The 72,089-nt window shown below is 39.8% G+C and overlaps 4 protein-coding genes across 4 annotated transcripts; 2 read left to right on the top strand and 2 right to left on the bottom strand.

The window, feature by feature from the left end:
* Window positions 1–3,408: 3,408 nt before the first annotated feature.
* Window positions 3,409–6,671, bottom strand: LOC110923993 (replication protein A 70 kDa DNA-binding subunit B-like). Its single transcript, XM_022168041.1, has 9 exons — window positions 6,489–6,671; window positions 5,456–5,829; window positions 5,006–5,133; window positions 4,789–4,873; window positions 4,561–4,699; window positions 4,246–4,457; window positions 3,855–4,170; window positions 3,671–3,694; window positions 3,409–3,576 (listed from the first exon to the last, which is right to left on the bottom strand). The coding sequence occupies exons 1-9, from the start codon at window positions 6,669–6,671 to the stop codon at window positions 3,409–3,411; spliced, it is 1,629 nt and encodes a 542-aa protein (XP_022023733.1).
* An 18,031-nt stretch (window positions 6,672–24,702) lies between these two features.
* On the top strand, window positions 24,703–27,718 carry LOC110925846 (probable serine/threonine-protein kinase PBL3). Its single transcript, XM_035986562.1, has 6 exons — window positions 24,703–24,985; window positions 25,182–25,519; window positions 25,719–25,854; window positions 25,940–26,076; window positions 26,877–27,000; window positions 27,103–27,718. Exons 1-6 carry the CDS (start codon window positions 24,922–24,924, stop codon window positions 27,543–27,545), a joined length of 1,242 nt encoding a protein of 413 aa, XP_035842455.1. The 5' UTR covers window positions 24,703–24,921; the 3' UTR covers window positions 27,546–27,718.
* Window positions 27,719–27,944: 226 nt separating this feature from the next.
* LOC110925847 (probable zinc transporter 10) lies at window positions 27,945–29,507 on the bottom strand. The gene is made up of 3 exons (XM_022169675.2): window positions 28,859–29,507; window positions 28,570–28,719; window positions 27,945–28,479 (listed from the first exon to the last, which is right to left on the bottom strand). The coding sequence occupies exons 1-3, from the start codon at window positions 29,447–29,449 to the stop codon at window positions 28,174–28,176; spliced, it is 1,047 nt and encodes a 348-aa protein (XP_022025367.1). The 5' UTR covers window positions 29,450–29,507; the 3' UTR covers window positions 27,945–28,173.
* Window positions 29,508–38,812: 9,305 nt separating this feature from the next.
* On the top strand, window positions 38,813–39,166 carry LOC110923999. Its single transcript, XM_022168045.1, has one exon. The coding sequence runs from the start codon at window positions 38,813–38,815 to the stop codon at window positions 39,164–39,166; it is 354 nt and encodes a 117-aa protein (XP_022023737.1).
* The last annotated feature ends 32,923 nt before the right edge of the window (window positions 39,167–72,089 follow it).

Here is a 72,089-nt window from a genome sequence, read left to right as displayed (position 1 = left end):
CAAACATTCTAGTTTCATTCGTTTACACACTCTCATTTTCTTACGCATTCGAGTACCCAATTAAATGGGTACGACATATATTCTCGTAATGAGAATCAAGCATACTACTTTCGACCCGATAACATCGTTTTCTTAGTGCTCGTACCTTTTTCCTTCACGCCTACGTTACAACATTCATTCATTCATTTAGTCTATCTACTTCATTCTACCATTTTCCAAGTTACACATACATTTATCTCTTAAGCATTTCATCAAACACTTGGTAGGCGTCATAATTAAGGTATAAGGTACAAGTCTTTAAAGTATATCTTTACTAGTTCATCATCACCCAACATTCACATCTATTCTAATTTGCATAATTATTTCCTCCTACACCAATTTATCTAGCATTCAAGTGTTACAAACGAGATCATATATCAAGATAACATACAATCATAATCATTATGATCTTCCTAATCATAACACAATTTCACAAAGTGGGTTTTCACTACAACCCTTCATATAACCTAAATCAAACATGATTCTTGTTCTAGAAAGCAATTTCTAACTCAGATTTCCCACAATTGATACAAGAAATCGTGATTGGGTTTAACCCCTCATTCTATAAATCATATTTTCAGAAAATTAAGCTAACCACTTAAGAAATTGGGGTTAGCTATTCGAATTTAATGACTCATGCACTCGATTAGCTTGAGAATTTGGATTCAATTGCTTGATTTGCTTGAGCTAGGGTTTCCCCCTCCCCTGCCTTGTTCGATCGATCCCCCAGACACACTTACAGTGTGTTTGGGGTTATGATTGTTTTATTTATTTAACTTAACATCTTTACACTTTCACCCCCTTTACTTAGTTGTTAATTACAATTCTAATCTTAAAACCACATTTAACTACCATCTTGCCATAAACCCTTAATTATGTAAAGTTTATTATTTATCCTCACTTATTTTATTGTGTTATCGTTTTTGGGGCGTTACATGAGGGCCATCAGATGTTATAACCACTTTCAAGGGGAAAGTCTAATGCAAACAGCTGCTTATGATGAATCCACTGATGTGAACCAGTTTTGGCTCTTATTATCTGTTCCTCTAATAGGGTTCAATCCCAACAAAAGAGGCGTGTACAAAAGAGGCCGTGTTGAAAGTAAATGGGTCGAAAATAATCATTATTATTATTATTATTATTATTATTATTATTATTATTATTATTATTATTATTATTATTAACAAAATACATTTTAGACGCAAATTGTCAAGTTTAATATGTCAGCAGTTTTAACATTCCACTGCTTCATTCCAAGCAGGGCTTTGGTCTTTAGCGGCACTTGACTTAGGGCAGTAGATTAAATAGCAGCACTTTGTCTTCAGCAGTTGTTGTACACAAGCAGTACTTGATGGACAGCAGTTATAGTATACAAACAGTGGATGGGGGCCATCAGATGTTATAACCACTTTCAAGGGGAAAGTCTAATGCAAACAGCTGCTTATGATGAATCCACAGATGTGAACCAGTTTTGGCTCTTATTATCTGTTCCTCTGATAGGTTTCAATCCCAACAAAAGAGGCGTGTACAAAAGAGGCCGTGTTGAAAGTAAATGGGTCAAAAATAATCATTATTATTATTATTATTATTATTAACAAAATACATTTTAGACACAAATTGTCAAGTTTAATATGTCAGCAGTTTTAACATTCCACTGCTTTATTCCAAGCAGGGCTTTGGTCTTTAGCAGCACTTGACTTAGGGCAGTAGATTAAATAGCAGCACTTTGTCTTCAGCAGTTGTAGTACACAAGCAGTACTTAATGGACAACAGTTGTAGTATACAAACAGTGGATGAGGGCCATCAGATGTTATAACCACTTTCAAGGGGAAAGTCTAATGCAAACAGCTGCTTATGATGAATCCACTGATGTGAACTAGTTTTGGCTCTTATTATCTGTTCCTCTGATATGGTTCAATCCCAACAAAAGAGGCGTCTACAAAAGAGGCCGTGTTGAAAGTAAATGGGTCAATTATAATCATCATTATTATTATTATTAACAAAATACATTTTAGACGCAAATTGTCAAGTTTAATATGTCAGCAGTTTTAACATTCCACTGCTTCATTCCAAGCAGGGCTTTGGTCTTTAACAGCACTTGACTTAGGGCAGTAGATTAAATAGCAGCACTTTGTATTCAGCAGTTGTTGTACACAAGCAGTACTTAATGGACAACAGTTGTAGTATACAAACAGTGGAAGAGGGCCATCAGATGTTATAACCACTTTCAAGGGGAAAGTCTAATGCAAACAGCTGCTTATGATGAATCCACTGATGTGAACCAGTTTTGGCTCTTATTATCTGTTCCTCTGACAGGGTTCAATCCCAACAAAAGAGGCGTGTACAAAAGAGGCCTCTTTCACATAACTTCTTTCACATAATTTGTAGATATTAATAGGGGTGTTCAAAACCGGATATCCGAAAATTCGGATATCCGAATTTCGGATATCCGAAATTTTCGGATACTAGATTTCACTATCCGAATCCGAATCCGTATCCGAAATTTTGGATATCCGAAATTCGGATATCCGAAATTTCGGATACGGATTCGGATAGTGAATCGGATATCCGAAAATTCAACTTTTTATTTAATTTTTATCTTTTTAATATTTTTTTTCATATTCGGAAACGGATATTCTGGATATTTTCGGATATCCGAATATAAATTTTCGGATATTTCGGATATTTTTCGGATACTTCGGATATTTTTCGGATATTTCGGATATATTTCGGATATTTTCGGATATTTCGGATATTTTCGGATACTTCGGATATTCAGATATCCGAAAAAAAATGAAAATTAAAATTTTCGGATATTTCGGATATCCGAAATATCCGAAAATTTTGAAAATCACTATCCGAATCCGAATCCGAAAAATTCGGATATCCGAATTTCGGATATCCGAAATTTCGGATATCCGATTTTTCGGATATTTCGGATTCGGATATCGGATATTTCGGATCGGATTTTCGGATACGGATACTTTTGAACACCCCTAGATATTAACAATTTCAATGCGATTATAAAGTAAACATACATTCAAACTCTATATTAAAAAAGTAGAATTTAGACTATGTCAAACTAATTTAGACATCTCATATACTATATTCACAAATCAAAACACACATTATAAGCAAAGATTATATTTTCCAGCATAAAACCTAGTTTATAATACAAAAAAGTAAACCACATAATGGTTTACCACATGTTCCAAGTTCATAAATTACCAACATCTAAAACATAGAAAACAACTGTTTGAGTAGTTTAACACTTACCAACGACAACCAAACTTCAAACAACCACATACTTAAGTACATCCCAAAAACATAGTTTTGATTAAACATCAAAATATAACGACGTGAAAGGAGCTAAGTGTTAAGCCTAGATGGCTTCCTCCGGTTCCTTTTGTTGTTAGAAGAGAGTTCCCCAACATTTTGACCTTCCACATCCTGCAACGAACGTTTACTATTAGGACTGGTGGCCGAATCCTTCTCGACTTCGACAACGGAAGAGTCGGCCATAACAGATACAACATCCTTCAATTAAATCACAAAACAACTACTAAGGTATTAAATAATGTAATATAATCTACACTCAGGCAAAAAACAAAACTCTAGAATTCTTATTCACCTTTGAAATATCAGTACCGACCATCTGTGAGGATTCAGATAATTGAACAGCTTAAATTTCTGAACCTTCTTGACTAAACACCTAATATCAAAATATTACCAAAAGGGAATTTAATTAAGATATTTAAACTACAAAAATTGGAAAGAAAAAAATAAATCAATATAAGATATACAAAAACTCTTACCTCATCAGCAACCTCAAGAGCATTTCCATTACCAACAACCAATTCAGCGATTATGTCCAGATCATCACATACTTTTTGGATCGTGTAGATGTGGTAGTCATGGTTAAGGTTGTAATCAGAAACTTCAATTTTAAACGCCAACTTCTTTTCGACCAACCGTGATATTTCATGGGGAAAAGTTTCAGTATCATCGACCTTCACTTGGCGTTCCCTTATATCATTCGCAGTTGAACCAATAAGCTTCATTACATCTTTATCAAACATCACAAAAGAAACGCTGCCAATTTCATCTTGCACTCTCAAATGTACTTTGAACCTGTAATAAATGTCAAGTAAATTATAGCTAAAACCATAGCAGTTCTGGACATAAAAAGATCAGACGTTAACTTACTTTATGGTTATCGATGTGCATTCTTTATCGCATTTCGGACAAACCAATGAAGTAGGTGACAGATTCATGACCTCATCAGAAATGGTTTTAGCATATTGTAAGTACTCAATTTTGGTCAACACCTTCTTGTTACAGTCTCGACATGCCGGATAAAACCAGCCATAGTTTTGTTGAACAATTTTGATCGTTGCAACTACCACACATGACATTACCTACGATATCACAGATAAAGCTTTATTAACATGCTCAATTGATAAAACATAGAAAACATTAACAAAATTAAATGCCTATGAATGTATATAGAATTATTCATACGCTATCAATCTCAATAATTTCATCAACATGTCTCTTAGGAGTCTCAATTAGAAATTCTTGACGGACTGGAAATACACTCTGAGATGAACGAATGGTTTGAGAAGAAGAAGCACCAGCTTCAAATTGTTTCACTAAAAGACTATAAAAATAAAACCACAATTAGCGTTAATACTCACACTTATGTTAATAAAAATATGAAATATATGAAATATAAATCAGCGATAGTACCTCCTGCGAAGTTCATTAATCTCATCAATTTCTTGGTTGAGAAATAGACGACTTCCAAACTTATCACTCTGAACAGTATATTGACCTGCAAGAAACAATATACATATCCAACAATTCATTACAAATCACTAAAGAAATAAAAAAAATGTTCTTAAAAAATGTAACAAAATGGAGATTGGAAAAACTAAACGAAATAAATCAGTCAAATATAAATTACCCTGCCACTTCCTAATCCTCGCATGTTGAATGACTGCCATCACAGTCTCATTCGGAGAGTTTTGAGACAAAAAATCATTAAATTCTTGTGCATACGCATTCCACAAAGTACAACGGACTACTTCTCCCCTAAAAGAAACAGATAAAAGAACAGCATTAAAAATTCATACAATCATTTACATTAAATAATGAAAATGATTTACTATGAATATACCATTAAATGCAATAAAGAATCTTATATATAAAATAATCTAATCATTGGTATTGTATTAAATAAGAACAACCATTTAATGAACTTTTATATAAAATAATCTAATCATTGGTATTGTATTAAATACAATCATAACACACAAACAAATTTATATAAATGGCAAATTAGAATTTACTGGACATCTTAAAGATCCAAGTTCATCTTTTTCTTTAGTTAGGAAAGATTTCCATATCTCCACACCAGACAACAATTCCAGCAACATCTAAAATGGTAAACATAGCAACATAAATTATTGAGATTTGAAAGGGAGGCAAAACATATATCAGATTATCAGAAACAGTCATACCGCACGTGAGCATATCCTTTCCTTCTCCATTAACAATGTGTGAATGTGCGATGAAATTAAATCCGTAATCAACACCTTGCCAACCATTCGCACGTGTAACAACCGTACACCGGTAAAAGTTAATCTTGTAACCATGGTTAATAACTTTGTAAGCATCAGTGTTTTCTCCAACACCAAATCTGGAGAGAATAACAACTTCATCCTCATGAAGCTGTGAGATAAACACAGGTATCAATGGAGCCTTAATCCCTGCCTGAATCTTACGGCCCTGACAAATAAGTGAAACCACATACTTTAGAAACAAACAAACAAACAGTATCTCAAAAAAATATAAAAGATACTCAGCTAAAGTCTCCACATATGAAGGATCAATAACCAACTAATATTCATGTTTGTTTCATTGTGCCTAATCCTATAACAAAGAAACAAACAGTAACTATCTATAAATGACCAAAAACCAACCAAACTATTAGTCTTTTTATCATTATAACTAACCCTAAATTACACAAAACAGAAAATACATAACCATGTAACTTTAGTTATACAAACCTAAATTACAAAAACACTTTCAAAACATAAAGAATATTCGTATTTGTTTCATTATTCCTAACCCTAAAACAAACAAACAAACAGTAAACAATAATCATCTAAGAAGGATCATAAAAAAACCAAACAAATATTCATCTTTGGTTCTTTATATCTAACCCTAAATTATAAAGGATCCAAAAAACAAACAAAAAAACATCTTTCTTTCTTTAAACAAACAAACAAACAATCACTTTACAATAATCATCTATTTCGGATAAAAAAAACAAACAAACAAATATTCATCTTTGTTTCTTTTTATCTAACCCTAAATTACACAAAACTCAAAATGAAAATGATAAAAAGAGTAAAAAAGGACAAATGCTTGACAAACACTAATACCTTGTCATCGAGCGAGATCAGATCCATCCGAAAGGACTGAACCCATTTCCGAATGATTCGACACTTGAGATTCCACATATCTTTGGACGGATTCAAATCATCAATGAAACTGAGTGACAAAGATGGTGGTTCACCGTCGGATTTCTTGCCGGATGACACGGTTTGCACAGAAGATGCAGACATTTTGAAATGAGAAGAAAAGGGTGAAATGGAATCGGTAAAGTTAGATAATGAGAAGAAAGTTTGAATAAGAAAGTGTGAAGAAGAAGGAGAGAGAGGGAGATATGATTACTTCTTGCAGTGCATTAAATGGCAATTTCTTCTCCCCATGCAATTTCAAAATTCCCTCCTAAAGAAAACCCTTTTTTACTAATAATAAAATCAGATTATATATTTTAGATAGATTTATATATATATAAATATTGAAAACGGAATTATGACATCAGCGAGTACATGTGGCATGGCTTAGAAATTGACACGTAGGCAGTTTTACATCAGCTCATAATCTCTTATTATAGATAGTATAGATATATGAATTGTACTTGCTAATTTCAACGAATTTTTTTAACAAACTAATGGGTCTATGACTATACCAAATATCTATTGGGTAATAATTGAGTAACTGATTGGTATAGTAAATGATTTTACAGATGGGTATGGGAGTGTGATTACAAAATGCGTTCCATTACCATCATTACACTTGGTTACAATGATGACAAATTAGCATTCATATCTTCGATAGTTGACAGTGTATAAAAGTTGTTTTCAACTAATTAACTTAGTGACTCTGATAATTGGGTTAAACGAACATTGCAAAATCATGAACAAGTTACTCCACATGGGATTGTGATGCGTTTGTTGACTGTACCCACATGTTTTGACTGATTATATGTTCTATTAGACATCTTAAGTGTTCCGTTTGCCGATAACCTAATAAAATCTTACCATGCATGGTGGGATATGCGTAAATTCTTTAAGAAATATTTTCCTATTTTATATAATACAACAAATATATAATATTAAATGGATGTACAACCAATGGGGTGATGGTCCATTTGTCACACCCTCAAAATCCACATGCGGAGTATTACCGTGAGGCGTCTGACTGACGAGGATCATGCCACCAATTATATTGAACAGCAAATAAAGTAAGGTAAAAACCACCACAATCAATACGATTAGTGTTTCGAAAACAAATAAGCAAAACCAGGTTCAAGTATCAGCGGAAGCATAAAGTTAAAAACCCAATAATTATTTTAAGTTTACGAAGTTTAATAGGAATCCAATAGATGGTTCCCCGCCACAACGACCATTCCTCCGTGCAAGCTCCAGCATAGTACCTAACGTCCTGCAAAGCATGTAGTAACGTATCAACAAAAATGTTGGCGAGTTCACAGTTGTTTAGTGTTGTTCCAAAAACGTAGTTTTGTTAAATTACTATGTTCTTTAGAAAACATGTCATGGGGAGCTACCCCATTCTTTTAAACTACTAGACTCGTACCATACCGACTACTGAATGTAGTTATGTTTAGTGCCCCGAGTCAATGTCTATCGTCATTGACTAAGTGCCCAAGTATATTAGTCCACGCCCGTCCTCTGCGGCACGGCGTGAGACTTATCAAACCTAATAGCGCTATTTAACTAATAACTCGTTCACCATTGGCCCAGTGATTAATCGGTATAAAATGTGTAGGGACTTTCAGATAGAGTTTCCGTCTAGTCCGTTTAAGACATGTTAAATAAATAGTAAATTAACGGTTTCCGTACCTCACAAGGGGACGAGGTTGCCAGTATTCTACCCAAAGAGAATACGTAGGTTGCATCCCACCTAAGGGGGATGGTTGTTGTTTGCTCCATTCCCAAACCACCGGGAATTACATGCTTTTTAGAAAAGTGTGAACTCACCTTAGATTAGCTCGACATATTATGTTATGGAAAGAAATACGCAAGGTGGAACCGGTCAATCACGTCCTAACATGGCTACCGTTTAAGGTTAGTGGGTGTGCTCACGCGGAAACACGAACCCTACGCGTATCTAGCACGTAGCACATTTTATCATACAATATTAAATATCATGCATGCATTTATCTCGACATAGCTTAGCGACAACACAAGTGTCACGAAAGACTTAACATACTCTTCAACAAAAATTCAGCAATATTGTGCATTTTCGGATAGTTTTCGGAGTGTTATCCGAAATAGTTCGTGTATAGAAAAATTCCCAAAAAAATACAGGATGTGTCAATCGAAGCATCGACTATTATGTAAAAATTTGGTGACCAAACTCCTTAGGGATTTTCCGTGACAAATCTTGCGCCAAACAGTGATCAGATTCGTCGTAATCTGACCATGTTTGCCGAATTATTTATTTAAAAATCTACGTTTATCCGATTGACGAAATTCTAGTTGGAGGTTTTCATGGACACTTAAGAGCATCTACTGTAAAATTTTCAAGTCTAAACAGTAAACACATACCAAGTTATGACACGAAACGTGAGCTGCATTTTCTGCAGAAAAAACGTTGCTTTAATTGCTGAAACGAAATAATTTGTTTAAAATACCAAACGATATCAAAAAATCATGACTCCAGCGCCATTTGAAGGGTATTTCGAAAAATCACATTACAAACTCAAGAAAATCTAGTTTTCGTTATATTATGACCCAGTTACAGCCGATTAAAGTCGGCTGTAATGTTCTGGACAGAACCTGTTTAGTCATAAATCTTCTTATAAACGAGTTTTCGGGTTTCTCTACCGTATTATACCATTATAATAACAACTCTACATTATTCATAACAGGTTATATGTTGTTTATATCAGGTTCATCATAAAAAAGTTAGCAGGATCATCAAGTGAAGGGGTATGGTCCCAAAAAGCCGCGCAGACCAGTTAGGTCGCGCGCTGGACCATACTCCTTACTCAGCAAGCTGACCAATCTTCAGACCTGCGCGGGCTGTTCAAGCAGAACCCGGCCTCACGCGAGGTCCAAGCAAGAGATAATATCAGTTTTCACACTTAGCATTCTGAATAAGAGCCTTCAGCCCCTACAACCCTGCGCGGGCTAGTTACGTGCTCAGCAAGGGTCCCGCAGGGGTTAGAGCGTAAGGCCACTTCAGAAAGTACACAAGGTACAAGTGGCAGAAGGGCGAGCCAATCAGCGTCCACCAGGCTGTGCTCTATCGTGCTCCACGATCGTCTGACGTGCAGGAGACAATAAGTACACAAGGACGCCTACGTGGCTCCAATCAGGGGGCAGCGACACCTGCCCCTTGATCTCCACTCACATGTTGATGGCATAGGGACAGCAAGGCCAACAGCTGGGACACGTGGCTCCAACCATGGTGCGCCAGCACCGGAGATCTTCTAGAAAGCACTAACGGTCGATACCAGTGAGACAAGGAGGGTATTCCCTGTTTGTCGCCTTCCAGCCCAAGGCCCATCAGCCCATCTCTTCTTACACCTCTCCGGCTATAAATAGAGACCTCCATGCACAGGTTAAACATTCTGCTCTCTTCACTCTCACTCTTAACACATACTTATTTCCTCAAAGCATATACTTATTCTCACGCCGGAGTCTGGTTAATAGAGAAACCCCCATATTCCCCTCTTAACGAGCTAACGGTGTTCTGTTTTGCAGGAAGAACGGATCTAATCGGAGCTCAGGAAAGTTTAAGAAGATTAACCCTCATGTTTGAAACATAAACCAAACTAATTAACCCTAAAATTAGTTTCGTGTTTCTTCATCAAGCATATCAAACCCTACTCCATACATATGTGTCTATCCATGCTTCAACATTATTACTGGTCATCCTATAAAATTTTCATGGACTCTAGACCATAAGTTTCCATCATAAACATCAAGAATCATCAACAACTTCAGGAGCATAGCCGATATAACACTATATACCTCACGTATGAATATTTACAATCTTATAAAACACGCGATTTAACCCGTAAACAAGAACCCTAGCGACGCAACCAATTCACGTTCAATTATAACATCAACAACAATCAGATCACTAACTATATGAATCCTTGTAAGCTTAAGCCATTAGCAATCATCACAAAATATTAAAAGTCATCTAGAAATCAAAACGTAGCCATGCTATAACTGATCAACAAGGTTATAATTTAACTAGAGATGTTACCGAGTTAAGGAGATGATGTGGATCAGTCAAATACTTGAAAAAAAACAAATAGATCTAGATGTCTTGGAGCCTGACTTCGTCAATCAGAGAGGAGCAGAGAAGCAGGTTCTAGAGGTGGCAGTTTAGGTTTAAGGGATTATGAGAAACTGCATGAATACGTAACTTTAAAAGGGAATGTGGGTTTGGGGCGGTTTGGGATTAACTGGGCTGAAGATAATTTTGGGGTTTAGGTTGGGTGGTTTGGGCTTTAAGTTAAAGATGCAAGGGAGGAGGTGGTTGCACACCAAAACGTAAATATGGAGGTGTGTAGCATCGATTTGCTGTTTATATCTATATATTTTTTTCTTTTTTTTTCTAAAACAAGTAAATCATATTAAACATGATATTGTAGGCCGCAATGTAAAGTGGGGTAACGGGTTGGGCCACAATTGAAAGCGAGGTCGGGCTTTGGTTAAAACGGTTCAGGTCGGTACAACACGGTAAGGATTTGGTTAATTAATCAAATAAAATAAGTATAAGATTTGACTTATAAAACCGAAATAGATGGGTTTTTACCTCGAAGTTACAGGTTGTCACACCATTAGTAAAGGAAAAACCTTTAAACAACTGGGTTTGAGAGGAGAAGGTATTGGGTTCAAGTCTCACATATGACAGAGATTAAAAGAAATTTAACGATTCACCTTCTGGTCGAAAAGACTTCCTGGATTACTTAAGTGACTTTCATGTTCATTATTGATTTCGTCCTCTATAAATAACCTCGTAGGCATCACAATCTCTCTTATATGCGTGTGTTTAATCTGTAGTTGTATAAATGTGGGCATCATTCATGCCTTTATAGCAATGAATCTTTATGCCAAATCGATACCCATATGTGATCAAAATGCCTACACACGAGCCACAATCATGTAGATATAATGAATAGTTGTGAATTAACTACTTCCGAATAGAAGATTCATGATGACATACAACTAAAATTTGTCCAACGAGTCCAAAAGAGCCACGATCGTGCATATACGTATACATTAATGGGGATATAATCTAATACGCAAGCAACACGTTGAAACACAATTAGGGACATGTATGTGATGGCTTAAAAAGGTAGTGTTTGGAATGCAGGAATGAGAGGCGGAATGGAATGGATCATTACGAGAGAATTAAGAAAAAAGGTCTTTGGTTGATCAATAGAATGGAATCACCTATTCCATAAGACATTTCATTCCCTCAAAATCATTCCATCCACCCTCATGTTTTTTTTTTCATTCCATCCTCTCTTGCTCCATTCATCAACAACACCACAATCCACCACCTTCGCCACCATCACCACCCACCACCGACGCCATCGTCGCCGCCACCCGCAACACGCCTTCGTCGCCACCCCGACAACCACCGCCGCCGCCGCCACCCACCCCCCACCGTTGCCACCCACCGGCGCCACCAACCACTGTCGCCACCAACGCCACTCGTCGCCACCACCACCATCGTCGACGCCACCGCCACCACAAACCACCACCGTCGCCGCCACCCACTGCCACCTCCGTAGCCACCAACCACCACCGATGACCGCCATTGTCGTCACCCGCCGTCGCCGCATCGACACTTGCCGCCGCCACCACCACCCATCACCGTCGCCGTCGCCACCCACCACCGCCCCTTATAACCCCCCACAATCACTACCACCGACCACCACCACTTCGTTTTTCTTGCCTACCAAACAATACACAATAATAATTCATTCCATTCACACATGGTAACCAAACAAGACGTGAAATGGTAAAGATCCATTACATTCCCTCATCCATTCCATTACCTCGTCCATTCCATTCACTCGTACATTTCATTATCTCATACCAAACAGACTAGAGGTAAAACTCCTAAAAATGGTTACCTTCATGATCTTCACTTTAGTTAATCTTATTATTTTTCATTTTTATTAATCAAATAAAACGTTACTTTGAAGAATTTATGAATAATATACTAAAAGAAGCACCGTTCATAGTCCGAACGTGACTATATTTCAAAAAGAATGTGACATCAAATTCTTACCTTCATGTTCACATGTCTCAACTAAATTATAATAATTATAATTATAATAAATCAATTCACAAAGAAAATTGTACAAAAAGTTAAATTGATACATTATTATGTCCTTTGACCATTAATCTTTGGTTAAGCAAAAATATAAGTATGATATCACACCGACAATATATGTAACTTTGAGTCAAAATTTCTTATGGTTCTTTTATTCTTTACTCCAATTATACAATTGATAAATTAGGCTAAAGGGTTTGGTCATGATCCTTCGTATCGGCGTCATGTCACTCACTTCTAATTCACTATTCAAAATCATTACCCCAAGGGTATGATCATTACCTAAATCACTATCCCCTTTATTATTTTATTTATTTTTTTAAGTGTCAAAATCTACAAACATAGAAAAGGTGGCACGTCGTAACCGTGTTTCAATACACGCCAACCACCATGAATCATTGAGGGGGTGGTGTAGCATTCCATTCATGTTCCTATGTAGCGAATCATGTTCCAACCATAAACCCCACACCCTTTAGTCTTAGTTTAACTAAATCAATCATGTAAATATTCAACTTAAAATAGATACAAATGAGTGATAACCATTATGGCTGCAAACGAACCGAGTGTTTAGTGAACAGTTCGTGAATCGTTCGGCGGGAAATTATTTTGTATTCGTTTATTTAATAAAGGAACGGACACGAACAAGAAACTCTGTTCGCTTAGTTAAATGAATGGACATGAGCAAATATCACGTTTATTCATTCATGTTCATGAACGTGCTCGTTTATGTTCGATAGTTCATTTGGGTTTTAATTTTTATATTTTTATTTAAATACTTCAAGTGTATTTTGGGTGGATTAAATGAAGACTTCAAGTTTAACATGAGAATTTTGTTTTTAGAGACATTATTATATGTTAATTATGTGTATTAAGATTGGATAATTAGGTTAGTAAATTTTAGGTGGATCTACGTAATGTTTGTGATGAAAGATGCCGAGTTTATTTGAAATTTAATATATGTTAGCCGGTGTTCGTTTCTATTAATGAACACTTGTTTGTGTTCGTTTCTTTCATCCACGTTTCATTGTGTTAATTTGCGTTCGTTGCCTTAAATTAACGAAATGACACAAAAGAACACAAACACGTTCATTTCTCTAATGAATTCAAATACGAACATAAAATCTTGTCGATAAGTGTTCATGAACAGTTCGTGAACACATTTATTTTCTTAACGAATGAACATGAACAAGTCTCTGTTCGTGTTCATATTCTTTTGATCCTATTGAAACCCTAATCACAACCAACCATCATCGTGTCACCTACTATAAGTAGCCTCCACCACCCCATAGCATGTGCGCATGTGCTGCTGTCACAACCCCTACTACAATCACTACCAACATCACCTCCACTATTGTATCCACCACCGTCACCAACACCTCCACTTCCTTCGTTACTGCCTTTACCCAAACCTACTTTCATCCGTTACCTGATCCAATGAAACGCCCCAACCCCGGGTTTGGGTCTTAGTTTTTAGATTTACTCTTTGGAAAATAGTTTAAAAGGTAAAAGTTCATTCATTCGCAGCGACCATATTTAAGTCATTGCAACCAAATAAATTAAAACATCGTCTTAAAAACAATATTAAAGTGGGTATCCATTTGTTAGGGAGTCTCTACATCATGTCAGCCTTTGTATTGTAGTCAACCTAAGGTGCATAATAAAAATCAGATACACTGAGTGAGTACTAGTTTAAAGCAGTAACTATAAACTTCAACATGCATTAAATACATTAAGCAGTTAAAGTACGTCTCATCACATTGTCATACATATTATCATCGTATCAATCATGGCACATTACTATGAACAAAGCTTGAATTTTGTACTACTCGTAGTTGTATAACCACTAGCAAGCAACAAATGCACCGCCATTGTAATATGACCCCACAGGTACCGCCCATTGTAACAGACCCAAGTGTAACCGCCCAACATAACAGCCTCGAAGGTAACAACCCATCATGTGTAACATGCATACTTGACACTTTACATTCCATCAATTTAACATTCTGTCACTCTAAAATTATATACTTTTCTTTAGCAAAACCATTTCATTGTCTATCACGTTTAAAAGAAAACATCATCACTTTACATTGAACACATTGTGAGTATGCACACCACCTCAAAACAATAATGTAAGAGGGGTCTAGAAACACACTTGATTATAATTAAATATTTCGTGTTAGAGTGTCTAGGCTAGAAACAAACATCACTTGTCACTTCTAATATTATCATTGAACAGTGGCGCCAGACATTGTCGCCTAACTTGCGTTAGGTCTTTCGTATTATCACTATGTCATGGGTTGCGACACTCTTGAGTGTCACCGACACTTTTGAGTGTCGTCGGCAATGTCACCAATCATTGGACAACCTCGTAATCAGTGCTTTATCACCATCCTCAACTAACAAGTGTCGCCCCGACCATAGGAGTGTAGCCATATGAAAGTCCAGTGTTATCGGTTGAAGAATCGACCATTTCAGGTCCGTGTTCAGCCTAAAATCATAACTTTTTACGTCTAAAATGTTTGTTTAACTTCCATGACGCAATACAAGGTTTTTATTCCTATAATCACGTAAAAATCCATCCTCTGGGTTAAAGACCCAAGTTTTCCCATAAAACCCTAAATACACCAATGTTTGGAAGTCGATTCTTACATGGATGGTTAAAACATGTGATGATCCCCAATTAATTGGCAATCGATTCAAAGCTTTCCACCTTTGATTATTGGCCTCGTTTCACCTTTCCTTCACTTTCTCTCTCTAGACCCCCACTTTCTCTATCTAGTTTATGGTGATGGAATCTTAGGGCTTTTAAACCCTTTTATACCCCACTTTCTCGATTTCCAGGGTTATTTAATCTTGAAGTCTAAAAGAAATTTTCTATTAATCATCATTAGGTCAACAGAGTTTCGTGTTGGAATTGGAGGCCGGGTATTCGAGGGGGAACTCAGGAAGGCCAATTACATGTTCTTTCTACTGATTTTGTATCTTTCTCGTGGCAAGGGGAGAAGAATAAATGGATTTGGGAATTGGATGTCAAAGAGGAGTTTTTTGGTATCCTCTATTAGAAAGCATATTGATGGGGGTCATTCTTCCTAACGAGGTGAGTTTGACTAGATGGAATCAATTTGTGCCTAGGAAGGTCAATATTTTGGGTTGGAAAATTATGGGGGGGGGGGGGGGTCATAATACGACGATGTGTAATTTGGTTGACAAAGGTGTGGATCTCCCAAATACTCTTTGTCCTCTTTATACTAATCAAGTGGAATCGCTTGTCCATTATTTGGTGAGTGTGATGTTGCTTAAGATCTTGGGATTTGGTGGCTCGAAGGCTTGATATTAGTTTTTCGATCTCCAAAACTTCACTTTAGATTTTATTGATTTGTTGGAGTCAGTGTCTACGCCTAATCAGAAGAAAAGGTTAATATAATCCATTATTTATTCGGTGTGGTAGGACCTGTGGTGGTTTCGGGATAACAAAATCATTGATATTGATCAATGTTTGTTAATTCTATCTTTGCTATGTTAATAGGAATAGTAAAACAAATATCAACTGGGTTCAATGGTTGCAAAACCATTTTTTTGTTTTATAATGTTCGTCCTTTTCTTTTTGTTTTTATAAAGTTTTGTTGTTCGATAAAAAGTTCCACCCATAATTTTGACCATTTATTTGTTAGTTATGGGAGACATGTTTGACGTTCTTATTGTAGACAACATAATAAAACATTTGGTATGTTTGGCATTGAGCTTTTAGAAGCTTCTAGCTTTAAGACTATCCTCATTCAGAACCCAACTCAACCCAACCTTTAATAAAAAACTAATTTTTCTTTCTTGAATCTACACAACTCAACCTTTCATTCCCATTAACAACCCAACCCAAACCTACTTTTATTAAATATATATTTATTTTATTTTAAAAATGTGTTTTTTAAACAAAATCTATTTTTAATAAAACTTATATCGGGATGTTTAGAAAATTATTTTAAGAAATACCGTGTATTTAGTTTTTCTTACAAGTTTAATTATAAAAAGTTATTTGAGTAATTCAATTGATGAGGGAAATAGTAATTAATAAAAAAATGATGCACCAATCAAGTTTGGACAAGTGGATGAAGTTGAGCATGTTTTTGGATCATGACCTAGGTTGCTCCAACAACCTGGTTGTGGGTTTCAATTTCTTTTTTCTTTTTTTAATTTTAATACAACCAATATTATTTTGCCAAGTGACAACCAACCTAAACAAAGGTCACCAATGGGATAGTCTAAGCTTTTAAGAAAAAACTCATACTCAATAAAAAGACTTGTTTGGTTGAACGAGCTTAAAGCTTTTAGGTTCAGAGCTTGAAGTTTTTGGTTGAATGCTCCCACTAGTAGCGTTTAGAAAGAGCTACAAGCTTTTAGGTAAAAAATGATTATTTTAACCTCTAAAGATAATGAACTTTTTAATGCACAAACTTTTTAAATGTTTAGTTACATCCATTTTGGTCATTTTATTAAAGAGTAAATTACAAAAATCGTCCTTTATGTATGTCACTTATTGCAAACTATGTCCTTTATCTTCAATAATTACAGAAAGCGTACTCGATGTTTGCAAACCCTTGCAAGTTATGTCATTTAGCCCTAACTCGGTTAATTTTTTGTGGTTAAATTTGACCAAATGGACCCCGCATGAGGGTATTTTGGTCATTTTACTCTTATGTGGGGGTCTATTTTGTCAAATTTAACCACAAAAATACCCTCATGTGGGGTCAATTGGTCAGATTTAACCACAAAAATTAACTGAGTTAGAGCTAAAGGACATAACTTGCAATGGTTTGCAAACATCGAGTACGTTATTAAAGACAAAGGACACAGTTTGCAATAAGTGACATACATAAATGACGATTTTTGTAATTTACTCTTTATTAAAAGCTTCAGCTACTCTGTCAAACACCAAATATGTCTAAAAAGTTACTCCTACTAGCTACCAGCTACAACTACCAACTACCAGCTTTCAGACACCAGCTACCAGCTACTTTTGCTAAACATACCCATTATCCTGCATGGTGGGATATATGTAATTTATTTAAGTAAAGTTTTCTTATTTCTATATACAATAAATATAATGTTGAAAGAAAAAATGACATGGAAAAAATATTTTAGCTATAAAGCTACACTATTTTATTTTTTTTCCTATCAAGTTATTCATTGTGTGGCAAAATGGATTCGAACCAAGTTGTTTACTAAACACCAATGTGTTCATAATCCTTTTGAGAAGGAGCATATTACAAAATTAATGATGGTTGGATTTAGAGCATACATGTGTTGCCTTTTTATTAGTTGAAAACATGAAGTCATATTGTAGTTTGACCTCAAACATACCATCACAAACATCATAGATCGATGCAACTAATAACAGTTCTAACAATAAGTCGCTAGTGATGAAAAGACGAAACAAATCTTCTAATAAGTTATAGCCGTACAAAATTGTGAAAATACTATAAATCGGCGTAGTAAAGAGTGTCTCCGAAATGTACATATTGTCCGTTCTCAACCAATCAACTATAATGTATTATAACCTTTGATATATTTGGAATATAAATATCTTTTAAAACTGTAGTGAATGTAGAAAGAATAAAAAAATGTACCCATGCTTCACCATCAACTGTTATCAAATAATCATTTACAAGTGCTACCAAAGTAGCTCATAAGAAAGACATCAACACTTGCATGATATATTACAAAGCAACAATGAACATCAATTGACCTTCTGGTCCAAAAGATCAACCATATTTCTTCATTGACATGCATGTTCTATATTGATTTGTGTTCTCTCTAACAAAATGTGTAAGCCTCACGGTCTCTCTCTTTATGCGTGTGTGTCTAATATTGTATTGGTTTAAATAGTGATGTCTACATTTTTTTTGAACGGCAAATTTCTTTTATTCCATGTCGTTTAAGGTGTTTAAAGGTTTTGCCTTTGCCAATGGATCACCACCCTATTGATGTGATGTCTACATGATTCTCGTCTTTTAGACCACCCGTAGTGGTTAAGAAAAATAATGCCCCCACCATGAGACATTATCCGACACGTGTCATCCCAGTCAGCATGGGGCGTTATTGCAAAAGTGGTGTAGTGGGAATAATGCCCCTTCCAATCATTAAACAAAAAAAAAAGCAAACAATTGCTCATTGGCTAGTCAAACCTTGGACCACTCCCCATTGGCCACATGCAAAATCCATTTGATCACTTCAGCGTTATATTTAAAACGCCACGCCTAGTGTAGTGGGGGGGGGGGGGGGCGTTTTTGGGCGGTTTTTTCAATTTTTTTTAAAAATACCGCCTCACTACGGGTGGTCTTATAGCAAATGAATTATGGCATTACCAATGCAATGGCACGGCCTATACGTGAGCCACCATCGTGTAGAAAATGAATATTTGTGAGTTAACTATCACTTTTTTTGAAAGGGAGTTAAGTGCATTTACATATGTATTAATGAGGATATAGTCCAATATGCAACTAGGAGGCGTGTATGTCACTCATAATCATAAGCCTGATTTTTGTCTAAGATTATCGTAGAGTTATAACACCTAGAAAATGGTTACTTTCATGATTTTCACTTGAATTAAACGTTAAGTATGCTTCATTTAAAAAACGTTAATTATGAAGAAGTTATGCATAAAACTAACAAAAAGTACAATTTTAATAGTGTTCATAGTCGGAACGCGATAACATGGATTTGAGCCGTAAACTAATGTTTGCTCATGTATTTGCTAAATGTGATAAACGATTAAATAAAAATGAATGTGCAAAAATTATATTGACACATTAATAGGTTCTTTAATCATGAATGGGGGTTGACGAATTACCTAGTATAAGAGAGCATTCATATTTCATCCTCCATCCCAACCTTAATATAGTACACTTCTTTTTTTCCAAACAATTACCTAGTATAGACTATAGGGCATTCATATTTTATCCTCCATCCCATCATTCATTATCACATTTGAGGGAAAATGGCAAATAATAATAATAATAATAATAATAATAATAATAATAATAATAATAATAATAATAATAATAATAATAATAATAATACACCTCTACGTCTCATCCTTCATCCCCTTCCGCATCTTTCATAATTTTATGGGAAAACAAACACATCCCCCAAATTTATTTCACTATTTATACTCCATACTTTATATATATATATAGATATATATAGACAGAGAGTGTAAAATACATCACGGCTTAACGTATATCACGTACGACAACGTGCAATATATATATATATATATATGGAGAGAGAGAGAGTGTGTGTGTAAAATACATTACGGCTTAACGTAAATCACGTACGACAACGTGCGTGATTTTGTTCTATAACATGCGTGATTAATGGTTTCAACATGCGTGATTATTATTTTCAACATGCGTGATTTTGGTTTTTTGAGTTATAACGTCCTTAATTTTAAAATGAACGTGCGTAATTATCTGTCGTGCGTGATGTACGTTAACCTTCATCTCTCTCTCTCTCTCTCTCTATCTATATATATATATATATATATATATATATATATATATATATATATATATATATATGGTGGGGTTCTAGAGTGAACACTAATGTATTTGCGAACTGAGTGAACAGATCTTGGCCATTGATTTACACACGTGGATGGCTAGGATTTTATCATCAAATCGTAAAATACATTAGTGTATTTCATCATCAAATCCTGGTCATTAATCTACACACATGTATGGCCAGGATTAGTTCGCTCAGTTCACAAACTACACTATTGTTCACTCTTGAACCTCATCCTATATATATATATATATATATGTAATGAGCGGATGTGAGTAGAAGAAAGAAAAAATAATAAAGAAATATTATATAATTGAATAGAGATAAATGTAAAGAATGAGATAGAGAAGTTTTTTTAAAGTAACATATTTCGAAAAGTATGAATTTTATATACGTTTGGAAATGGAGGAGATGTGAATGCTCTAATATTTATAAAAATAGTCATTCAGAAAAATATGAATTTTATATACTGTTGGAAATGAACAAGAAGTTGTGAATGATCTAACATTTGTAAAAGTAGTCAAATTATAATTCATTTATTAAATAATCATGATTCATCCACTATCAATGTTGTCAGCACCGTTATATTCATCGGCATAACTCATAAGGGTGAGAGGGGCACTCCTCTCTTAGGGGAGTGACCTCTCTTACAGACACTCATTCAGTACGTGCCACGTCAATTCCCTTCTTAAGGTTTTTGGGTATACTTTAACATAACTTAACTCCACCTAAGTGACACATCAACTTTTTTTCCTCATTTCACTTTGTCTCACTCTAAGGAAATGGTTTAACATGTTAACACATACTCATTTAATGCATTTTAACATTGGTTTTGTCTAAAAAAAGAAAATAATAATCAATTTAATCTTTTAACATTGGGTTAACATGTTAACACATAACTCATTTAATGCACTTTAACACAAGGAGGGAGTGGGTTGCAATGTTAGTTAACATGCCATGTCATTGTTAACACTCTAGATGTTAGAGTACACCACATGGCCTAAGTCCCCATTTTGCACTCAAACGTTGGCATCACTCTACTCACACAATTATTTTTTATAAAAAAAGAAGAAAAAAATATGATTGGTGGAAAAAGAGTGGACTCACATTAACAACCAATCACCCCCTCTCTCTCTCTCCTCTCTCTCAATCGGCGAGTATACACCGATCCCCTTCACCGATTTGACTCACCGCGTTGATAGCGGCGGTGTTCCCGCTCGGGGACTTGGCTCACTGCAGGCCTCTCCGAGAAGTGCCCCGCTCACCCTAAAAGCAAATATACCGGTGGACTCACTTTAATATATCTATATTTTTTAAACAACTTATCTTAAAGCGAACTCATTTTAATCTAAACTCGTGATTGAAACTTCTGAAAACCCATTTTAATCCATAGAGTGGCGGACCTAGGAATTTTGTTATAGGGGTGCGGAATATTTTTAAAAATTTTAGGTCTCTAGGTATATAAAAAAATCGGTTCATATCGGTCGGGTCAAGTAAAACAAAAGAACATAAGCTATAATTTATATAATCATCAAAACACGTCAAACGTCGTTACAAACATATTTAAAATGTAGCCATACGGGTTTTCATTTTTTGAGATCTATCCAAAACATCTAGAGCTCCTTTTATTATATTTTAGTTCAAATTAGAGTATTAGATTGAGTAGAGTTGAGCTTGGGTTATGGAGTATTTATTTGGCTAAAGGTTACGAGAAACTTAATTGAGTTAAGTGGAAAGTTAATTAGGTTGTATTTTTTTTTTAAATTCAGTATTCACATTTTTTTTTAATAAATTTATAAGATATTTTTCCTAAGGGGGGCGGTCGAAAATTTTCCAAAAGATACGGACGAAAAATTTTAAAAGGTGCGGTCATGATTTTATCGAGAATTTAGCACTAAGTTTGTTTTCAAAGGGTGCCAGCCTGTTTTGATATGTAATCTGACCTGCTCAACACAACTAGGTTACGTAAGAAACCGTAACACCCAGAAAATGTGATTTTGACTTTAGTGTAGACAAAAGAAGACTTTTACAAAGTCAGAGAAACATGTAATAAAAATTTTTACTTTAAAAAATTATTAGCGTGTCATCGTGAAAAAAACCAACGTGGTCAAATCAATCACTATTGTTTTATAAGTGGACCTGCTCTCTAGTCACTTTTCCTGCTTTTAATTAGTTAATAGTCATATGTATGTGGACGCGATCATATAACTATTCTAAATTCATAATTATATGTTATCTTAGAAGTGAGTTGAATTCTAGTTCTAGACTATAAGAAAAAGTATTTACTACATTTTTATGTATAATTTATATTATATATTGCGTAGGGTCTAACTTTTGAAGCGCGTTTACTAATTTTTTTTTGTTTTATAAATGAAATCTGACGTTGCACATGTGTAAACATGAGACAATTTTGTTGACAAGGTGATTTGGATAGGAGCAATATACAAGTTTAAGAATTCAAATGTGAAAGAGACAGGAAGACCATGGTTAATGGTTTATTCTATTTTTTGTATTTACTGAACTTATATAAAGAGGGCATATTCCTTCATATTCAATTATATTGAATAATTATTAAACTTTACTAATCAAATTGAGAACTTATTAAAGTTTTCTAATTATATCAAGACATATTGGATATTGCTTCAATTATTATTCACTAGTTATATCAAGACATATTGGATATTGCTTCAATTATTATTCCCAATTCCCAAGTTAATTAATTTTTAATTAAATGAAACTAGTAAATTATAGGATCTTTTTCTTTGGCCACCTCGTTCTCTTTTCTCTTTAGTTTTTTCCAACATCTCATACTTTTTTACAAATAAGATTAAATAGGGCTTACATGTAGTATCAGAGTTGCTTTATAGATTTCGAAGACCCTGTACGGCAAGTAAAATCAGCCTCGTGCAGTGAAGGCTGACGTTATGTCTCTCGGCTATATTCTACATACTCAAGCCTTAGCCTTCATTGAATCAACTAATCAAGGCGCTATGATACATAAATCGAAGCGTAATCACAAAACAAATTGTCCTACGGTACATAAAAAATAGCCCCCCCCCTCTTAAAAACGGGCCCTATACGGCAGGCTGCTAACCCAGTGCTACATAAAGGGCGACTCAATACAAATTTAAATAATAATAAATACAAACACAAAAACATTACAACGAAGAAAGCCTACTAAAACCAATCATCATGAAACATGCATGCGCATCTTTTTTTTTAAAGGTAAATATTATTCACAACGCCAAATCCGAAGAGGGAGGCCGACAGTGGCGGAGCTTGACCAAAAGTTTTGAGGGGCCGCAAAGTGATGGGACCCAAATTTTTTTCCTATCGTTATGTTTCGGGTCGGGTCGGCTATTCGATTCAGGTTGAGTCAAATAATAATAGTTCCAAATAAAACAAAAAAAATTCATTCATTCAAAGGACCTGTTCTTGCATATAGAAAAACTAAATACTGTATAACAAACAAAAGATCAATATATATATATATACACACACATATAATGATACGAGATAAATGAAACCTGGACGAAGAATTACAACTCAGCACGACGACCTTTAAGATTTTTTTAATTCAGTTGTGATTTAGTTTATTATGTGATGGGTAATCTAGGGTTAAACAAATAAGAGCTCAAATATATTTACCAAACTACCCATCATTTATATACAAAGTGTATAAATATTTAGGATATACAATTTAGGAAAAATAATTGAGGGGGTGATCCTATATAATTTTAAAATTTCCAGATGAAAAATCGAAACTTATACACTTCTAACCGAAACATTGGCGGGCGGGTGCACCCCCGGTCACCAACTATCCTTCGCCACTGGAGGCCGAGATAGACAACTAAATCAAATCAAATTTACACCAACTTTCCCAACTTAACGACGCATGCATGCGCATCTGATGCTAAATTGTAAACATAAATCTATATCTATATTAATAATGAATCTAAACAGATGGTCCATGTATAAAAAATCCATACGGCTGCTCCTATTTAAAATAGTTGCCACAGTTACATATAAAAAATCTATACGTATTTATAATGAATCTAAACACATGGTGGTCCATATATAAAAAATCTATACGGCTGCTCCTATTTAAAATAGTTGCCACAGTTACATATAAAAATTCTATACGGCTGCTCCTATTTAAAATAGTTGCCACAGTTACAGGTAGAAATCGGTAGTTCGATCTTTGAACTGAGCAGGTTTTACCCACTGTCGTGCGTTCGGGCGAGTGTTCACGGGCTTCAGCTCTAGGTGAGGGTTTTTCGCGGTTCGGATGCGAGTGTATCCCGATGCGATGAATTTTGACAGTAGCTCATTTAAAGGATTCGTTAGACGTTAAAAAAAGTTACAGGAAATTAGGTGTTGAATTAAATACTCTAAAAAACCACACATCCTCTTAAACGTGTAGAAAAATTCCAAAAAATAATAATATCCCATCGTGGGTAGCATGTCTTGTACTGGTCAAAGTACATTTTCAGAAGTAGTATGCTCATGAAATTTCATTTCGGCTTCTGTTTTTCACTTTAATATTGTGAACACAAATCCCCTTTCTCATGACTCAATATAAGTTTATAAGATCTCACTAATAATTCACTCACAATTTTCAATACCGTTTAATTCATTTCTATGGGAAACTGTATGAATTCTTCTGCTGCTAAAGTGGATGCAACAGTTGCCTCTAGATCCCCTGGTAAGTTCATTAATTTGACCTAAATTTGTTTTTAATTTCAGTTAATTGAATTATATTATTACAGTTGATCTATATATGAATTAAAGATCTGGAATTGAATCAGTTTTCCCACAATTTTGATTTCATGTGGGAAAATTGTGTTTATAATTTTGCAATTTGATAATTTGATTATTTTGATATTATTCATGATTAACAGGGATATCGAATAGTAAAACTGGGACGTATTCGGGTCCTTCGAGTACGACGATTTCAAGTTACAGTGGTGGAAGTAGTAGTATTGATAGTATTTGTACACCAAGATCTGAAGGGGAAATAATATCATCTACTAATGTGAAGCCTTTTTCTTTTATGGAGTTAAAAAATGCTACTAGGAACTTTCGACCCGATAGTCTTTTGGGCGAAGGGGGGTTTGGGTATGTTTTCAAAGGTTGGATTGATGAAGCTACTCATTTGGCTTCAAAACCCGGATCTGGAACCGTTATTGCTGTTAAAAAACTTAAAACCGAGGGGTTTCAAGGCCACAAGGAATGGCTGGTACGCTTTTTTTTTTTTTTTTTTTTTTTTTTTTCCATTTTTAGTATTTTTTTATTCGGGATTGGCTAAACGTACCCTGTGACGTGACTAACTTAATTGGGGAATGGGGTGCATTTAGTAAAACTAACAGGAAGTGTTGCGTTTAGCACAACCCATTGGATTTTCGTAAATGTTTGCTGATTGTTTGTTTGTTTTGCAGACGGAAGTAACGTATCTTGGCCAGTTGCACCATGCTAATTTGGTGAAACTTATTGGCTACTGCGCTGAGGGCGATAACAGGCTTTTGGTTTATGAATATATGCCTAAAGGGAGTTTGGAAAATCATCTTTTTAGAAGTAAGATTGATTGATTCTGAGTGTTAATTGTTTGTTTGGTTATATAAGTCTTCATATTCTTATATGATTTTGTTTGGATTTGCAGGGGGTCCCCAACCACTTCCTTGGGCAACAAGACTTAAAGTGGCAATAGGTGCTGCAAGAGGCCTGGCTTTTCTTCATGATGCAAAAGACCAAATTATATATCGCGATTTCAAGGCTTCAAACATCCTTCTTGATTCGGTACGGTTAAAAAAAAGGGAATTTGGCCTGTAATAATCCCACCTAAACCTTATTGGCCATTAATAATCCCACCTCAGAATATTCCCCCCACCAGTCCCACCTTTCACCTATTTTTCCTACAATGGTCCCCCGTTAAAAAAACTTGACGGAGTTAAGCTTTTTTCCAAATTACAAACAGATTTTTTAGGGCTTTTGATTAGAACGACGATACGAGTATATTGATGTAAAACTTGCCTCGAAACGGTGCTTCAATTCGGGTGTTTAAATTTCCAATTAACCAAAATCAAGTCACTTGGAGCACCATTTCGAAGTAAGTTTTACATCAATTGACTCGTATCATCGTTCTGATCAAAAGCCCTAAAAAATATGTTTGTAATTTGGAAAAAAGCTTAACACCGTTAAGTTTTTTTTTAACGGGGGACTATTGTAGGAAAAATAGGTGAAAGGTGGAACTGGTGAGGGGAATATTCTGAGGTGGGATTATTAATGACCAATAAGGTTTAGGTGAGATTATTACAGGCCAATTCTCCTAAAAAAATCAGTTCTTTAGAATGGATATGTAGTTAATAATTTAATTGGTGTCAAGTAAATTAATAATAACAAATACACATAATAACATAGGTGGTGTTTGGATGTGTGTTATACAACAAATTATTTAATTGTTGTAACAATCAGAAATATTCGGCTTTTACCATGCCAGTCTGCTTGGTTAGCAGTGTATTGGTTATTGGTGGGGCCTCATGAGTTTTTTTTCGGTTGAAAAAACAAACAATAGCACTCATTTTGTTTTTGTGGCACAGGATTTCAATGCAAAACTATCGGATTTTGGTTTAGCGAAAGCAGGGCCCACAGGCGACAGGACTCATGTGTCGACTCAAGTAATGGGTACACACGGGTATGCTGCACCGGAATACATTGCTACAGGTCCTTACTCTCAACTCTTAATACATCAAAACTTGTTCTTATTACTTCTTAACATGATTACGAAAGCACATAACACATTAACACTCTTGTTCTGACGAACAGGTCGGTTAACTTCAAAGAGTGATGTATACAGCTTTGGGGTTGTTTTGCTAGAGCTACTCTCAGGTCGTCGTGCTGTGGATAAAGATAAATTTGGTGTTGAGCAGGATCTTGTTGAGTGGACAAAACCGTATTTAGGAGACAAACGAAGGTTATTTAGGATTATGGATACTAAATTGGAAGGACAATATCCTCAGAAAAGCGCCTTCACTGCAGCTACACTTGCTTCACAATGTCTTAACATAGAACCTAAATCCAGACCGCGAATGTCTGAAGTTTTAGCCAGTCTAGAAGAGCTTCAAGCCGCCAAAAACGATTCAAGAGATCACCGTAAGGTCTCTAGTCCGGTTCCTAGATCACCAGTGGGGCATCGTCAACGGCGGTCAACACCCTTGGGATCTCCGTTGGTGACGCCACCACGACGAAGTACTGCTCAAGTACGATAATAAACACACATACGTGGTAACTGTTGTTGTTTGTGTGTATAGGATTATGTATTTAGTATCTCCCACGACATATAGGCGATTATAAGTTGTGAATGTTCTTTTAGTCAGTGAAGTAGAAAGTATTTGTCGAATTCATTGGTTTTTACAAAGCTGCAGGTTTGTGTTTTGGTTAACTTGTTACATATTTTCAGTGCCAGAATAGGTGTGATGAAAATGTGTCCCTACCCCTGAGGTCGAGCGTTCTAGTCCCATAGTGGACAAAAGCGTAAATTTATGAGTACAATTAGAGTCTGTGAGTTAGCCGGTAAAAACAAGTTGTCAGAATAGTTACCAGAAAACGAACTGCCTGTTTCTAGAGTTCGATCAAAGCAGAGAGTACGCTCTGATACCATAAAGACATTTAAAGAAAATGATTTGTGTGTAATCTCACTAGAATGAATGATCCGTACAACAACAGGCCTCATAGCCTGAATAGAAAACAAAAAATGTGACAGTATAACATGAAAAATATAACATGGCTAACCACATAACTGTTAGCTCTAACAGCTTGAAAACAACTTCAGAATAGTGAAGGTTATTTATCATTAACGATCAATAAAACGCCACAATTTCATTTGTGTCCCGGTTTTTAAGCCCATTTTGACATGAGCGACATCCCACCAGCGCCAAGCAAGACTGCGGCATAAGACTTCATTTGAAGCTTAATGCTTCCTTGAAGCTTGGGGCCCATGAAATCAGCAGCGAGAAGATCGACCAACGCCATGTAGATAAGTAATCCTGCTGACGAAGCGTTGAGTACCCCAACTGCAATTAACGCACCCGGACTATTCTCTTTGTATGACTTTGACAACAGGATCCCAAGAACAATTCCAAAGGGAGTGGTTACCGAGAAGAAAAAAATCATTACAGTTTTCTTCAGTGTCTTATATTCGGCCTGTTATTGTTTATATATTTATTTAGTAAACATATATATTACTTTTAACATATGCATATATAATAATGTGACATAGAAGATAATATATACCTGAAGAATGCAGCCACCAAGGCCCATGCCTTCAAACATTTGATGGAAACAAAGAGCTGCCACCAATGGCTTAATTGTGCATACATCATTCGATGCCCCGACTCCAAGTCCGATCACTATCGAGTGAGCAACTATTCCAAGTTCAAGCACCTGATAATCCATAATTGTAAATCTTAGTTTATAAAGGAATATTTATTCGTTTGTAACAGAAGAAAACAAGTAGGATGTTTTGAAAAACATAACTATATTCATTTTTCCACATATTAATGTTTATTAGAAACTGGCTAACCATGGCTACAACACGATAACGTAGAAGTTGTTGTCCTACTGTGCCCTTTGGCCCGTGATGGTGTCCATGGAGATGCATGCCGCCATCATTTATCACAGCTAACGGCATCTCCTGGTCTCTGGGCTCAACGTCTTCATCTGCTACAGCATTGTTCGTCCTTGTATACATGCTTGTAGCCATAGAGTCCACCATGAGCGTGAAAACAGCCGACAACATAGCAACAAATCCCGTGAATGGAAACCTTTGCCATGGGTTACCATCCAAGCAAGGTGATCTCAACATGTCAAAAGAATCAGGCAAAACATGCATAAATCCAGTAGCCAAAATGATGCCAGAAGCGAAAGCTTTGACGATCACAAAAAGGCTACGGTCTGGGCTAAGGGCAGGAATGGAACGAGTGAGTAGAGGTAAGGATACGCCGATGATGCTTGTGACGAGGATAGCTGCTATACCAATGAGCTTTAAGGGTAAAGCCTTGGATTTGTTGTTACAAGGGTTGTTGGTTTGATCTTCACATTGTGACAAGGCTTTGGTGCATAGACATGCCATAAATATGATGAAAATTGAGACCTTTTTTAAATTGGAAGCCATGCTTAATTAGTTGAAGATTTCTTCAACTTTGTTCGTTGGGATGTCCTTTGAGTGATGCTCATGGGCGTTGCTATATATATAAGTTTGTCACATCATGTGTTTATGTCATTGATATGGATCTAACATACAAATCAATATTAGAACTTAAATAACTAATCTATACCACTAATTTCTTTTTCCATAATAAGAACTTTAATTTACATTAAAAATGTAAAAATAACATTATTTATACCCTCTCTAGGGGGGGGGGGTAGGGGTATAGAGCATGGTCCTCCCAACCGTCGGAGTGATCCCACTCCGGGAGCCGCTACCCGACCAAGCTAGCTCCGCGGTGAATTCCCCTTACCGAGTTCTTATCCTGGGCGACATATGCCACTCCCAAGACTCGAACCCGAGACCTCTGGGAAGAGGTGGGTGTCGGTGGCCAACTGTGCTACCCCAATTGGTTTATTTATACCCTCTCTAGTTAACTCTAATTTGTCAATGGATTTTTTAATCATTTTTTTTAAATTAACATAATGTTGTAATTACATATATAGTTATCTACATATATGCATACATAATTAGCATAATGTTGTAAAGGTATAAAGTTGTGTAGAAAGGTGTCTCTCCCTATGTGATTAAGGGTTCAAGTCTCTCACGATAGACCTACATGTAGATTTGTGAATAGAATTAGAGGGTATGTGATAACTCTCAAAACAATGAGTAACGTTGTAACTAGAAAAAGTAAAGATTTTATATATGAGGTAAGTGGTATATTGGAAACCATTTTAATAAAAAACCTTTCATATCTTTACATTTACTAAAATCTCAAAACTTTCTAAATAAACTACTAAATTGTCCAGGGTTTCTCAATACGCTATAAAGCTTCTCCAAAACATCGATCAATAGCAACAACTTTAACCTTTTGTAAAGATGCATATTCATGATATTAAATATGTAATCTGAAATATAGGTGAAGAGGTATGGTCCCAATTCCCTGCCTACATGGCAAGTACTACACCACTTTTGAGCATACACGGCGACCACATCAGCAAAGCAATCCAGAAGCTTCTAGAAGCTTCTGGAAGATATGCAGGTGGCACCAAAGATGCTCTACCAGACAAAAAGGACAACACGTGTCATCACTCGCAGAACGCCACATAGGCCTGCGACAAATCAGGGGACAGAGCTGACAACACCGGTACAAGGTTTCCAGCATGGGCAAATGTAAGAACGCCACGTGTATCACTACACCTGCCGTGACAGAGCAGACCAAGAGGATATTCCCCTTGGTCGGACAGCTGGCACGCGCCCACAGCTGGCACAGCTGCTCGCCTGCTCCTCCATTCTTCACCCTCCGTCTATAAATAGGACCCTTCGTCATTCAGGTTCAGGATCTTTTACTCTCTTCTCTCACTCTATACACACACTGTTTTATTCTCTCAGAACAGTACTTATTCTCACGCCGGAGCCTGGTTAAGAGGGAAAACCCCCATCTCCCCCTCTTAACGAGACTAACGGTGCTACTGTTTTGCAGGATTCAGGCTGTTATCACGAGTAAGGAAAGAGGTTGACCCCACAAAAGAAATAACCCCGCAGATTAACCCTAGTGTTAACCTGTGTTTCATCATTGGCGCCATCCGCTTTTTTTGCAAAACCAATATCATCTCTTTTCTTTTCAAGAAACACTCGTAAAAATGGCTGAGCAAAACCCTTCACACCATGTAGATGGAGAAGTTTCTTCCTTTGAACTCGTTTCGGACTCAGCACACGTCCAAAGAGGTCAAAGGAACAAAATCATCCAGGAAGGGCAAACAAACAACGATTTTCCTAGCATTTTCGGAAGTGCGTCCAGAGTCGCTAGCCAAACCACAACTGGACCCATTTTCCAAACACCCACCAGGATAATCACCCAGACCACAAACGGAGCCACTTTCCAACCTCCACAAGGGGTAGTCTAGCAAATGCCCCCACCCGGGTTGGTTCAAACACCGCCGCCGGTGCACACATCAAGCCATGGAGCTGGCCCCTCAGCTCCATCGGAACAGGCACAACTAAATTTCTCTGCACTATTAGGGTACGCCGAGCAAATGGCATCTATAAACTTGGTTTACACACAACTGAGCGCGCAACAAGCCCTGCTCCAAGCACAGGCTAACCAATCGGCGTTCGCTACTCCACCGCAACGGTCTCTAAGCACACATACGACTCAGCAGGTCAATGCGTGGACCTTACGCCCAGAAAAAGGACCTGCAACAAACATTAGAAAGCCCAGCGCGCACGACACGCGCGACACTTATGGTGAAACAGAAAGCAACTATGTGCAGCACTCCAACTTACAACGAAAGCCGATTCAAAGCCGTCTGGGCGCGCGCAATATGAACAATGAATGGGAAGACGAAGAGGAAGACCCAACGTACAAGGAAAGCACAGTGTTCAGCAGACTACACCCGGAACACGCATCGTACAAGCCTGCTAAGCGTGCAGGGTACAACCCAAAGGCAGAGCATGATTATACCTTAAGCTACCGCCCAGACGACATGGCTGAAGATTCAAAATTCATCAGGGAAATCGCCACAGCTACTATAGACAAAACTAAGTTGCCGCACAACGTCGGCAAATACAATGGCCTGACAGATCCAGATGACCACCTCCAGGTTTTCAAAGGCGCAGGAGCAACAGGTGGATGGAACCTACCAACTTGGTGTCACCTGTTCGCACAAACGTTCGTGGGCGCAGCGCGCGTCTGGTTCGATAGCTTACCAGCAGGAAAAATTAAATCATAGGTCGACTTCAGAGAGAAGTTCCTGGCACACTTCTCTCAACAGCGGAGACACGCTAGAGACCCAGCAGATTGTCTGAATATATGGCGTCGAGACCACGAAAGCGTGGAAGATTTTATCACAAGATATAACAAGGAATGCCTGGAGATCGGAGACGTAGGTGAAAAGATGATGCGCGCGCACTTAATGAGGGCAGTCAAGTGTGATGATCTAATCAAGCGCGTGAAAGGAAGAGACGGAGGACCCAAAGATTGGGAAACCTTCATTGAGGCCACCAAAACAATAGCACAAACAGACAAACAGTTGACCGGTGACGACCACCGTCAACGCGCGCATAACTCTAATGACTGACACGGTAGAAAAGGCAGAGGCCAGTCATGGAAGACTTCCAGTCACAGAGAAAGAAGCCCACCAAGAGAAGATGCGCGACACACAATCAATCAGATAGCCCACCGAAAAGAAGTAAAACGAGAAAGCAACCATGCACTATCAGCAGACGCCTCCTCGGCAAGGAGTTCAGAAGCTCGACACTCAGCAGTCTTCTCGTCAAGAAGGCGCTGTGCAGTTTCACACTCCGACACCTTCTGCTGCACAAGAACCTCCAACTTATCAATCCGATCAACGTATTCTTTCTCTTTCTTCTCGGCAGCAAGGCGCGCCTGATGAGCTTCCTCAGCAAGTTCCGACTTTTCCCCATACAACCGAACAATCGCTTCACGCTGAGATTGCATCTCAGCATTGTTTCTGTTCAGCATTGGACACCCTCCACTGCAACCCTTTCTTCTCTGCATTAAACTTCTCCCTCTCCTCAGCAAACAACCTCTTTGCATTCTCAAAATCGACAGTCTCTTCCCCCATCAGCCGCCATTCACGAAGAATTTCCTGAGAAGTGGCAAAGTAATTAACTCCGGCACGCACATGGTCGTCCAACAAAGCAAACTGATTACGGTTCTTCTGGAACATCCTTTCAGCGGGAGGAAGAGACATAGAAAAGAATTCATGACAGTTGTTCACATCATTCATCCTAGAACCCTGAGTAAGGTTCCAGCGAGGGGCGTGTGGCAAGTCGTCACATGCAGGGTTTTGGGTCCCCCAAGACTCGGGAGAGATATTTACAAACTGCGCGCCACGAGCCGCACCAGAAGTAGCACCATCACCGCCAGAAGGGCGCTTAGTATATATGGTCTGGCGCGGGGTGGCCTCACTGGACTCCACCTCCATCTCGATGCCCTTACCCTTATCATCAACACCCTCACCGCCAGCACCTCCAGCATCACCACCACCTTCATCCACGTTCTTAGTAACCCCTTCACCTCCCTTCCTCTTCGCTTCAAGATTATCGCGGGGAGGGGTCAAGCCAATCGTCATCGACGAAGGGGAGGCAGGGGGCGTGATCTGGGAAATATCCACCATCCGAGGCTTCTTGCCAGCCTTGACCGCTGTCACAAAACAACAATTAAAAACAACTCGAAAAAGCACGGAAGAAGTATACAACTAAAAACCAATTACCAGCAGGCGGAGCAGACGCAACATATATCTCCTCCAGAAGATTCCCGCGACCCCCACTAAAAACACCCAGATCAATCTCAGATTCGGAAGGCGCGGGAGGAGCCTCCTTACGAAGTTTCGCCTTCTTGGAAGCAAGAAGAGCAGCGGATTGCTCATCAAGTTTGCGTTTATGATCCTCCAAGGCTTTTTTCCTCATATGCTCAGTTAAGGTAGCACTGTCATCCGGATCTGACTCTCGAGCTCTCTCACCAACTCCTAGACCAGACAACGTGTCAGAGACAACCACATAATCTAGACAAGGAAGAATAGAGGATTGCTTACAAGAAGAACCAGCAGCCTTGCCCTCCGCCTTCTCCTCTTTCCTCTCAGACTTATCAATCTTCGCCTTTTTCCTCGTTTCCAACTGTGCAGAAGGATCAACAGACACCCCTGCATCATCACCGACGACTTCATGAACAGGCTCGTTAGCAGCAACATGCGCAGCACCTGCACGCGCGGAAGGGGACGTTAGACCCTCAAGGGAATTACCAGAACTACTACTCGAAAGGACAACAACTTCCTCTCGAGTAAGACCAACAAGATCGTCACCAGCATCTTCACCTAGGGCAAATGCAGCATATTTAGCAAAACTTTTGTCAGAGGGGTGCAAGAAACGTCCATGAATTTGATCCAACCACGTTGGTTTTCCTTCTTCTTGAATCGCCTCAACCATGGCACCGGCAGTCTTCGGATCCAAAACATTTATCAAGCTATATCCAACTGCAAATGACAAAGCTATAAGGAAACACACAAATAAAAACATCAAGTTAATACAAAATCCTTTAAAAGGGTCACATACATTTGCCCTGGTGGCTATAAACAGGTACACCCAAAGGATTCTTGGGTACCCACAGCAAACTCATGCCCGCACCAACTAGAGCCATTTCCTCCAACTGAGCAATAGCAGTCGCTTTATGTGTTATCTTTTTGTACCAATCTTGAGAAGCATAATCCACCAGTACATCCACCCTCGGAATCCCCTCACTCACCAACCGGTAGTGCATATCTATAGGAATCACACCACGACGAATATAGAAAAATTTCTGTTTCCAGTCATGCAGGCTCTTGAGGGGAACAGAACAAACCGGAGACACACTCGACCGGGCAGTAAAAGAGTAGAAGCCACTCGTGTAAGTAACACTATAAAAAACGTTGAACATCTCGAACGTCGGCTCAACCCGGCAAGCTCTGCAAACATACTCAAAGTGAGTAATGCGAGGGAGCCCAATCGCATTAATCTGAGAGATGTGCAGCCCATAGTTCCTCAAGACGGAGGCAGTGAACTTGGTAATGGGCAACCTAAAGTTACCCTCCCAAAAAAAGGCAGCATACAGAGGCATGTAACCGGGAGGAGCGTCCACGGCGGTGGAACCAGCAGTAGGGTACTGAGCCCCCCACTCAGGGCGGAAACCCATACCTTGAACAAGGTTCTAAAACTCCTCTTCTCTCCATCCAATAACGGCTTGGTCAGGACCAGGAGGAGCCTTCCCCTTGTGTTTCCTCTTCTTTTGGGATGGATTTGTACCAGACATGATATAGATAAAGAAAAATCGGAGGAAAGAACTCAAGCAAAATATTCAAGCAAAGGAAAACGAACGGAGAAGATAAAGGAAAGGCACACTTCAAATTCGAAAAAGTAAAGGGAAAGAAGTAACCGCCTCCTATTTATACCCATCGCATTTAATGCGATAGGTAGTGGACCGTCAGAATGCAGGAAAAGCAAGCAATAAAGGAGTGACACGTCAGAAGAGAGAGAAGACGTCACCTCTTTTTTCGGGAAGCATGGGTAACAGGGCCTGACGACGTGACATAAAGTAACTGAAAAGGCGCCTGTTCACCTCCGATAAGACAGGGACATCAGACAGTCACATCAAAACCTTCCCCAAGTCCACAAAACTTCCACCAGAAGGAAACAAAGGGCCAAAACCCATGCGCCATGCGTCCATTTGGCTCACTTTCTACAAAAGGCCAAAACCCATGCGCCATGCGTCCATTTGGCTCACTTTTCACAAAGGCCAAAACCCATGCGCCATGCGTCCATTTGGCTCACTTTCTACAAAAGGCCAAAACCCATGCGCCATGCGTCCATTTGGCTCACTTTCTACAAAAGGCCAAAACCCATGTGCCATGCGTTCATTTGGCTCACCTTTTACAAGAGGCCAAAACCCATGCGCCATGCGTCCATTTGGCTCACTTTTTACAAAAGGCCAAAACCCAGGCGCCATGCGTCCATTTGGCTCACTTTCTACAAAAGGCCAAAACCCATGCGCCATGCGTTCATTTGGCTCACCTTTTATAAGAGGCCAAAACCCATGCGCCATGCGTCCATTTGGCTCACTTTCTACAAAGGCCAAAACCCATGCGCCATGCGTCCATTTGACTCACTTTTCACAAAGGGTCAAAAACCCATGCGCCATGCGTCCGTTTGGTTCACCTTTTATAAAAATCACCAAATCCCGCGAGCCACAAAAACCACCACTCTCATAAGTCCAGAATCCCTCCTAGACGATCAACTCAACTAGAAGGCACACTGGACTGGGGGGACTTGAAGAGGTATGGTCCCAATTCCCTGCCTACATGGCAAGGACCACACCACTTTTGAGCATACATGGCGACCACATCAGCAAAGCAATCTAGAAGCTTCTAGAAGCTTCTGGAAGATATGCAGGTGGCACCAAAGATGCTCTACCAGACAAAAAGGACAACACGTGTCACCACTCGCAGAACGCCACATAGGCCTGCGACAAATCAGGGGACAGAGCTGACAACACCGGTACAAGGTTTCCAGCATGAGCAAATGTAAGAACGCCACGTGTATCACTACACCTGCCGTGACAGAGCAGACCAAGAGGATATTCCCATTGGTTGGACAGCTGGCACGCGCCCATAGCTGGCACAGCTGCTCCTCCATTCTTCACCCTCCGGCTATAAATAGGACCCTTTGTCATTCAGGTTCAGGATCTTTTACTCTCTTCTCTCACTCTATACACACACTGTTTTATTCTCTCAAAACAGTACTTATTCTCACGCCGGAGTCTGGTTAAGAGGGAAAACCCCCATCTCCCCCTCTTAACGAGACTAACGGTGCTACTGTTTTGCAGGATTCAGGTTGTTATCACGAGTAAGGAAAGAGGTTGACCCCACAGAAGAAATAACCCCGCAGATTAACCCTAGTGTTAACCTGTGTTTCATCAATAGGTGAAAGAAGTAATTTTCCCCCTACATTAGTATGATCAAAAGTTGTAAAATGATGGTGACATTTTTGTAAATAATTTAACCACATTAATTTTATTTTTAAAATCAAAAGGTCATTTTAAAGATTTTTGTCTAAGAATTTTAAATCTAACCATTAATTCTTATCTCTCTAATTAATTAGTAAAAATCATTTTATACTACATATGTATAAATATACCCTATACATATCGAAATTTATCCAACATATATATCCTACACATATCAAAATTAACCCTACGTATATCCGACACATAATATTGAAATATATCATACACATATTGAACTTTATTCTACATCTATCCTATACTTTATCCTACACATCACGTGGTTGATAATATATGATTACAATTCAAATTAATTTTTCGATTTGTTAATGTAATTTATGAAAATTTTGTAGTTTTTTCTACGTATGGTTACAATAAAAAAAACTTTTTTAAATTTAAAATTTTATAAATAGAAAATGAAGCGTTATTATTAAATTTAGATACTTAAAAAGTTAGTTGAAACGAGCCAAGCCGAGCCCGAGCTCGACTAGGCTCGAGCTCGAGTTTGTTTAACATATGAAAGCTCGAGCTCAAGCTCGGCTCGATTCGAGCTTTATTTCTAAAGCTCGAGCTCGGCTTGAAGGTAATTTTTCAAGCTCGAGCTTGGCTCGGGCTTGACTCGTTTAATAGTTATGAATTAATTTATATTAATTATTATTATTATTATACATATAATTTAGTTATTTTTTTATATTTATATAAATGGTAATTATTATTATATAAATATATGTTTTAATATATTACTAAAAAATATATATACAGAAAGCTCGTTTAGGCTCGCGAGCCGGCTCGAGCTTGATAAGTGAAACTCGGGCTCGGGCTCTTTACTAAATGAGCTTGTTTTTAGGCTCAGGCTCGAGCTCGTTTAAGCTCGGCTCGTTCGAGCTTTTTTCGAGCCGAGCTCGAGTAGCTCACGGGTAGCTCGGCTCGTTTGCACCCCTACATGTACCTATGTAATATAATTCAATAAGAATTAAAGTGAAAAATTTTTATTGGTTAGATATTGTGGGTAAGGTTCAAATACTTAGTACCCTAAAAATAGAAAATCGTAAGAAGAGTATCAAACAAACCCCGATTGAACTTATTCAAGCGACATCGGAACTGTCTCGTCGAACTTCACGATATGAGATTTTAGGTTTTTGTTTTTGGATTTTTAGCTTGTAGATTTTAAAACTTTTGTTTAGATCATTGTGTCTTTTTATTTAGCATTGTGTCTTTTCTTTATTTGCGTCACTGTGTCTTTTTTGCGACCCATTATGTCTTTTTTCTTGGCATGAATAAACTGTGTACCGAATGCTGACGTTTCGTTTGTGCCCTCATTAATGTCTATCAACATTAATGTAAAAGTGAAGGTTAGAAGTTCACGCCCGACTCCTAGCACGGTGTGAGGTTTGTCAAACCTAATAGCGCTATCAACTAATACCCCGCGTATGCCCACCCGACAATCTAATCGGTAATAATGTAAGGACTTTCATGATAGAGCGTTTAGTCCAAGTGTACTACTCCACCTCCAGTGGATAGTATGTAATAGCATATTGTATATTTGTAAAATATTATCTCCATAAATGTAGGAGATTTAGTTAGATTATCCTTGTATTATTTATACCCTTTGTCATTAATGAGAATCATCAAGTTGAATCATATTCTTTCATGGTATCATACCTAACCGATCCTACTCTCTAAAAACCCTACAGCCGCCGCCGTCGCCGCCCTCCTTCCGGACGCCGGCTTCTTCCCCTTCGTTCATACTTCTTTCTTTCTCCTCGTCCCTCATGGAACCTAAACTTCATCCTGCCCTCACCGTCTGTAACATCAAGACACATGTTCCTGTCATCTTGGAAAAAGATTCAACCCACTACACCACTTGGAAGACCCTCTACAAAGTTCACTGTCAGATTTACGAGGTGCTCGATCACCTCACAGCCAAGCCGGCCGCCGCCTCTACTTCTTCTACCACGGACTCTGACAAAGACAAAGCTGCCGCCGCCGCAGCCGAGACTTTGTGGAAACAACTGGATGTTGTCGTGCTCCAGTGGATTTATGCCACCATCTCCACGCCACTTCTGCACACTATTCTCCAACCGGGTCAGACCGCTCACGATGCATGGCTTGCCGTTGAAAGTTAGTTTAACGATAATAAAAACACGCGGGCTATTTTTCTTGGTCAAGAGTTCGCCAACTTGTGTCTCGAGAATTTCTCCTCCATGGCTGATTACTGTCAACACACCAAGCATCTGGCTGATCAACTGCAAAGCGTTGGCTCCCCGGTTGATGACCAGATGTTGGTAATTAAAATTTTTACCGGTTTAACCGAACAATACGACAGTATCTCCACTGTCCTGCAAAATCGTGATCCCCTTCCAGATTTCAATGAAGTTCGGTCTCGTCTCAACATGGAAGAACTAAAGAAAAAGCGCCAGGTTAGCCGAGGAGCTCAATCGGCCGCCACTGCACTTGCTGCCACCACATCCTCTCCTCCCTTCGCCAACTCGTAGCAGCCCCAACCCTCATACTTCCCCTCCTCGGACCATGGTCGTGGACGTCGTGGTCGCGATACAGATCATATTCAGGCCGCAACAACAACAGCAGCGGACGCTACAGTTCCCAGCCGACCCCGAATCATCCGTACATCGTCTTCCCGAGCAATTGGACTGCCTCTCAGTGGGCCGGCCTTTTCAACCAAAACAGTTCAGCCCAGCCTCCGTGTCCCTACCCTTCAAAGCCGAATGCTTCTTCCTCTCCAGGGATATTGGGCCCACGCCCTGATCAGGCCCATCATACAAGCTACTCACCGACCGACATCGAGCAGGCCCTTTATTCACTGACACTTAATCAAACGGACCGGGGGGTAATAGATACAGGAGCCACATCTCACTCTGCCAATGAGCAAGGTATATACTCCCCGTATACTTTTAATACTTGCATTAATAAAAATATAATTGTTGGTAATGGCATGACTATCCCTGTTTTGGTTCAAGGCAACCAGGTCCTACCTCCCCCCTATCCACCACTTAAACTTAATAATGTCATGTTTGCCCCGAACCTAATCAAAAATCTAATCTTTGTGCGTCGCCTTACCACCGATAACCTTGTTTCTGTTGAATTTGACCCATTTGGTTTTCTTGTGAAGGATCTCAAAACACGGGCTCCTATCCTACGATGCAATAGCATGGGCGATCTTTATCCACTGCCTGAACCACTTCCACTTCAAACTATCCAACCATCTGCTTTTGTTGCTGTTTCTCAAGATCGCTGGCATCAACGTTTGGGTCATCCTGGCAAAAACTTATTACAGTCTTTAAAACTTTCATCTTTTGTTGATTTTAGGAAATTTAATAAAACTCTTTGTCAAAATTGCGTTTTTGGTAAAAGTGTTAAATTGCCATTTTATGATTCTGTTAATCATACTCGTTCTGCTTTTGATATTATACACAACGACTTATGGACGTCACCCGTACTTAGTACAGGTGGTCACAAATATTATATCCTGTTTTTAGATGATTTCACTAACTTCTTGTGGACTTTTCCCATATCAAACAAATCTCAAGTTTTTCACACATTTACTACGTTCCATAATCTAATTCACACTCAATTTGAACGTTAAATCAAGCAATTTCAGTGTGAAAGGCAAAGAATACGCAAACCAAAATTTCTATAACTTTTGTAATCATAACGGAATGCAATTTCGTTTCTCTTGTCCCTACACCTCCTCTCAAAACGGTAATAATAATATGATCCGTACTCTTCTTGCTCAAGCCTCCCTACCCTCTAACATGTGGCATCATGCTTTGAAAACTGCCACATATCTTCTTAACATTTTACCAAGCAAAATCCACCACTTTAAATCCCCTACCATCTTGCTTTACAATTGCATTCCTGAATATGATCATCTTAGGGTTTTTGGTGTCTTTGCTACCCACTAACTCCTTCCACCACAATCCATAAACTCAACCATCAGTCCCACCCTTGCGTTTTTCTTGGATATCCGCCGAACCATCGTGGTTATAAGTGTCTCTACCTTACCTCCCATCAATTAATAATTTCGAGACATGTGCACTTTGAGGAATCCATTTTTCCTTATACCATACAATCGCCCACTAAACCCCCTTCTTATGAATTTCTGAACCCGACTATTAACCCGCTCGTGTGGGACTACCTACAACAGGCCCAATCTTCACAGCCCAACACTCAACCCTCCCCCACTCCTAATTCTTCACCTCTCGACCCACCCCTCTCACAAAGCCCTGTCCCAACTGTTGCGGCCCAATCCCCATCTGCGCCCTCTCCTGTTCTCGGGCCACACCAAGTTCCATCTACACCTGCCCAAACCACCTCAGCCCAAACCGCCGGCCCAGCACCGGCACACACCTCCCAGCCCACCGTTCCTTTGCCTACTTCCAACCCCGTGCCCTCGGTCTCCAATCCCTCCACCCGTACCATCCACACTCGCTCCATGAGTGGTATCGTTAAACCCAAGCAAATTTTTAATCTTAACATGTCCACCGTCGTTCCAATTCCGAAAACTCCACAGGTTGCGTTATCCTCTCCAGAGTGGTTCAATGCCATGTCCAACGAATTTAGTGTACTTATTAAAAACAATACCTGGAAGCTTGTACCCAGGACGCCTGACATGAACATTATACGTAGCTTGTGGTTATTCAAACATAAATTCAGGTCGGACGGGAGTCTGGAACGTTAGAAGGCCAGGTTGGTTTGTGATGGTCGTAAGCAGCAAACAGGTATAGATTGTGGTGAGACGTTTAGTCCGGTCGCTAAGCCGTCCACTATTCGGCTAGTTCTTTCTCTTCCGTTGTCCAAGTCATGGCCGATTCACCAGTTGGATGTTACTAACGCTTTCTTACATGGAAATTTGGAGGAAACAATTTATATACAACAGCCTATGGGTTTTCAACATAAAGAATTCCCAGATCATGTGTGTCTTCTTAGGAAATCGTTGTACGGTCTCAAACAGGCTCCGCGTGCCTGGTACCAGCGGTTTGCAGATTTTGTCACCTTACAGGGCTTTCGTCAAAGCAAGTCAGACAACTCATTGTTTATTTATCATCATGGTGCTAACATTGCTTATCTCCTTATTTATGTGGATGATATTATTCTTACTACATCTTCTGAGGCTCTTCGTACACGACTGTTACACATCCTATCAAGAGAATTTGCAATGAAAGACTTAGGGCCACTTTCGTATTTCTTAGGCATACAGGTGACAAGGACCGGTGATCATATGTTTTTATCTCAGTAGGCGTATGTTAATGACATCATTCATCGGGCATCTATGGACTCCTGCAAATCGGTTGCCACACCGGTTGACACACAGTCAAAGTTATCCGCTTCCTCCGGGCCTTTATATGAAGATCCAACTAACTATCGTAGTCTTGCGGGTGCTCTTCAGTATCTCACTTTTACCCGCCCGGACATCTCTTATGCCGTTCAACAGATATGCATGCATATGCATGCTCCTACGCTTGATCATTGGAATGCTTTGAAGCGCATTATTCGATATCTTCAAGGCACGACTCAATTTGGTCTTCATTTAGGGCCCATACCTGATTTACGTTTGGTGGCTTATACTGATGTGGATTGGGCTGGATGCCCTGACACTCGTCGGTCTATGTCGGGTTATTGTGTCTACTTGGGTGACAATCTCATTTCCTGGTCTTCTAAGCGTCAGCCAACTATTTCGCGCTTCAGTGCCGAAGCAGAATATCGAGGGGTTGCCAATGTGATTGCGGATATTTGTTGGTTGCGTAATCTCCTTCTCGAGCTGCATCATCCTCTTTCTACGACCACCTTGGTCTACTGTGATAATGTCAGTGCTGTTTATCTCTCCGGCAATCCCGTTCAGCATCAACGGACTAAACATATTGAGCTTGACATTCACTTCGTTCATGAACAAGTGCAACGTGGCCGTATTCGCGTTTTGCATGTACCGTCTCGTCATCAGATTGCTGACATCTTCACGAAGGGTCTTCCGCGCGTAATGTTTGATGATTTTCGTACTAGTCTCAACATCGGACCTCCCGACGTTTCAACTGCGGGGGTGTAATAGCATATTGTATATTTGTAAAATATTATCTCCATAAATGTAGGAGATTTAGTTAGATTATCCTTGTATTATTTATACCCTTTGTGATTAATGAGAATCATCAAGTTGAATCATATTCTTTTAGTATGTTTCAAGGGTCCCAACTAGGAATGCGTGTGTAGCCCCAACCAGGGCTACTGTAAAAAGTGTTGCTCCAAACTAGGAGCGTGTGCTTTTGGAAAAGGTTGTGTACTCACCTTAGTTTGCTTGGTAGAAATAAGTGTGAAAGGTGATCAGGAATGGTCAATCTTTTCCTGATATGTTTACCGTTTCAGTTAGTTTAATTCATGTAATCCTACACCTAGTCTAACACATAGCTATAGAATCACATTTGACATACAATTACCCGATCGTGTAAGTTAGTGCATGTGATCATATTACTCCATATAACACACTGTTGACACCCGATAATGTTTCAAACGATTACTACACCCTATGATAACCCATATGCATACTCAAAACATTCAAAAGTCATTTTCTACATGTATCAGTTTTTCATCAGATATTATGCAGTTTTCCGGAATTTATTTAAAATATTATGCGTTACACTTTCTGATATATCACTTTTTTGACATCATAGCACTTTTGTGTTGGAGGCATGAGAAGTGCATGTGTTACATTTATTTCATGGTTCATTTTTTTAACTTCACATGTGATGAAACAATGGTTAACCGGGCAGGGTTAACACACTGGTCTCGTCAAGAAGGGTTAATCCCTTCCTCTCGAGGATCGCTGGCTGGATCACCGGTGGTTGATCTCCTGCACAAGGAAACAAGCCGTGACTCGTAACAAGGAGGATGGGGTGGGGGGTGCTCCTTGTTACCACTCTCCGGCGTGAGAATCAGTAGTTTGCTTGGGAAGCAAAGTAAGATAGTAGTAGTAGTGAGAGAGTTGTGAGAAGATACCTCAAACCTGGTTTGGGGTTGGTATTTATAGCCGAGGAGTGAAGGAGGATGATGATGGATGGATTGACGACGTGCTGCACCTTTTCAGGTGTGTCAGGCTCGTCGGTTATGGAGGTTACGCCACGTCAGTCCATTGCTTACGTAGCTCTGACAGGTAACTGCCATTGGTGCCACTTGCACTGTGGTGTCAGTACCACTTCCTTGAGTACATAGGATGCGGTGCAAGCCGCATCGCTACGTGCGGTAACATCTGAAGTTACCGCGTCTCCTACTTGTGATCAAGGAATACGCGAGATGCGGTGCTAGCTGCATCGTCGTCTTGCCTGCATCCCTTGTCGTGACGAAAATGTCCGTATGGTGCGGTGTCAGCCGTACCGCTACGTTCATCTTCTTCTATGCCTAAGGTAAGGCTTTCCTGTATTGATAGAAGTGTTCATTGGATGTGGTGCGATGCCGCATCGCTGTGAATACTTCCGTTTTCATACACCAGATGTGATGCTATGTCGCATCACTCTACCGTTCTCATGTTCCATGTAAGTCCTTCTTTGTTACTAGATAGATTGGATTCAACCCTTGTGTCGACGCGTTCCCGCATGGGCACAAGTAGGTTGTTAGTTAGTGGGGGTTTTGATAAGGGTAATGGTCACTCGCGGTCCATGCTGACGCGAGATCTGGGACCATACCCCTTCAAGTCCCCCCAGTCTAGTGTTGCTGCCACATACAAGGTGTATGTGGGAGGAGTGCTGGACTATGGTGTTTGGAAGGTAGTTTGGAGTCTGGAGAAGATCCTAGACCATGTGTGGTCTTCTGTGTGTAAATGAAGCTGGAGGTCCGGAAGGGTCATCTGACGCCTCTTCCGTATCGGTGAAGGAATCTCGTCTGATGCGAGATTCTCAGCCGATTTATGTCACCAGGTGGCCTGCCACCTGTTGTTGTGCCGAAGGTCTCTTGGAGACCTTGTTAGTAATGCTGCACAAACTTCGAACCAACCTCTGAGATGGTTGTTCGAAGGTATGTGGAGGTTTCCCATCCTTTAAAGGTGGTCTTTTCTTCATACCAATTGTTGAATTGGTGCATGAAGAAGAAAAGAAACTTTTGGACCCATCTTTGAGACTGGGATCAAAAGTTGTTGATGCTTGCAAGTGCTTTGCTCAAGCTCTATGTTCAGCATTGAGTTATGAGACGACGATCCCTTTTTTGTTGGGTTTTCGTGTTTATCGTCATAGCTCTCTAGTAACCGCACGTTCTTTGCGGTTACCTCGTTGCGTCATTGTTGGCCATGTTTGGTCGAACAATGTATATTCGTACTATGGGTAAATAAACATGGTCATAGGCAAGGGTATGCCCACCATTGTTTATTCTATGCGGCCCATAGTCGGGCTAACAAAGTCATAAGCAGACTTGTTACCGCTGTTCGGACGCTTGTTGTTCGACGAGGGTTTATTTAGAGCGCTGTTCTGCGTTCGTTTTGGAGCCACTTACCTTCCCGCTCCAATACCGAGTTTGCTTTGCAGTAGCATTGTTCGGTGATGTGGAGTGAGCTTGGCTCTTCCGTAGCAACCACTCTGCGGAAGCTATGGTTATGTCCGTAGCTCCTCGTGAGTGTCTGTGGTTTTGCATTACCACATTTGCTCAAAGCGGGTGTGGCTCGGATGTAGCTCTTGAAGGTTCAGGAGACAGGGTTGCTGATGTGCGTTCGCGTGCATTCCCTTCCTTCCTTTTGTTAAAGAAGGTGTTCATGTACCCTCTGCGGTTGTGAACCGGACAGGAGGGATTTGAAGCTTGAAGAGAATGAAGGCAATGCGGTTCCCCTGTGTCTGAGATGCGGTTCAGTCCAACGGCCAGCGCTGATTCTGAGCATCTGACACACCTGAACGGGCTCGTGTGTGACATGTCCGCATATTCCACGTGTGCTCGTGGGTAGTGCGGATAGGTATTATACCCCCTTATAGTGTAGAGATATGTATTTTTACCTATTTTTAGGGGTATGTTAAAAAATGACATGCGGTATGGGTTATGGTGCGGTATACCAGAGAAACCGCATGCCGCTTATAATTGGATAATGTAGTCGCTTTTTGTTGCATACGTGGCTGGACGCACGTGTGAGTTGGTGGAAGTTGGTGAGATCTTCCTGGCATGTGCTGAAATGAAAGGACGTTTGCACTGCCCGAGGCATTAAATGCACTGTAGCGAAGAGTGTAAACGTCTCTTGTGTCAGGCGCGTGGGTGGCCACGCGCGCGTGATAACCGTCAGCGGAAACGGCGCTCGACACGTGGTGTCATACGATTCGCCCTTTTTGAACGTGATCATTTGTTTTCTCCCTCCGCATTAATTGCAATGGGTATATAAGGGGAAACCGTTCGTGGTTTCCTCTCACTTGTTTGAAATTTCAAAAATTTGCCGGTGAGAGAAAACCTGTTCTTTGTCTTCTCCGACGAAATTCCTTGAAGTTCCAGTGAGGGTTTTGGTTTTTCGACTCACGTTCCTCCATATTTTTGATATTTTCTGATGGCTGAACCGTCAAATCCACACAATGTGGAGGGTGAAAACCCTGAACAGCCGGTAGTATCGGCTGATGAAGACGAAGATGATGACGTTGACGTTCCCGGTGGTGGGTTACCGGTGTTGAAGTGGTCAAAGGGTGGTTTTAAAACCCTGATGGCCACTGTGCAGATGGCCAAAGACTGGAATGCTACTTACCCACAAGTGGGGGACACCGGTGCCGATGCTCCGGCCGGTTATATAACCTTGTGGGCGGATTTTTTCAACGACGGCAACCTTAGGTTGCCGGTGACTGTGTTTGTGGCGGAGGTATTGGAGTATTATCACCTCCATATCTCCCAACTTAGTCCTTTCGGAATGTTCCGAATTCGGAATTTTGAGTACACATTCCGTGCCCATGGCCTGCCCATTACAGTGGAGAATTTCCGGTGGTTCTACCAGTTGACGGTGAACACCGGTTTTTTCTCGTTTACTCAAAGGCATGGGAGTCTGAAGTTGATGACACCCCCTAAGGGTGTGACAGGCTGGAAGAAGAGGTTCTTCTACGTGAAAGCCTGTGCGGTTTATGCTAGCATGTCTTTCAGGAATGTCAACGTTGGAGTTTCTGATGAAGATATTCCTGTTGCTTCCGCAAAGACCGTGGACTGGTTCTCTAGGCTGCGGCCTATTGAACTCAAGAAGTTGGATAATGATCAACTGTGGATATTGCGGATGATGCTCTCCAGACCGGATAGGAAGGAAAGGCCCGTGTTGCGGGAACAGGGTGGTGGTAAGCTCGTTACCCTTTGTTATTTTCCTTATTTCCTAAGCCTTTGTAATAACCTGCATGCATGTATCAGCGGATGCGGTTGGCTTGTGGAGGATGTTTGAGCCCGATTTCAAGGGCCAGGTTGAACTGATTGCGGTTGAGCTGAAGAAAGGTTTCAACCTTGAAATTCTGAAGAACTTCCGCGTGCCGTCGAAAGCGGTGCTGGATGCCCCGGTTCCGGGAGACGCAAGAGGTACGTCTTACGTGGCATTAGTTTTTTCAGTTTATCTTTTTGATTGGTGATGTGTGTAAAATGCAACATATAAAACACATCAATTAAGGCATAAAACTAACCCTTTTTAAGTACTAATGTTGGAAAAAGAGTGTTTTTGTCTTCCTTTTGTATTTTCAGGATGAAATGAGCTCAAAATCACAAAAGAAGCAAAAAGACCACTAATTCTACCATAAATACAAGAAAAGGAACAAAAGTGGACTGCCCGGACCCTCAACGACACCTCCCAAGGCAAAAAGAAGGAAACAGAGTCTGAACACGCCCCGTGTCCAGCGAACACGGGGGCGTGCCCAGGAAGCAGCAGAAAAGACAAACCAGTAGAAGCTTCCATTGCCTACCACGGGGCCGTGTCCAGCGAGCACGGGGGCGTGGTGAAAGTACAGCAGGCGCATTAATTGTAATTCGCAATTACAATTAATGAAGAGAGAGAGTGTCAGGCGGGCACGGGGCCGTGTCCAGCGGACACGGGGCCGTGTCCAGCCTTCTGTTCAGCCTATAAATAGAGGAGCTTGGCTTCATTCTCTCTCATCCCTTGGCACACCACCTCTCTCACACTTCATCCACCACCCACCACCACCATAACACCATCATCCACCACCATCATCCATTGTCCATCGTAGAGTGTGTGAGTCGTCTCGGGATCCAAGATTGATCGTAAGAGTTCTTGACAATCAAGGCCATGTTTGCCTAAGTCTCTTACATCACTTGGTGAAGACAAGTGTTTAGTATAATACTTTTTATTTTTAATCTTTTGCACTTTTTATTTGGTTTTGTATTAATGACTTTAATAACTAGTTACTTATGTTGAAGGTGATCTTTCCTTATCGTTTGTCCGTGGTGTCTTGGCGTTATTTTACTGTCTATATAAAATAAAAGATTTTCACCATTCATATCTCCACGGTCTATATGGAGGTATGTTGGCTACCTGGTCGGGGGTTAAGGGAACGGTTTGGTAAGGGTCTTGCCCTTGTTCAGCGTTTAGAGGTCCTGCTTGGGACCTGGGTCAAATTTAGTAGGATCTCCTTCAATGCCCATAGGTATTGGATGGCGGGGATCCAAACTCTTTGACCCCCTCATAAGTTAACTACTATTAATACTATAACCCCGGCTATTTAGGACTGTATCCCTGCTGACTCAGACTACTTAGCCGAGGGTAACGTCGCCGCCAAAAGCGGGGCCTACCATAATTTGCATTAATAACTTAATTCATTATCTTTCAATAATCCGACCCTTTAGGATTGTATCCTTGCTGACTCAAACTACTGGGTTGAGGGTAACGTCGCCTTCAAAAGAGGGGCCTACTACAATAACTAAGATAATCTCTTAAACAAGTGCAAAAGTGCGAAAATAATCAAAGGTTATACTAATACACGTGTCGGAACCAAGTGATTCATCTTGTCTATCTGTTTTTACTTTATTTTTATTTTCAGCATTTAGTTAGTTTTTATTTTTCTTAGTTTAAAACATTTTTCTAACCTTTTTGATTTGATTAGACGTTGAGGATAAACCGGTATTAAAAGCTCTTGTGTCCTTGGACGACCTCGGTATCTTACCAACACTATACTACGTCCACGATGGGTGCACTTGCCCATATGTGTGCTTAGTGTTAGTAAATATCGTGTTTTATAAATTTAAAACTTGGCTAAAAGTGTAAAAAGGGCTTAAATATATATCTAAAAACATATATACACTAACACGCATCAACTGGTTCTGTTGATTGTGTTAATCCAGGTGTCCTTGCGGATTTGGGGAAGTTTGAGAAACGTGTCCCCAAAAAGACTGTGGAGAAGAAAACGGTGAAGAAGACCGTGCGGGGTCGTGGCAAGGGGAGTGTTGAAGGCTCAGCTGCCCCTTCTTCAGTTTTTGAAGCCGCAGGTACCTATCAATCTTGTTCTCGGGGATATACCGATTACGTCGTAGTATCTGACACCCTTGAGGGTTTGGGTGTTATAGGTAGTGGTGCGGCTGCGGGTGGAACTGCTGTGGTTCCCCCCGTTGTTGGAGAGAAAAGGGGACCAGAGCAGAAAGCTGCTGGTGGTGGTGAACCGAAAAGGCGGAGACTGCAGACCAGGAGAGTTGCTCCGGTGCAGAAGAAACCTGCAGTTGCTGCTGGTAAGTATATCCCTTTTTCTTGTTTTGTATGTACAACGGGTGGGAAACTCATTAAATGCTCTTTGTATTGCAGAATCTCGAGATGCGGGGTATTCTTTCTTCGACTACCCTGCGTCTCCTCCGCACACCGCTGCTGCGGATGCGGGTGTATCGAAGGAGACGGTTGCGCCCAAGGAGCCTACGGCCCCTTTTGTTGGGCCGGTTCGCGATCCCCCCTTGGAGAAGACGGTGGAGACGACTGCTGACCGGATTTTTGACACTGTGGATTCCTCGGACAATCTGATCTCTCCTGATGAGGGTGATGGATTGAACTTGAGGTTTTCAGATGCCGGTAAGCAGAAGTCTGATGCTGAGGTGCGGCAGCAGGATGCTGAGCCGCAGAAGTCTCCTGCTGGGGAGAAGGGTAGCGGCTCGTCTGCTGGTGGCGCGGGTTATGACGGGCCTCCAATTCAGCCTGGGGAGTCTGAATTGGAGTATTACTACCGCACATACTCCCCGGGTCGCAGTATGGTGTATCACTGACCCCCCTGGACTGTTATGCAGGGGGACGATATTTCTAACGACCCTGCGGCATGTAGGGAGATTTTGGGTGGTCTGGGCACCCCTTTTGAAGTCGAGCGCGCCCGTGCCGCGCCCCGAGAGCTGCGTATTAACCAGCTTTCATCAATGCTGGTAGGGACTTCCATTGTGGCAAATGCCATTTTGGAAGATTATAAGGTGCTGGGCCGCCGCGAGGAAGAAACTGCTCGCATGCGGGCCGAGGCAGAGAAGTTGGTTGAGGCTGCTCGTGCGGGTGCGGAGCAGCTTGAGAAGGACAAGGCTGCTTTTGAGAAGCAGAAACAGACTTCTGAATGGGCTGCCGCTGCCCAGCTGAAACAGGTGCGTACCCTTGCTAAACTTCTTGCTGATGAGCGCAAGAGTTGGAATGAAAAAATGTCCAATGAGCGCAAGAAGTGGAATGCATCGTGGGCTAAGCAGAATGACATTCTGTTTCATGCTCGGCAGGAGCTGACAAATGCCAAGGCAGCGAACGCTACCTTGAGCCAGGAGAAGGCTGCGGCTGAGGCCATTTCTGTTAAAGCGCTGCAGGCGAAGGCCGACGCCCTGAAGGCGCTTGGAGAGGCCAAAGAAGCCGGGGCTCGTGCCTCAAAGGCCCTGGAAGAGGCCGCAGAGAAGGAGAGCCGTTCTTCCAAGGCTCTTGAAGAGGCGAATGCGGAGCGCATTCGTTTAGGCAAAGTTGTTGACAGTCTGCAGGTACGTTTCTTTAACTTTGTTGCTTTCGTCCTTTATTGTTTTGAAAATATTTATCGAGTGAACTGTTTGCTGTTTTTGTAACAGGCTGAGGTTCAGGCCCGGGAGGTCGCGGTTGCAGACCTTACTGCCCGCGTGTCTGTTGCGGAGAAACGGGCTGACGCCGCTGCTGAGGCCAAGGATGCCTTGGTGTCCTCTTTTAACCAGCTGGAAGCTGACCGTGAGTGGTTGCGGACTCACGGCATCGCGCGTGTAAGTATCCGTTGTCTTTGCATTTGCTTGGGTTAGTATCCAAGACTTATGATCCCTTTATTGCAGATTGTTGAGGCTATAATGAATGCCCCTGAGACCGCATCTGGTTTGGACCTGGTTAAGGAACGTGCGCGCGATGCTGGCTTCAAGGCTGGTTATAACCGCTGCATTGGGCATATCAATGTATTATCCGCGGGCGGTTATACTGATCAGGCATCCGGGTTCCGTGATGTGGATACCGAAGGTCGTCTGAAAGCGGCCGTAGCCTCCTTTTATAATACGCCCCTTGCCTGTGTAGGGGAGCTGGACGACTGTTTGGAGGTTGCGGATTATGTTGACCGCTTGCGGATGCTTTATCCGGATGTGGAAGAGGAAGAACCCGCTGGTGGTGCCGGAGGAGATGCGGGGACCAGCGGTACAAAATAGGGTTTAGGTTGGCGAGTGTGCCTCCTTTTTGTATTCCTCTTGTATAGCATAGGAACTTTATGTAAATTCACTAAGCATCCTGTGGACACTTGAATTTTTTGAATATAAAGTTTCTTTGTTCAGTTTGTACAAGTGTTTTTAATTCTTGCATGTCTGAACGTATGTATGCGTAACTTTACCCATTTATGAACGGGGTCAAGTATACTCCATACTTTTGTTGTATGAGTATGCATCAATTCTGTTATTTACCGTGTGAGGGTTTTAGAATTGCTTAAGCTTTGTAAAAGCTTATATTACCGGAACTCTACCCATTTGTGAATGGGGTCAAGTGTACTCCATACCTTTGTCGTATGAGTCCGCGTCAATTCCATTGTTTGCCTTTTTGGGCTCAGGAATTGTGTCAAGTGTTTAACAAAAACTTGTGTATCCGGCCGGATGAACATGCAAGTCTTTTTGCCTTTTGCTGGCCTATTACAATATTTGTGTGTGGTTACCACTTTGTATGGGTATCTCGAATGAAGATTTTGCCAATCTGTTTTTGGGATACCGCAAAGTGGAACACGCATTTGTAATAGTAATAACAAACAATAATGTATAAAATTGCGTATTTATTTATTTGCAAATGGCCTGCGGCCCGATAGGTTACATAGAGAAATGTAAGAACATGGCTTACATATAACAGCGTCGAAGCTGTTGTGCATTCCATGTGCGTGCGATAGGTTCGCCTTCTAGTGTTTGCAATCTGTATGCGCCTTTCCCTAAGACCTCTTTGATGAGGTAGGGTCCTTCCCACTTGGGGGCGAGTTTGCCTGGGCGCTCGGCATTAGATGCCTCATTGTCGCGTAGGACGTAGTCTCCTGGGTTGAAAGTACAAACGCGGACGCGCGCGTTGTAGTACTTTTCAAGTTTGGATTTATATTTGGCCTCATTGATGGCAGCGTTTTCGCGCCTTTCTTCCAAGAGGTCCAAATCGATCCTGCGTTCCATGTTGTTGTCTAGTTTTTCAATAGCCAACATTCTAGGAGAGGGGAGACCTACTTCTGCGGGGATCACCGCTTCTGAACCGTAGACTAGGCTGAAGGGTGTTTCCCCATTGCTTGTTTTTGGGCTTGTACGGTGAGCCCATAAGATACTTGGGAGTTCATCGACCCAGCCACGCCTGGCCGTTCCCAACCGTGCCTTGATCCCTTCGACGAGGCTTTTATTGATACTCTCGACTTGGCCGTTCCCTTGCGGGTGTGCGACTGATGAGAATATGTGCTCAATATGTAGTTCCTCTAGCCATTTTTGGAATTCGTCGGCAGCGAAGTTGGTGCCGTTATCGGTGACAATGCACATTGGTAATCCGAAACGGCAGATGATGTGTTCCCAAATGAACTTTCTTGTTATCATAGCAGTGGTTGAGGCGAGTGGTTTTGCTTCTACCCATTTGGTGAAGTAATCAACCGCCACTATGATAAATTTAACCGCACCTGGAGCGTCAGGGAAAGGTCCCACAACGTCAATTGCCCATTTCTGAAAGGGCCATGCGGTTGTGACGGGGACTAAGTTGTTTTTTGGCCGCAAGGTTTTTGGAGCATGACGTTGACAGTCGATGCACTTGCGCAACTCTTTGACGGCGTCCAGGTGCATGCCGGGCCAGTAATGCCCGGCATTCATGATTTTGGCCACTACCATGCGTGGTCCAGCGTGTATGCCACATATGCCGTCGTGTATCTCTCGAATGAGGTATGTGGCATCCTGGGGGTTGACGCATCGTAGTAGTGGCCCGAGGTATGATTTGCGGTATAAGATACCGTCTCCCATTTGATAATGGCACGCTTTGTATTGTAGTTTGCGTGCTTCTGATTTGCTTTCGGGAGTCACACCTGATTGTAGATATGCGATAATAGGTGTCATCCATGATGTTGAACCGTATTGAATGACGTTGACCTGGCGCAGGGGTACCGAAGGATTTTGCAGGATTTCGATGCGTATCTCCTTTGCCAAGTGTTGGAAGCTGGTAGATGCAAGTTTTGATAGTGCATCTGCGGACTTGTTTTCGCTTCGATTAATATGGCGAATATTGAACGAAGTGAATTTGGATTTTAGTTGCAGGACTTGCTCGAGGTAGAGGATCATGATATCCCCCTTTGCGGCATAGTCGCCGCGTACTTGGCCTGCAACTAATAAAGAGTCGACGTGGGCTTCCAGATGTTGCACGCCGATTTTGACTGCTAAACGTAGCCCCGCTAACAGAGCCTCATATTCTGCCTCGTTGTTTGTGCTTTTGAATTCGAGGCGGATTGCATATGTAAGTTCTTGGCCGTCAGGGCTGACGAGTCGCAGACCTGCACCCGCCCCTTCGTCGTTGGAGGCACCATCTGTGAAGAGTGCCCATGTCTCTGAGGAGGCTGGCGTTGGTGCATGAGTTTGTGCTTCTTCGCATTCTTGGATGCGATTCACCGGTACTTCGGCGGCGAAATCAGCTAAGATCTGGCCTTTAATCGCGGGGCGCGGCTTATAATGTATCGTGTGCGCGCCCAGCTCGATTGCCCATTTCGCTAATCTCCCAGAGATGTCGGGTTTGGAGAGGATCGGGCCGATCCTGTAATTGGTTAGCACTGTGATGATGTGGTTTACGAAGTAGCGTCGCAACCGTCTTGAAGCGTGCACTAATGCTAGCACCAATTTCTCCATTATTGAGTACCTCGTCTCTGGGTCGTTGAGCATCTTGCTGATGTAGTAGATGGGTGTTTGAACCCCCTTTCGCTCCACAATTAGTACCGCACCCACCGCGTTGTCCGCGGCGGATAGGTATAGTATGAGTGGCTCATCCTTGCGTGGTGCGGTTAGAGTTGGGAGTTGTATCAAACACTCCTTCATTTCCCGGAAGGCCTGTTCAGCCTCTGCGGTCCACTGGAATTGTTCTTTCTTTGAACAGCTCCGCAGGGTCTTGATGAACGGATAAGACTTAGCTGCGTGGTTGGCTAAGAATCTGTTGAGTGCCGCTAGCCTGCCGGCTAGCCGTTGCATATCCTTCATCGATGAAGGCGATGGCATGCGCTCGATCGCCTGGACTTTCTCCGGGTTTACCTTGAATCCATCTTTAGTCACGATGAACCCAAGGAATTTGCCTTCTTCCATTCCAAACGAGCATTTCCCTGGATTGAGCTTTATGTTAACGCTTCGCAGAGTTTGGAATGTTCTTTCAATATCTGTGAGCATGGTATCTTCTTCCATGCTCATGACGACCAGGTCGTCCATGTAGATTTCGACACTTTTGCTTATTTGGCCGCGGAAAGTGTCGTTCATCAACTTTTGGTAGGTTGAGCCCGCGTTGCGCAACCCAAACGGCATTTTTGTATAGCAGTAATTTCCGGTGGGAGTCCGGAATGCCGTTTTGTCTTCATCCTCGATTTCCATTTGTACTTGATGGTATCCTTTGTAGCAATCGAGGAAACACTTCCACCTGAATGGTGCGAGATTATCGACCTTTTCGTCGATTTCTGGAAGCGCGTAACAATCCTTGGGGCAGGCTTTGTTAAGGTCTTTGTAATCGACGCACATGCGCCAGCCCCCGGACGGTTTTTCTACCATGACTGGGTTGGACAACCAAGTCTGGTATTTGACTTCCCGCAGGATGCCTGCGGAGAGCAGTTCTTCGATCTGCTCTTGCATCGCCTGATTTTTAGCTGACCCAAGGTGGCGTTGGCCTTGGATCACTGGCTTGATACCTGGCATGGTATTCAAGTGATGTTGCGCAATATCACGTGGGACCCCGGTCATGTCTGCGGGTGTCCACGCGAAGATGTCTTGGTTCCTGAAGAGGAGCTGCTTCAGTTGCGCTTTGGTGGTCGGGGACAAGGCGTGACCCAATGTGACCTTTTGTTCTGGGTATCTCGCGTTGAGAACCCATTTTTCTGGCTGGTCGTTGGGGGTGGGCCTTGCGACCTTGGTCGGACGTACTTCGTCCGACATCATGACGTCCCTGCGGGCATAGATTATCGCGACCCCCGATTCGGTTGGGAAACCAACCGCAGAGTGGGGGACCGACGTAATCATATTGAAATCTCCTTGGGATTCTCTCCCGAGGAGTACGTCATATCTGGAGGTGTGAGGTAAAACCATGAAGTTTACCTCTTCTGTCGTTGTGCGGTTTCCGCTGGAAAGACGCACAGGGAAAGTAATCTGGCCTAGGGGAAAGACAGTTTCCCCTGCGAACCCGGTTAACGGGTAATCTACTGCTTGCAACCGATCTTTGTCCTCTTGGTCGAACTGGTTGAAGCATTGTTCGTAGATTATATCAGATGTACTGCCTGGGTCGATGAATAGACGCTCGGTGCAGTAGTGTGCCAGTTGGCCTGAAATGACGACGGCGCGCCTATCGCGCGGTTCGCCTCGGACCTTTGGAAAGACGACTTGCTCGTCCTTCCAGTCACATTCTGGCCTTCTTGCCGCTTTTCGCGGCCTGCCCTTGCCTCCGTGGATCATGTGGGTGGAAGCCACGTGCATGGTTCTCTTCCCGGAGGAGGTACCTTCGCCATGAGGGGTAATGCGCTTGGTGGGTTTTTGCCCACCTGGCAAAAGATGTTGCAGTTTCCCCTCCTTTAAGGCGCGCTCAATCTCCAGTCGGAGACTGATGCAGCTGTTGGTGGTGTGGCCCGAGTCCTTGTGGTACTCACAGTAGAGTGTGAGGTCCTGATTTTTCTTGGACTTCATTGGTTGGGCCGGTCGCAAGAACTGTGGGTCCGCAAGGAGGACCTCACTTGGCGACATGGTGATCTCGGTCCAGTTGCGGTCCCGAGATTCTTTCTTTGACGCCCAACTGTCTCGGGCGGGGTTGTAGTTCTTTGGGTCGAACGTGTTGGTTTGCGGGAAGTATGGTTTGGAAATATCACGATTTCCAACGTCCCGGTTGCGTTTATTGTTACGCTTGGACCCTTGTTGGGATGTTTCGGCTTGGGGTTTTTCCTTTGTCACATGCGGTTCGAGTGACCGCTGTGTCTGGGCGTATTTCTTGACCGCAGTCATGACGTCTTCCCATTTTTTGGGCAAGCCCTCCTTGCCAGAGATGGTCATGATCATCTCTCTGTCTTTGACGGCCCGGATGAAGTGGTTTCGTGCCATCTGGTCTGCCACGTCACCTATCTCCAGGCACTCTTTATTATATCGGACGACGAATGCTTCGAGCGATTCGTCGTTCCTTCGCCAGATGTTCATGACGTCACACGAATCTCGTTCGTGGCGTCGCTGCTGGCAAAAATGTGCGAGGAACTTGGTACGCAAGTCCTCGAATGAATCCAGTGATCCCACTGGCAAAGAATCGAACCATGCCCTGGCCAGGCCCGTAAGGGTCTTGGAGAAAAATTTACACCAAGTGGGTTCGTCCCACTGGCCGTTGATGCCCGCGCCCATGAAGACGTTCATGTGGTCGTCCGGGTCGGTCGAACCACTGTATTTCCCAACGTTGAATGGGAACTTTGTCGTGGTGACATGGGCGTTGGCAATCCGCGTGCCGAACTTGGAATTTTCGGCCGCTGCCTTTGGCCTGTATGGTTCGTTCGCAGGGCGCTTTGCCGCCCTAAGGTATGTGTTGCGGGGATGACTGGGAGGAACATAGTTGCGTCCTCCCGGTCTGCTACTGGTGTCATGCGAATCACCGCGGTAGCTGTGGTCGTCAGGGTCGGTATGACCGTACCCTTCTGTGTATGGTTGTGGGCCCAATCGGCTCTGAATGCCTGGGCCGCGTCTGGAGGTTGATCGCCTCCTGTCCTCGCCATGGGGGCCAAGGCGGGTATGTACCGGTCCTCTGGTGTGGGACCCGTATGAGGAATCATCCTCGTTGAGGGTGTGGACCGAACAGTAAGACGATCCCCGTTCTTCACGTCGGCTTCTTGAAGCCGGGCGTGAATGTATCCTGCCGTCGTATTGTAAAATACGCTCAACAGGGGTGTGCGGTGCTGGGGGAAGCCCAGCTCGTATATTCGCTTCAGTACAAGCGCGGTTGTATGCTGCAGTCAGCGTGGCTGCCTGCTGTTCGTACCAGGCATGAACGGTCATGCCTGGTGGGATCACAGATGGGAACTGTGATAAGTCATGTCCGAACATAAAGGAGGGGCTCCTTTGTGTGGACGTGCCAATGTGTCCGGGTTGGGAGGTCGAGGCATTGACCCCTACCGGGTTTGGGACTGGAGGATTTTGGTTATCCGCAGTGTTGTTTTGGTGATCAGTCAAGATCGTGAGAGAGGAAAAAGGGATGGTTTAGAAAATGCTAAGAGTAGCGGTGGGCGCCAATGATGAAACAATGGTTAACCGGGCAGGGTTAACACACTGGTCTCGTCAAGAAGGGTTAATCCCTTCCTCTCGAGGATCGCTGGCTGGATCACCGGTGGTTGATCTCCTGCACAAGGAAACAAGCCGTGACTCGTAACAAGGAGGATGGGGTGGGGGGTGCTCCTTGTTACCACTCTCCGGCGTGAGAATCAGTAGTTTGCTTGGGAAGCAAAGTAAGATAGTAGTAGTAGTGAGAGAGTTGTGAGAAGATACCTCAAACCTGGTTTGGGGTTGGTATTTATAGCCGAGGAGTGAAGGAGGATGATGATGGATGGACTGACGACGTGCTGCACCTTTTCAGGTGTGTCAGGCTCGTCGGTTATGGAGGTTACGCCACGTCAGTCCATTGCTTACGTAGCTCTGACAGGTAACTGCCATTGGTGCCACTTGCACTGTGGTGTCAGTACCACTTGCTTGAGTACATAGGATGCGGTGCAAGCCGCATCGCTACGTGCGGTAACATCTGAAGTTACCGCGTCTCATACTTGTGATCAAGGAATACGCGAGATGCGGTGCTAGCCACATCGTCGTCTTGCCTGCATCCCTTGTCGTGACGAAAATGTCCGTATGGTGCGGTGTCAGCCGTACCGCTACGTTCATCTTCTTCTATGCCTAAGGTAAGGCTTTCCTGTATTGATAGAAGTGTTCATTGGATGCGGTGCGATGCCGCATCGCTGTGAATACTTCCGTTTTCATACACCAGATGTGATGCTATGTCGCATCACTCTACCGTTCTCATGTTCCAAGTAAGTCCTTCTTTGTTACTAGATAGATTAGATTCAACCCTTGTGTCGACGCGTTCCCGCATGGGCACAAGTAGGTTGTTAGTTAGTGGGGGTTTTGATAAGGGTAATGGTCACTCGCGGTCCATGCTGACGCGAGATCTGGGACCATACCCCTTCAACATGTTACACTTTTCTTATGGGTTCCGATAACTGTTTTATAGAAATTACGAAGTGTGTAGATTTTAGAATTTAGAATTTACTAAGTTTTATTTTTTGTAGTGCACGTAAAAAATATGTTACATTTTTTTATTGAGAGATTTTTGTGTAACGATTACAGCTATTACAACTTTATCAAATTTTATCTTTACCCGTTCTTAGCTATTAAGTTTAGGAAATGCAATTTTTAACCACTTTTAATGAACTTTGTAAAATCCACTTTAACCCCCACGAGAGTTTTGGCTTGACTATATAAATTCGAGTTAGTCGGGTCGCGTATAATACGTTATGACTGTACGATATAAATTCGATTTACGTTACGTTTTGATCCAATCGTAATGCAACTATATGATACATTGAGTTCAATCAGATACGTCAAAACGTGCGATTTCATATGGTTGACACATCACATAACGTTTGGACTAATCCGTTCGATATTTACGAAGTACCCGCGCCGCAACGCGCGCAGGTATTGTTACTAGTATATTCATAAACCATACAACAGTGAAAAATGAAGAGGATGGGTGATGATGAGTGGATTGGGTAAGTCAAAACGCAAAAAGCTTCTTAGCAAAACGACACGTGGGATATTAACTCGTATCTTCGTTTTTAGAGTATCTACAACGGTATTAGCAAGTCCAAATCCAGACTAGCTAGTCAGCATGGCACATCATGCCAAACCCCATTCCCCCTCCCCCTCCCCCCCACCCAACATTAAACAGTTCCAAACCACTCTGAACCTCCACCTCATCACCTACTTTCTTTTATATTTAACTATTTATAATATATATACTCTATTTTTAATTTATTTACTTAATTATATTATTTATAATTAAGTAAAATATTAATAAATATAAAAATAAATATATATAATCTATATAATCTTTTTTATTTTATTTTCGTTATTTTTAAAAAATTAAATAAAAAGCTGGAAAAATAAATTTAAAAGCTAGATGATCCATTGAAGAACAGACAATTACAACAACTTTAAATAAAAACTAACTTAAAACCTAAGAATAAAAACTTATTTATCGGTTTTATTTATATTTATTTATCTGGGTTGTTTAAGTTTAATTATATGGTATATTTAGGTGTCATTACGTGGTTTGTCTAGGTTTATTATCTAGACTTGTTTGGGTTTTATGTAATGTTTTTAATTTTAATTTTTTACCTTCATGTATCAACAATGAACCGGTATTTTCGATACAAGTAACGGTTAACACAAAGCTTATCAAACTTAAAAAGTAAAGAAGATAACAATTATTATAATGTAAAAATAATAAATAAAACTATAAAAAACTGTATTTAATATTTTATTATATTACAATCTACTGTTCATATCGTTGATGTTTTAATATATAGGAGAATAAATTTGTTTATTTTTAGTTTGTTTTATTTTTATTTTATATATTTGTTGTTTTAATTTATGTTTAACTTTATTATTTGAAGTTATTTTATACAAAAGTGTCTTTTATTTATTAACAGTTTTTTTTATTTTAATCAAATATATAGCATGGGGCCCATCATAAGTCAACCAAACTTGGTCCGCTGGAGCAGACTTCTCCCCCACCAGACGGCTGAGTCACCACCACACAATGTGGTCGTCTGTTTCTTTGTTTGCCCGATGAGCAAACCAAACGCAGTGGTCGCTGCGTTGTGGATGCTCTTAGTCCATGTGTGGCTTGTGTTCCATGCCATGTCGCCACCACCTAACTTCACATTCACGATGTTCAAATCCCGATTACGCATATGTTGTTAGACTAGTATTATCAATAAAAATACTTCAATCAAGGAAAATGGAAATAGCTAATCTACTTTTAATTTACACCATTATTGCTTATTCGCTTCTTATAAAAGGAGACTATTTACAAATTTTGATACCACATAGAGCAAAGCCCTTTTATAGAAAATGGCCATAGTGATAAAAACAAATGGTGGTCATATATTCACCTTATTCTAAAATAAGCTTCACATTGAATGGGTCAACTTTGGTTTGGTAATATTTAATTCCATGTCTAAAAATAAAAAAAAAAGTTATACATTTGAGCTATATATTTATTGTTGTTATTGTTATTATAATAACACGATTACCCCGGTACCTTGAGGTTGTTTTCGGAATAGACCCATGAGGGGATCACATCACATGGGTGTATACACTACTACAATAGTCTTATTACCACATGCATAATAATCCGTCGGTAAGGGAAGAAACTATTTCACAACATGTGGTGTTTCTCTCTTTCTAAAAAAAACCCAAGATTGTATTGACCAAATCAACCCTTCCTATGCTGTTGTTGCTAATTTTACTTCAACGAAAGCACCTACTATTTTACTGGACAATATTGTTACCATCAATGTAAAACATGTTTTGGTATCGTTTTGGACATTTTATCTTTTTACCTTTTGGTTATACAAGATGAATTTTCTGTACATAACTATAATAGCGCCGTAGATAAGTTTTTTTTATCATCTACTACTATACATGTTCCTTGTTGCAACGCGCGAAGCTAAATATCTAACGTGTGTGTAAAATACATAAACATAACTTTATATTATTATAATGAAGAAAATAATGAACGTTAAACCGCCGATTTTGTTATAAACGTAAACCATTTCATAACCTGTCAAAACTGAACCATATATGCTTCAAAGCCAATCCGCCGCATTTTAAACGATGAGTTTCAACGAAACTAACATACTAATGGAGACGTTTGTACTTTGAAAGGGCAAATTCCAAACTTATAGGTATCCAATCGGAATAGGCCAAGGCCCAAAGAGTTCATTTTCTTGTCATAAATGATATATTTGTTTTCAGAAAAAAAAATATACAATAATTACTTGTTTATGGTCCAAGTATTTAAAACGTCGACTAGTTAATTCCTGTCCGCCACATGACCTCGACTTTGAAGTAACTTGACACAAAACATAGGATTTCAACCGAACCACTTCTCATAACACAAGCAATAAGATTTTGAAACTATAATAACATTCTGAAACAAAAACTGATTAAGCAAACCATAATTAACATAATAAAAAAAACTGAAGTAACCAGACAAAGAAAAAAACATATAGTTACATTTTGAAAAACCGACTTTTGCGGTTTAGCCAGTGTAATAGGACACCATTAATTTTATTAAAAAAAAATGACCCAATTGGCATGAATAAACCATACATATTTTTAACTAAAAAAACTATAAACGTTTTATCGAAAAAAAATATAATTTATTAATTAAGCTCATATACCACTTTAAACCATTAAAAGCCAATGTCCTATTCTAATTTTTTTTTTTAACACAATAACCAATCAAAGACCCAATTAATTAATTCTAAATATTTAACCGTAGTAAAAAAATACCGTCAGGGATGAACTAAAGAGTCACGAGACAAACATAAGCTGAAAAGAGTAATGATTAGTGTAACTCAGGAACGACTCCATTCAAACTGAAGAGTCACCTGTGATAATTTTAACACCGGGTTTTTTTATAAATCCGAGTACCAAAAAATGATACCATAAAAAAATTCATGGTTCCGCTACTGGGTTCAACTCGGGTAATTATACTTGTACTCCCGGGTTTGAACCACTGAGCACGCGAAATACCATAAGGAGTTTCACTTTTAAAAACGCATCTTAATCATCCTAGTTGTTTCCGAGTTTTTTTTCCCAAACTAGCGTTGGTGGAAAATTTGTTTACCAAAATGGGTTATTGGAAAATTATTTACCAAAATGAGTATTTTTCTAAATTATACATTTTCTCACTCCTATTTGTATTAGATAGAAACATCTTCTATTTAAAAATATGTTAGTTAACAAGAACTGAGGTAAAAAGTAGTAAAATTTTTAAAAAGTTTATAAAAACATTTTGTTCGATCATGAAATTTTATAAAAAAATTAATATAATTGATAAATTCTTTAATTAAATGATTTCTTTACATATTTTAAATGTTTCATAAAAAGACATTTTTTATTCTTTCATATTTATTTTGTTTTCTTAAAAAAATTGTAAAAGCTTTTGTTTTTTCCAATTTAAAAAAAATAAAAAAGATCTTTTGTTTCAAGATTTTAAGTTGGGTTGAGATGATTTTGTTTTCTTTCAAAAATTTAATCACACAAATATTCTTTCATCTTCAAAAAAAAGTTGTCCGATCACGTTCTCTAATTTTTTATACATAAACGAAAAAAAGGAATAAAAAGAAATTTAAAGGATTCAACATTTGATACTATATTTACGTTTATTTAAAAAAAAAGAAAAAAAGGGATGTTGTCTTCTCGAATTCATTCTTATGTAAAGTAATAAAAAATAACCTTCAATAATGTTAAATCTAAATTGCTTAGTCATTGTTTAAAATATAAAAACGAAAACCTTTAACAAAAACTTTTTTAAAACTTTACTATTTTTTTCTTGGCTATTGTTAACAAAAATATTTTTAAATATAAGATATTTGTATCCAATACAATTGGGAGTGAGAAAAAGTATGTTTTAGAAAACGGTCCTAATATTAATACATGCTAAAATCTTATTTACACATGGTGTATACGGGCCGTATATAGTTATACGGCCCATATATAATAAAATAAAACTAACAAAGTTTGTGCCTTCAGACTTTGTCAGTTTTTTTGTCATTCCATACGGCCGTATAATTGTATACGGCCCGTATACACCATGTGTAAATAATTTGCCTGGTCGTATACAATTGATACGAATAATTTATACGGGCCGTATACAGTTATACGGCCCGTATGAAAAGAAATTAGATTTTACCCAAAATATTTAATGGATTTAAGGTGTCAATCACACGAGACATTTTATAGTCGTTAGGTGGTCAAAGCTTTCTAAAAGTAGAAAAAAATAAAACTTTAACAAGTAACAAAGACTGAAAAACAAAAAAAAAACGTGTCGTATGACTGTAATAAAAAGGAAGGGTGAGGCATTTGATGAGAGTTGTAAGGAGAAGCGTTTTAATCACTTGTTTTCAACGGGGATGTAATGCAATGATTACACAGGGTGATATGAACCCAAACCAACTGCTTTGTCTTGAGTCATCGGGAAAACTTTTCCTCAGGGGAGGGTGAGTAGTATGAGTCTGAGTCCATTATGGTTCGTGAATGTTTCAAGGTCTTAAGTGATGGACAATTGGTTAAAAGATGTAGAAGATTTTGTTGGTTTGTTTCCAAGTAGGGTTTAGAATGTTTGAAGTATTCTTGGTTCAATACCAACTCTTCTGAAAGACAAGAATACAACGTTCATGTATCACAAGGAATGACCGATCTAAGGCAGAGAACCTAATTTAGATACACAAATTCATCTGTTCATCATTGTGTGAGATTAGCCAAACGAGGATGAAAGATACTCAAACCATTTGATCCCGTTGTTGCAAACTCCTTTAATGTGAGATTCTTCAAGTTTGCACATTTTGAGAAAATACCAATGTGTTTGTCAGCTTCGTCAACACACAAAGTGACATAATGACGTGGAAAAACAAGGACCAAATGTCGATTGTTGAAAGTTTGAACTGATTATTTGTTATCAGGTGAGTTCCAAGCATTTTATCGTGTGTTGTAATTTTAATGAAGCAATGAAGACTGAATATGCACTAGGGTTTTTTCTCTTCCGGTTACCAAACATATCATTTCCGTCTACGTTTGGTTTCCTCAACGAAGAACCATCAGCCATTATCTGCCCTTTTTCCTTTGGTTTCTGGTTGATTTTGAGGGTGAGGGTTTTGCATTGATTCCTACGCTCCAATCATCTGCTTCCTGAATTGAATCTGAAAGTTAACTAGACCCCTCAAGTTGTCATTCGTAACAACTAAGCGTCTGGAGAAGAGTATGTTGATATAGGAGAGTTGAACCCGACACGTCTTCTGTGATGATTCGAAACATTCCGAATAACTAGCAGAACCCGATCCACTTACATTCGAATAACGCTGAGAATCCACAACGCTTATGGCCAGATTCTTTCCTTCAATCTTGGCAAAATCAATGTCTGCTTGTTTTATTATCACGAAAGTACTGAACAACCGAGATAGACACAATAACAACGGTCTATTTGCTTCGTCCACTAGAACTATTTGTGTATGCATTCTTTTGGTAGTTAACAACGCTAATTAGAGAAAAATCTGTAAAATTAATCATATCGATTGCTATAACAGGATGGATGTGACACACACAGATAGATAAGCTGTCACAGTTGTCAAGACTGTTTTTCGGGTTTCCAATGCTCACACAGGGTGATAAACAACGCTGATACAAACATATGTGTTTTGAAATAGGCTTTGTTATTGGTTTAATGAAGTTACACGTAACATCTACTTATATTCAGATTTAAACAATGCCCGCCTCAACTGAGATAACGGACATCCATCAAGCTCAAAAAGAAAACTTGTGTTTCCCATAGTCACAAAAGATTGCGGTTTGTATTTCGCATAGCCACCGTTTCTGTAGTAAAAAACGGTTGCGGTTTGTATTTCGCATAGCCACCGTTTCCGTGGTAAAAAACGGTTGGGTTTGCACATTCAATCTTCAATACTTCATTAAAATACCACTAGTAGAAGAACCCGACACGTCTTCATGTTACGGAGAATGTTCTAGAAATTGAAGGAAAAGGAAAAGATTTGTTGAAATCGAATTTGACAACTATGACAGCTTATTAAAGGTAGCAATCACCTCCAATCATTTCCTGGTCAAATCACACACTATAAAGTTTAAAGTTATCGTGTGTTGTAGTTTGGAAAGATGACCGAACAGAGATCTGAATAACAAACTATGGAGAACTTGTTTGTGTCGGGTTCTTCTACTAGTTACTTGATCAACGGACTGATCGGTAACGTTACTCTACTTGTGCTCCGATTTAAGCGGCGTGTTCCGATCAACGTTGTTTAAAGGTGATGAACATGGTTTTCGTAACCGGTTCGGACCGGCTGGTTCAACCGGTCCAACCGGGGTTCGGTCCCTTAGAAAATATCACAAAAACATGCGTATTGTCACCAAAAGTCAAAACATGAACAGATCATAAGTATTGATGATTAATTTCAACAACATTTGATAAAAATCTAACCTGATCCTTGAAGATAACTTTTATACTATCATCGGATTCGGAGATAAGGGTTTTTCTTTGAGAGAGAATGGAACAGATTTGTGGTTTGATTTTATGAAAAAGATATGTAAGCACTAAGCTGAAAAGTTGAAGGGTTGTTGAAGTTTAAGGGTTGTTGAAGTTGAAGGGGTTTAAATATATTATATATATATTGTGTCATCCGGTTCGTAAATCCGGTCCGACCGGTCAAACCGGTTCAACCAGTGAACCAGTAAGGCGTACGGTTCAATGTCCGATCCGGTCCTGAAAACCATGGTGATGAAGAGTTTAGAAACCCTAGAATGATGGTGCTTTTACGGGAAAAAACGTGATAATTGAAACCCTAGAATGATGGTGCTTTTACGGGAAAAAACGTGATAATTGAAAAACATTAATCTATACGGCCCGTATACAGTTATACGGCCCGTATACATTTGGTAAACATCAAAAACCTCAGAAATAAATCCATTGAGCCGTATACTTTTTATAAATCGTATACACTTGTATACGGCTCGTATAACTATATACGGGCCGTATATAATAAATCAAAAAAAACATTCTCTGCGCATCTTCCTTTTCAAAAACATTCTATACGGTCCGTATATTTTGTATACGACCCGTATACACTAGGGATATGAAAATAAGATCTAGGGGGTGTGGGAATAAGGGGGACCTTTAGAAAAATATCCATTTTGGTAAACAATTTTTAAATCACCCATTTTAGTAAATAAGTTTTTCACCAATACTAGTTTAGGAAAAAACTCGTTGTTTCTCTTATGAGTCAACAAGCTGTGACGATTCAATGTGCAAGTTCGTATTTTTGCTCTTGTTTTGTTTTATGTTGATGAAGTGTCGTTCAGATTCAAATTTTTATATATTTTTCATTGATAACATTACTCAGACAATGTTACGGTCAAAACAAAATGTACCAACAAGTAAGTTCATCTTAAATAAATTGACATCTCCTACTTTATGAATTATGTTCAACTCAAGTTAACAATTAAGTGGTCCTCCCAATCTCCCATTGATCTGCCAACGTAGACGTTGTCGTCCTTTTATAAGTAGAGTTGTATTTACGTTGTCTAATGTATTTATGTTGCCAATCAATTTCTTCCAAATTCATATATATATATACAATAATAAAGTAATTTGTTAGGAAACGACTTTTTGCCAATGTATTTATGTTGCCAATCAATTTCTTCCAAAGTCACATATATATATATATACAATAATAAAATAATAGCGTTGGGTTTGCTATAAATGGCCAAAACCCTACAAATGTTATGAATGATTCTCAGCCATAATAAGAGCATTCACATTGGAGACTCTTTATTCATATATTCTATATAATATAGAGTAAAAATTAGAGAAAACAACAAAAATATTACTAAATTAGAATTAGAATCTCTATAATAGAGAAAGATTTATAAAAAGCAAGTCACAACCTCTATATTTACAACATCCACATTGGAGGCTTCATTTCTATCTATATAATTCAACTAAAAAACCTATTTTTCTTTATACTTCGCTTATTTTTTAAAAACATTTCACATCCAACCCTCTATCTCTATCTCCATCTCCATCATACTCACAATCATTTATTTTATTATTTTTTTCTCTTTCCTATACACTCACAATAAAAATATATGAACCTCTAAATATAGAGGTTGTGCTTTGTTTTCTATAAATCTTTCTCTATTATAGAGATTCTAATGTAGTAATGTTTTCGTTGTTTTCTCTATTTTTTACTCTATATTATATAGAATATATGAATAAAGAGTCTAAAATATGAATGCTTAGAGCAGTCATATCCATTTCATTAAATTCTGTGTGTGTAGTTTTTATAATATAAAAAGTATAAAAAGTGGTTATGAGTGGAGGAGAGAGAAAATGTTACTGTTCATCTGTATATTTGGGGGGACACTGTTCACCCCCTATAATATTTTAATATATTTTGAAAGTAGATGTGAGTGAAGGAGAGAGAAAAGGTAATGATAAATGTATAAAAAATATTATTTAATTGAAAAAGGAGAGAGAAAATGTAGTGTTTTTTAGTGTAATTTAATTGAAAAAATATTATTTATATCAACCCCCTATATTTTTACTGTGAGTGTGTAGGAAAGAGAAAAAAGTAATAAAATAAATGTTTGTGAGTATGATAAAGATAGTCATAGAGATACATGGTTGGATGTGAAATGTTTTTAAAAAATAAGCAAAGTAGAGAGAAAAATAGGTTTTTTAATTGAGTTAGAGCATTTACATCCAAGCTCCCAAATTATGTGAGGGGGGTTTTTATTTTATAAAAAGTGGTTGTAGGTGGTTGTGAGTAGAGGAGAGAGAAAATGTTACTGTTCATCTGTAAATTTGAGAGGACACTTTTCATCCTTTATAATTTCTTAATATATTTTGGAGTGAATTTCAAATTTTGTCCTTTATTTATATAGCACATTTCAGGTGGTGTCCTTTATCTTTAAAAGTGATGAATTTTGTACTTTATGTTTCAAAAACTTGCATGTTACGTCCTTTAACCCTAACCCAGTTAATTTTTAACGTTAGATTATAATCACCCAAGGGTATTTTAGTATTTTTACCTATAAAGGACCATATTTGTAATAAAACAAATATATAACACCCTTTTCTAACCTCCCCCTCTCTCTAACCCTTCTCTTTCTCTACCTGTCATCCTCCGCCTAAGGCCACCACTGCCACCGGCCGCCGACTGCCTTTTCTCCTATAACTATTCTACTCACATTCCTTACTCAAACCTAATGCCTATTTGGTCTTACTGTATACCCACTTACCCAGATCCCCAAATGTTGGAAAACCATCCACCATTACCATCAAGATAAACATGTTTAAATAGTATAAATCAAAACTTAAAAAGTCAAACAAAACTGATCTAAACAAACAAAAAACACAGAAACGATACGTATATTGTATACAGCAAACAACGACTTCGTAAAATCACAAAACGGATCAATTTATCAATAACGCTAGTACAACAAATTGTTCAACACAACTATGACAAAAATGGATAATAAACTTGTAATAATCAAATCTACGTAGTTGATTTGAATCCAATAACAGATAAACACGTTGAAAAAGTATATCAGAACATAAACGAATTCAAACGAAACAGATCTAAACAAACATTAAAGCAAAAACGATAATATATACACTGAAACCCTTGTATTTGACCAGCACTAGATCATTTTCTGACCAAGGATTAAGTGTAAAGACGGTTTGGTTTTGCGATGTTGCTTCAGATCTGGTTGGTGATATTTGGATTATGAACGGTGATGTGGTTCTGATTTTGGTGTTTAAGGTTTGGTCGGTAATACCCTAAGATACCAACCTTTTTTTTTGGCAACACTTTCTTCTCCGAGCAGATCTGGCTCAAATCTTGGATGGCTCAAATCGGACTTGTGAGCAGGTGTGGTGGGGCGGTGGTAGCGGTTCAGATGGTGGGGGTGGTTCTGATCACCGGAGAAGGTGGGGGGGGGTGCGGTGGTAGGGGTTCAGACGGTAGGAATGGCCATGGCAATTGGTGTTTCTGTGGTGGGGGTTCACCGGAAAAAACACCAGTGTTTGGAGAGAGAGGGCAAAGAAAGTTGAGAGAGATAATGTTTAGAGAGAGAAAGGTTTTAGGATTTTAATGTATCGTATATTATTTTTATCTTTATTTATATTTATTTAAGATACATATTTAAAATAGAAGGGCTAAATGACCAAATTGTCCTCATGTGCCTTGCACCTGACCTAAGTTAACGTTAAAAATTAACTGGGTTAGGGTTAAATGACGTAACATGCAAGTTTTTGAAACATAAAGTAGAAAACTCATCACTTTTAAAGATAAAGGACACCGCCTGAGATGTGTTATATAGATAAAGGACAAAATTTGAAATTCACTCTATATTTTGAAAGTGGATGTCACGGCTCCCCGACCCACCCTGGACGGAGTCGGGGGCCGCGAGGCAGTTCCCGGTGATACCGTGGTATTTAATTTACGCGGCAGCGGAAGTCTTTTATTACAGGATCTTTTCACCGTAAAAATGCTCGTTTAATATATTACACAAAGTTTAAGGGATAAATCCCATAATTTACAATAGGTTGATTTCACATAGAAATCTTTATTTTTCAAAACATGTTTTATTGGTTTATTCACACTGAGCCACTTCTCTGAGCTTGATAGTGCTTTACTGCACTTTTCCTGGATCACACAGATCACCTGAAACATGTTTGAAAAAGGTTTTGTCAGCGGGGAAATACTGAGTGAATCATTCTGTTTTCTAAAACAACCCGTTAGTTATTAATTTACAGTATTAAGAGCGATTACAATGTTTCTGTCAACCAATTATCAAGAATGGGTATTTGTCACTCGACCGGATCTGTGACTGTGGTCATACCACTATTGGGTCCCGTCGCCCCAAATAGTGACGGTTCACTCACACAGAGTAATACTCACTCACGTAGAGTGATAACAATAGTAATGTGCACAATACCCCACATACCAGCTGTAATTTGGTGATTACAAAGACTTAATCCCTGTAATTATAACTTTGAAAATAATTTGAGGTATTGTAATACTTACTCACAAACTGTGAGAAAACAGTTTAAAAAGAAGAATGACTCACATTGCAGATTAACGAGCAAATAGATAAGCCTACTGATTAGCCTTGATTAACCTAGTTTAACACAATGCACACACAGACAGGTTAGTAACTAATACAGCAGTTACGTCAATTCACGAGATTAAACCTTCACAACGATTAATCAGTGCAATACTCGGTAATTCAATCGGATTCACAACGAATAACAGAGCATAGTCCGAATTCGAACAGCACTCTAATATTCAAGTCGAAATCACGACGAATAATCAAAGTACAAGCTCAATTGAGCAGCACCTGGACTATCGTTGGATAGTTATAATCGATCGGACGTTGAATCGTAATAGCGATCGAGTTATTACCCTGATTGCGGCAGCACTTCGTGATCGGTGTGTGTTTTGTGTGAACGATATTCGCTATAACTCGATGGTTACAGAGAATTTGGACGTCGAATGAACACCAAAATTCAAGTGCCAACGTCCCCTATTTATATCTGAAAAATGAGCTTCCTCGCGCCACGCGAAGAAGACATGTGTACCCGTCGCGTGGCGCGACGGGTCTATTTCTTAGCCTAGGTTGTTTCGTGTCCTAACTAGCCTTGCTGAGTAAGTTAAACGAACAATTTTCGTTTCTACAGCGAATTTACAGGATAAATGTCTACTAGGGTTTAACCCCCCTGAGTTTTAGGGGCCCTGATCCTGATTCCGATTGTTATGAAAATTTTAGGGTTTATGCGGAATCACTTGGGTTTCTTAATTAGGGTTTCCTTAATAGCTAATTACCATCCTAATTATGGATTTTAGTGGCAGTTGTTATATCCTCCCCACCTTGAGAAAAATCTCGTCCTCGAGATTTTTGGGAATAAATGAGGATATTTGCGCTTCATTTCTGATTCTAGCTCCCAAGTGTATTCTGGTCCTCTCCTTGAATTCCATTTGACTTTGACCAACACCAGTCGTTTGTGTTTGAGAAATTTGACTTTTCTATCTTCGATCTGTAGTGGTTTCTCTATAAACTTTAACTTTTCATTCACCTCTACATCTTGAAGAGGTACTACCAGGGACTCATCTGATAGACATTTCTTGAGATTGGATACATGAAATACATCATGTACTCCAGATAATTCTTTTGGTAGTTGTAAACGATAAGCTACTGGTCCTATTCGTTGGCTTATTGGAAATGGTCCTACGTATCTGGGACTCAGCTTTCCTTTCTTACCGAATCGTACTACTCCTTTCCAAGGAGAAACTTTTAAAAGTACTTTATCTCCGACTTGAAATTCTAAAGGTTTACGACGATTATCTGCATAGCTCTTCTGACGATCTCGAGCTGTTTTCAGTCTTTCCTTGATCTGAGTTATTTTGTCAGTAGTTTCTTGTACAATTTCAGGACCTGATAATTGACTTTCTCCGATTTCTGCCCAACATATTGGAGTTCTGCACTTACGTCCGTACAGTGCTTCGAATGGTGCAGCTTCGATGCTTGAATGATAACTATTGTTATAGGAGAATTCAATTAATGGCA

Source organism: Helianthus annuus, chromosome 17 (assembly GCF_002127325.2).
Source record: "Helianthus annuus cultivar XRQ/B chromosome 17, HanXRQr2.0-SUNRISE, whole genome shotgun sequence".
Taxonomy (NCBI): Eukaryota; Viridiplantae; Streptophyta; class Magnoliopsida; order Asterales; family Asteraceae; genus Helianthus; species Helianthus annuus.
Note: the sequence above shows the minus strand (reverse complement) of the source record. Positions and strands in the feature narration are given on the sequence as shown.

Excerpts from the sequence above, each read along its gene's own strand:
- LOC110923993 (XM_022168041.1), bottom strand. The coding sequence starts at position 6,671 with ATGTCTGCATCTTCTGTGCAAACCGTGTCATCCGGCAAGAAATCCGAC. Across the intron at positions 4,171-4,245 it reads TGCACATCGATAACCATAAA|GTTCAAAGTACATTTGAGAG; the intron begins GTAAGTTAACGT and ends CATTTATTACAG. Across the intron at positions 3,577-3,670 it reads TCGGTACTGATATTTCAAAG|GATGTTGTATCTGTTATGGC; the intron begins GTGAATAAGAAT and ends ATTTAATTGAAG.
- LOC110925846 (XM_035986562.1), top strand. The coding sequence starts at position 24,922 with ATGGGAAACTGTATGAATTCTTCTGCTGCTAAAGTGGATGCAACAGTT. Across the intron at positions 25,520-25,718 it reads AAGGCCACAAGGAATGGCTG|ACGGAAGTAACGTATCTTGG; the intron begins GTACGCTTTTTT and ends TTTGTTTTGCAG. Across the intron at positions 26,077-26,876 it reads CAAACATCCTTCTTGATTCG|GATTTCAATGCAAAACTATC; the intron begins GTACGGTTAAAA and ends TTTGTGGCACAG.
- LOC110925847 (XM_022169675.2), bottom strand. The coding sequence starts at position 29,449 with ATGGCTTCCAATTTAAAAAAGGTCTCAATTTTCATCATATTTATGGCA. Across the intron at positions 28,720-28,858 it reads GTTATCGTGTTGTAGCCATG|GTGCTTGAACTTGGAATAGT; the intron begins GTTAGCCAGTTT and ends ATGGATTATCAG. Across the intron at positions 28,480-28,569 it reads TTGGTGGCTGCATTCTTCAG|GCCGAATATAAGACACTGAA; the intron begins GTATATATTATC and ends AAACAATAACAG.
- LOC110923999 (XM_022168045.1), top strand. The coding sequence starts at position 38,813 with ATGGAACCTAAACTTCATCCTGCCCTCACCGTCTGTAACATCAAGACA.